This window comes from Mustela putorius, unplaced genomic scaffold (genome assembly GCF_011764305.1).
Source record: "Mustela putorius furo isolate JIRA1106 unplaced genomic scaffold, ASM1176430v1.1 tig00000127_pilon_pilon_pilon, whole genome shotgun sequence".
Classification (NCBI taxonomy): domain Eukaryota; kingdom Metazoa; phylum Chordata; class Mammalia; order Carnivora; family Mustelidae; genus Mustela; species Mustela putorius.
Genome location: NW_025421288.1, coordinates 6,305,050 through 6,359,255, shown reverse-complemented (window position 1 = coordinate 6,359,255; position 54,206 = coordinate 6,305,050). Strand labels below are relative to the sequence as shown.

Here is a 54,206-nt window from a genome sequence, read left to right as displayed (position 1 = left end):
AGGATTTTTTTTTTTTTCAGGAGGAATTGAGGTGGATACAATTTAATCGAACATAATACATAAGTACTATTATTTTTCTGACTAAAAATGTTGAACGTGGTGAGTGGAATCGAGCAATTGGATACTACAGATCCCTAGAGCTCACCAGCAATTCTTAGGGCAGAGGAAATGGAAAGAACAAAGTTCTTCAGGTGAGTAAGAGCCCGGAGCTTCTGAGGAGGCATGTGTGTGACACGGAGGGCCGGAGGTGGGAGAGGACCAGGCAATGCGGTCTGCCCTGCCTGGGAACTGGATCACACAAGGGCTTGAGACCACGCCGCGGACTTGAGCTTTTATTCTGAGTGAGGTGGGATGCGTTGGGGGATTCTGAGCAAAGGAGAGAATGGATCTGACTTGTGTTTTCTCTGGATCACTCTGCCACCATGCTGTGTGGAAAACAGACCACAGGCGGGCAAGAGCAGAAGCGGGGAGAACCGTGAGGAGGCCATGCCCAGGACAGAGGATGGTGGTTCACATCACTGTGAGGGGGCATCACTGCGCCTCAAAACAAACTCCCAGGAGTGGGGTAGGCACTTCCCTGTCCTTCACCCCATCATGTTCAGTCTTGTTGAAGCCCCAGTTACCAGCCAGGATCTCCCTGGGAAACAGGATTCATTTGAAGGGACTTTAACAAAGGCCTAAGAAGGGATGGAAGGAAGCAGAGATGAGAACCGGCAGGAGGCTGCACCCCTTCTAGGTCTAAAGGCACGAAAAGAAGAAAGCGTTCCTTCCTTGAGTCCAACAAGAGCAGGAGTCGGTCAAGGAGCTGCTTTGCTGGCTAGCCATGAAGGAAGTAGTTCCAGCAGATGCTGTGCCCATGCAGGGAGAGCATGGGGGAAGGAATGCTTTGCTCTTAATCCTCCAAACAACCGCACACACTTTGCTTTCTGATTCCAAATTTACTGGAGATTTGAGGTTTTCCTTGAGGCACAGTTGGTGAGTGGTCAGATTACATCTAATGCTCGTGTCTGCTGCCCTGGGATCTCTCCATCATGCCACATGGGACGCACCCCCCCCCCAATCCTGGAAGAAATGATGAAATGAAACTTGGCTTTGGCTCACAGGCATAGTAAATGTGAAAACTCAAAGTACAGGTGGGTGAGAAGACAAAGTATCTGCTCACTCCTTTCCTTCTCCTCCAGGGAGAAAAAAGAGGTGACAGTGAGGTTACATCCAGTTTTGGATTGAGCAGCTTTCTGGGTCTGCTGGGGTCTCCATGGCTCTCCCTGATGTTTAATGTAGCTTTGATACCTAGAGTCACCTTCTAAGGGGATGAAGGCTGCAGCTCACTTAGAGTGGAGGAAGGGGGCGCACTTTCATGACCTTTACCTCCAGGAGCCCCAGGAGCCCCACCGGATTCTCAGGGTAAAGACCAGAGAAAATTGCCCTGGTGCTTCTGGCCTATACCAGGCACCATCTGTTCTTGGGGACAGGACACCCTGTGACGGGGGCAGATGCTGACCTTGCAGCATGGAGTCCTGCCTCTTTGTGCCGCTGCTTGCACACAGCTCAGGTGAGGGGTGAAGAGCCTGTTCAGTAGCCCCAGCATGGACCAAGGCCTGGGCTTTATGGATCAAGGTGGTCAGGTCTGCAGAAAGAACAAGCACGACATGGCAGATGGCATTGCTGGTGGGGGAGGAGGTGTTCAGATCAGCGGGTCCACACTGACAAGGAGGCAGTCAGATAGGGAGAGTGAGAAGCCATGGTGGCAGCTAACCTGATGTGGAACCACGGGGGCTCAGGTCAGCTGGTCATTCGAATGGGTCTCTTTTGGTTCCTCTCTTGGAGGATGAAGAAAAAATCTCACTGGCATTGCGTTGAGCTCAGCAGCTGAGCAGAAATGAAAATCTGGGCCACCTCCCTGTGAAGTCCTGTAGCTTCTCATCTTTGGCACTGCTTCTCCTCAGTCTTCACAGCAACAAGCTCTGGGACAGAGTCCAGCGGGCGCTTTGCTGGTTTTCCCTTGTTACCACTGGTCATCTCTGTTTCCTCTTTGCTCCTGCCTGCAGGGTTTTCATGCCCTTTTCCTAAAATTCATAGCCAGATCTCAAATCTTACTGAATCAGGCTTCATGGGCCCATCAAAACGTCTCTATACAGAACGGATCTTAAAAGTTCCCATCATAAGGGGCACCTGGGTGGCTCAGTGGGTTAAGCCTCTGCCTTCGGCTCAGGTCATGATCCCAGGGTCCTGGGATGGAGCCCCTCATCGGGCTCTCTGTTCAGCAGGGAGCCTGCTTCCTCCTCTCTCTCTACTTGCCTCTCTGCCTGCTTGTGATCTCTGTCTGTCAAATAAATAAATAAAATCTTTTTTTTTTTTTTAAAAAGTTCCCATCATAAGAAAAAAAAATATTTGTGACTAGGTGTGGTGGTGGACTTAACCAGACATCGTGGTGATCATTTTGCAATATATACAGGTGTTAGATCATTCTACTATACACTTGGAACTGATATAATGTGGTATGTCAACTATGTCTCAAAAAAGGAAGTATTAAACATACAACCTCATAATTCACTGGGAAAGCTCTTGTCCTGGGGTGGGGTAGAGAACAAGTTGTAATCAACTGCATTTCTATAGCACTTGACAGTGTACTAAATACTTTCACATCCTTCGTCTCACTTTACCACAGACACCAGAGCCCAGGAGGGCGGATAGATAGATTCCTGCATGCTGGGGCTCTGAAGAACTCTTGGGGCCTACCCTGTAAGCTCGGCATAGAAGCAGAGGTCCCTACAGATGAAGCATGGGGGCTCTTCAAAGACCCATCTCTCTAGTTTCAAATCTGGACTTAGCCCTTCTTTGCTGTGTGATCCTAGCTTTGCGTCTCAGCTTCTCTGAGCCTCAGCTGTAACTTGGTGCTAATGATACCTTCCTTGTAGAGTTGTTGTGAGAATTAAAGGAGATATGTCTAAAGCATCTTGTCTAGCACCCTGCTCAGAATAGGCCCTTAATTCACAGCAGCCAGTTCTGGATTCAGGTACCCCCCGAGGCCACTTCTCTGTTACTGCAATGGTTCATTCAGCCCCCAGCCCCAGTCCCCTTGGCTTAAAGGGGAAAAAAAAAGTTTGTATATAGTTTTAAGTCATCTGCTATTTTATTTATTAAATAAATAAATGAATGGCTGCTGGAGAAGAGCATTTGCTTGGATTAGTGAATATATTAGAGGAAACCTGAGATAATTGATCATTCCAGGTTCAGAATTTAGAGGAAATGACACTGTGAGAAATGTCCTATCAAGCCAGTGAAGTTGGATTTGGAGAAATGCTTAGATCTCATATTTAGCTCTTTGTGGGATTTATACTTCCTGCTCCAAGGTCACAAGATAAAATCCAGTGTGCCCAAAATATGTCTTTATAACTCCTGATAAAACCGAAGTGTTGGGGGAATTACTTACCACAGATTGTTGGTGTTTATTATTTGCTGGGAAACTCGGTGTTCAAAACAAGTGAGATTAGATGTCCCTGAAATTGTAGGCCTTTAGAATTCACCTTTAGAAAAAAAAAAAAATAAGAAGCAGTGCTTTTGTCTGAAAAACATTTTCTAAGAAGTTCAGCGAAAAACCCAATTTACTTAGTTGGCAAAATGATTGCAGAGCAGTAAATGAGCAGAGTTGAGGGAGCTGACAATGGTAAAGAATGGAAGACTAGGGGCGCCTGGGTGGCTCAGTGGGTTAAAGCCTCTGCCTTTGGCTCACGTCATGATCCCAGGGTCCTGGGATTGGGCCCCGCATCGGACTCTCTGCTCCCGGAGAGCCTGCTTCCTCCTCTCTCTCTGCCACCTCTCTGCCTACTTATGATCTCTGTCTGTCAAATAAATAAATAAAATCTTAAAAAAAAAAAAAGGAAGACTATAACATGTGTGCCTGTTTTCATGCTGGGGCAGAAACATGTTCATGCTGTCACGGAACAGACTTTGTGTGTGTATGGGTCTCTAAGAGTAACGTATTAGACTCATACAGGCACAAGTGACTGAGGTTACATAGTAAGCATTTTCAGAGTGATTTATGAAGAATAATACTTTTCTTTCCTGTGTATTTACTATTTGCAGAATCATTTTGTTCACAATCGTAGAGGAAGCCCACACGGAAAAATATGTATTTTGTGCTTCCAATTTGGAACTCTACAAACACTAGAAAAACACCCTTTTTAAAAAAAATTTTGCTTTATTAAAGCAAAGCAATATCCTTCCTAGATTCAACATAATGAAGAACAATTCTTAAATAAATCACCTCAACTTTATATGACCCCCAGTTTCTAATATATTTGTCCTCACATTTTTCCTCTGCTCTAATCTTTAATACCAGATGTCTCAGTCTTTTCCTTTGTCTTTCGCTGAAGTTAGAATTTAATTTCCTCCTATCTCAAGTCCCTTCTAAGGCGTCACCTACAGCCACTCCCTCCTTTGACCCAATAACATTCAATAGAAATGTCCCTGTGTGGTATCAGATACCATTAAGTAAAATCAGAAAAATGAATAAGATACTTTCCCATCTTCAAAGGTATAATAGACTGGTAAGAAAACACATCATTTTTAACTGATGGCTAATCTTGGTGGATTAAACTAATCTGATTCTGTTGCTTCATGAAACCTAACAAAAATAACAGTAAGAGGTAGGAAGAAACTTATTAACCTACAAATCCAAAAAAAATAGGAGAGAAAGGGGTGTCACATTTTTTTCCAAATGTTAGCAAGCAAATGGATAAATAGTAAGTAACTTAGCAGCCCACAGAAAGTGTGAATCTGACCGATAGAGCTAGAAGTCTGGAAAAAGGCTGATCCTCATTGGTAGAAGTCAGTAAGTCTCGAGAATTGGAAGTGCCTCCAGTTGGATGTATCACAGGACACGGTGAAGGCCTGGTTCTGACTGAGAAGCTAGTGAATTAGTAAATCAAGTAAATTGACTAAGAAGGGTGAACTAAGATCTCAGAAGGCCTAGAGGGTAATCATTTCTAAGTGGAACAACAGAATACAGAGTTCCAGAAGGAATGTCTCCAGAAAAATTAAATGAAATATTGTCCTCTGAGTCTGCAAAGATCGAGGGATTTGTGTTCATGGTGGGGTTCTTGGGAAATAATTGCCAAGGGGTAGGAAAAGCTAAGCATATGAAATGTGAGGCAGTTTTAAGTCCTGGAAAAGAAGTGGTTGAAAGAAGATACAAACATAACATGCATAGTAATTTACCTATTCATGACTAAAACACCATATATTGATCCAACTAAAAATGGTGGTGATAGAACTCTATTGGGAGAAGGAGGGAGAAGAAAGTGTTATTACGGGGAGGGGTATCCAGAGTAAGGGAGGAGGATGTAGGGGTGAGTCCATTGTCTTCAATAATAGGGAGTTATTTATAAAAGCCCCAAATTAAAAATAATGTTAAATACATTGTCTTAAGGGCTCCTGGATGGCTCAGTCTGTTAAGCATCTGACTTTAGCTCAGGTCGTGATCTCAGGGTCCTGAGATCCAGTTGCCCCCTTGGGCTCCACGCTCAGCAGGAAGTCTGCTTCTCCCTCTTCCTCTGCCTCCCCCATCCCACTTGTGCTCTCTCTTTCTTTCTCTCTCAAATAAACAAAATATTAAAAATAAATAAATGCACTGGCTTAGAAATATGGACGTAAACACAAAATGAAACAACTGAAAATTTAAATGCTTGCTTCTAGAGAAAGGAAATTAGTTGAGACTCTGGTCACGGGATACTAATGATCTCCTTCAGGCTAAATCCAATGAACATTTTGCTGTTAATGTCTTGCTTCTCTGAACTTTCTGGTATTACTCAGAATATTTCTTTCTGTTGAAATACTGCTGTGTACAGTTTATGTGTATTACCTAAGATAATCCTCTCATTAACCATATGACATATTACCTACATTTTAAAAAAAGATTTTATTTATTTATTTATCTATTTTTTGGACAGACAGAGACACAGTGAGAGAGGGAACAGAAGCAGGGGGAGTGGGAGAGGGAGAAGCAAGCCTCCTGCTGAGAAGGGAGCCTGACGCCGGGCTCCATCCCAGGACACTAGGATCATGACCTGAGCCGAAGGCAGATGCTTAATGACTGAGCCACCCAGGCGCCCTGACATATCTACATCCTACAGGTGAATAAACTGAAGCTTGGAGAGCTCATTGGTCCCAGATCATGCAAGGAAACCTAGCTCTGTCTGATTCCAGCGTCTACACTGAAGACTACTAGTACTGTGGACTTTTCTCTTCCTGTAAAGATAATTTGATCCTCAAAATTGCCGTGTACTATATGTTAGCTAACTTGAACATAACAAAAAAATCAGAAAAATAGTTGCCATGTGAATTTATTTCAATTATTATTTTTTGATAGTGTTAATGCAGCTACCTCCTACAGCATCCTCTTGGTCCATACGAATTCCATGCATCCAAATGTAGCTTGCCCTACTCTTTAGCTTCCTTTACAACAGTTGGTCAGTGTCCCATCTTCAGACTTCTTTGGGGCCAAGTTAGATGGGAATCTCTAAACCATTGTAGACTTAAAGGGTCATGGGCCAGTTAACACATGACCTTGCTTATTCTCTGCTCTAGTGGCAACTTGGGGCTCGCCTATGGTTTTCTACAGCTCAGCAAGTAAAATTCCAGACTTGCCTTCTGACAACTGCTTCCCCCCAAACCTCCAAAGAGTTCCTTGCTGACCATGCACTTGTCTGTTTGTGAGGACTAATGTGGGAAATGCCAAAAATTTCTGTAGTCCTATAAATTCCCTTCCTCCTTTTTGATGATGAATCTCTAGGCTTTTCTGCAAAGGGCTGCTGGGTTTGATGATCACTGAGTAGTTTCGCTAACGTTTTTTTAAGTTCTGGAGAAATAGATCCAGAAGCTGTCTTTCATTTGGGGGTACTTGTTGGCTCTTACTCTCTGAATTGTGTTTCAAATAAACTCCAGGGCCTATAGGAAAAATCACAACCTACCTCCTATTATTTTCATTTGGTTTTCATTTTTCTCTTCCTTTCATGATAGGTGGAATGTGTTAAGATAATGAAATCTACCGTTAGGTAAGAATAAAGAGACTGGGTCCAATGATGAATCTATCTGTGCTTTATTCTCCCCCTGTGGGGGTGGGGCAGGTGCATTTTTGTCTTTAAGGGGGATAGTTACATTACATTAGATGTACACATTTAAAAAAAAAGAATAGATAATAAATAATGGATAAAGATTTTGATAGAAGGTTGTAAGTTTGTGAACTCGATATTCAAGGAATGGAAAAGAGTAGACATAATGTCATGGCTTGACCAGCCTCTTATTTTTCTGAACTGTATTCAGAGTTTTTTTCCTTTAAGGAATACCCTCAATTATTGCAAAGGATATTAGGATACCTGTACTTTTCCTCCTGTTTCTCATGTTGGAGTCATGTCATTTTGAGTTCCAGTTGTTATATTTTACATGAAAAAACACTTAGTCTTTAATCTCTTACTGCTTTATTTGTTCAATGCTATTTTGTGTTTTACTCATTATTTCACATTAGCTTTTTGTTTTGCTGGGTTATATCCTTTGATAATTCCAAACAGCTCTGAGGAGGCCTTCTGTGCCCAGTTGTTTCTTAGATAATACTTTTTTTGCCCTTACTTTTGAGTGTTGCTATTTTGTAGGACTTCTCATAGTTTCATTCCAGAAGGTAGTGAAGTTTCTGTCCCTTCTGAACTTAATGATCCATAGAATCTACCCATTCCTGTTTTAACCCTTTAGAGTATCTCAAGGGACTAGTTTTCAACTGAAGCACTTTGGGAAATACCAGAATAACCCATTTTGGAACCAAGTGGTAGTAGTAGAGGTGAACTTTGTGGGTTGGGCTTGGCCAATGACAGGAATTAGAGAACAGGAGGAGAAACGGGTTGAAGACTTTGTATAGCCAAGAGCAGCTCACCATCTCGGGAAATTTTTCCTTAATAATTGAAAATGATAAGGAAACTCGGAGAAGTGAACCTAGTATACGGGATTCTTTTTATTTAAGAATATTTGCTGATTCTATTGGGTGTCCATTGGTATCGAAATATGGCTTTAATTTTCATTTTATTTATTTCTAATGAAATTAAACATGTTTTCATATCTTTTTTGACCATTTGGGTGTTCTATTTTTGTGAAATGCCTGGACAAGTCTCTTAAACAATTTTCTCCTGAGTTGTCTCTTCTTTAGCTAATACTTATAAGAGTTCTTTGTATGTTCAGGATACATATCCTTTCTTGCTTATATATATTTAAAATGCCATCTAAAATTCAGTGGATTTTCAATTTTTGCTGTTATTAGAGGTTCTCTCTTTTTGCATTAAGGACAGCACATGATGTGATGAGCTCTGGGTATTGTATCCAACTGATAAATTACTAAATACTATATCTGAAACGAAAGATGTACTGTATATTGGCTAACTAAATTCAAATTAAAAAAAGAAAATGCTTTCAACACACACAAAAAGTATATACACATTTAAAATTGTTCCACCTTTTTTTTTATTAATTTTTTATTTTTTATAAACATATATTTTTATCCCCAGGGGTACAGGTCTGTGAATCACCAGGTTTACACACTTCACAGCACTCACCAAAGCACATACCCTCCCCAATGTCCATAATCTTATTAAATAAATAAATAAATAAATAAATAAAATTGTTCCATCTTCCTGGAGATTTTGACTGTAATAATAATTTTTAATTATGTAATGTTCCTCTTTTGGATAAATAACACTTTCTGCTCTAAGGTTAACTTTGTCTGATATTAATAAGGCTTAGCTTTAGAGTTTGCCCGATACATCTTTTCTCATTCTTTTACTTTAAACTGTGTTGTATTTATTAAGATTTGCCTCTTTTAAATAGTAAGTAATGGGGTTTGGTTTTTTTTAATCTAGTCTAAAATTTTTGTCACATATTACACATAATATATTTACTCGTATATTTGGAATTAAACCTACCATCTTAAAATTGACTTTCCTGGAAGAAATTAAAGTTCTAATTCTTATTAGAATCTGATAAGTCAATTATACATGCTGTGATTTTTAGAGGTATAAGTAAACACCTAGTAAAAGACTTTATAATTAGTAGACTAATTGAAGAGAGAACTATAATAATAAAAAAACTCATTGAAAAATACTCATATCGAAAATTAAGCAATAAAGGGGAAATAAGAGAATACAGAGCAGTTGCCAAAAAATAGAAAACATTTTTTTGTTTGTTCATTTGTTTAAGTTGGTTACTCTATTTTATGGTATTGGTTTCCCTAAATGCTCTGTTTCTATTCACACTTCAACTTGGTAATAGCTTTTTTCATGTCAATAAATATACATTCTGCTCACCACAGCCTACATCTGATGATTTTGAGGGAGAAGTAAGCATGAAGCCAGGTCATATGTGCAGGAAAATGGTGACTTAGGTGAGGAGAGCACCCACTTCTCTAGACAAAAGTGCCCTCTGAGTCTCCATGTTTAGAATCCTAGTTCTTGAGGGGATAGTCAGGACTTTCATTTGAGTACCAATTCCATAATACCCTTCTTCCTACTTTTTCTTCTGTTATTTCGAAGGCTTGACATTATTCCTGCCTCTGTTCTGCTTCTTACTGCGATCTGGTACTCACATCCTATGTATTTGCCTAAAGCAGAAAGGTAATTTTGCTCAGAAAAAAGTTCCCAAACCTTGGCTTGGGGCTACACCACACTGCTGTGTGGTGTAGTACCTGGGTGAAGGAGAAAGGGACTACTGACCTAGATGTTTCCAATAAAATTTTAAAAATGGTTTAACTAAATAACTGCCCCAGGCTCTGCCCTACTCTAATATTTACAGCTTCTGACACCGATCCTGAACTCTCTGTGTTTGCTCTTACTTCTGTGGTGGTCCTATCTGCTTTCTTTGGGGTAGAGAGATTCTATTCATGCTTCTCTGTCAAGTCTCATTTCTACTCTTCACTCTGTTTCCATAATTCTTCAACATCACTTGCCAGTTATGCTGTGTCTAACTTTTTTGTCGTTCCATGCAATCTGGTTCTTTGGAACACCCTCCAACCCCCAACTCAGTGGAACAGAGTAGAGAGCCCAGATATGGACCCTCAACTCTATGGTCAATTAATCTTCAACAAAACAGGAAAAAATATACAGTGGAAAAAAGACAGTCTCTTCAATAAATGGTGCTGCGGAAACTGGACAACTATATGCAGAAGAATGAAACTTGACCATTCTCTTACACCATGCACAAAGATAAACTCAAAATGGATAAAAGATCTCAATGTGAGACAGGAATCCATCAGAATCCTAGAGGAGAACATAGGCAGTAACTCTTCGATATCAGCCACAGCAACTTCTTTCAAGATATGTCTTCAAAGGCAAAGGAAACAAAAGTGAAGATGAACTTTTGGGACTTCATCAAGCTCAAAAGCTTCTGCACAGCCAAGGAAACAGTCAAGAAAACAAAGAGGCAACCATGGAATGGGAGAAGATATTTGCAAATGACAGTACAGACAAAAGGTTGATATCCAGGATCTATAATGAGCTCCTCAAACTCAACACACACAAAACAGACAATCATATCAAAAAACAGGCAGAAGATATGAACAGACACTTCTCCAGTGAAGACATACAAATGGCTATCAGACACATGGAAAAATGTTCATCATCACTAGCCATCAGGGAGATTCAAATTAAAACCACATTGAGATACCACCTTACACCAGTTAGAATGGCCAAAATTAGCAAGACAGGAAACAACATGTGTTGGAGAGGATGTGGAGAAAGGGGAACCCTCTTCCACTGTTGGTGGGAATGCAAGTTGGTGCAGCCTCTTTGGAGAACAGTATGGAGATTCCTCAAGAAATTAAAAATAGAACGTCCCTATGACCCTGCCATTACACTCCTGGGTATTTACCCCAAAGATACAGATGTCGTGAAAAGAAGGGCCATCTGTACCCCAATGTTTATAGCAGCAATGGCCGCGGTCGCCAAACTGTGGAAAGAACCAAGATGCCCTTCAGCGGATGAATGGATAAGGAAGATGTGGTCCATATACACTATGGAGTATTATACCTCCATCAGAAAGGACGAATACCCAACTTTTGTAGCAACATGGATGGGACTGGAAGAGATTATGCTGAGTGAAATAAGTCAAGCAGAGAGAGTCAATTATCATATGGTTTCACTTATTTGTGGAGCATAACAAATAGCATGGAAGATAAGGGGAGATGGAGAGCAGAAGGGAGTTGGGGGAAATTGGAAGGGGAGGTGAACCATGAAAGACTATGGACTCTGAACAACAATCTGAGGGTTTTGAAGGGGCGGGGGGTGGGAGGTTGGGGGATCCAGGTGGTAGGTATTGGAGAGGGCATGGATTGCATGGAGCACTGGGTGTGGTGCAAAAATAATGAATACTGTTACGCTGAAAAAGTAAAAAAAAATTTTTTAAGTCATTAAATTAGTTTATGTATGTATATAAAGACCTTTGAGCAGAGTGTGACCCACAGTAAATCCTTAGCCACTGATCTCCACCGATACACACAGTAATGACACATTATAGACTATATACACGGTATTACACATGCTATTATTTTCCTATAAAAGACTGTATGAGGCAGTCACTGCTCACTCAGCAAATTTCACAACAGACACCCACACCCGTATTAAGGATGCTAAATCAGTTAGCACTTCCGACATAAAAAAGGAAGCAGCTGTGCATCTCAGAAATACTCAGCACTGCCTTTGGGGATCAGAAAAACTGCAGGAGAGGAATGCAGAATTGACCTGAGTGAGGTGTGGAGTGGGGCCAAGTGTTTTATCTGGACTGAAGGCACTTGCCCAGAGTCTCCGGCACTCATAGGACCACTGCAGACATTGCAGGCCTGAAGAAAGGTAGGGCATGCCTTTCTAGGCTCTGGGGCTGATGGGTTTTTCATCCGCTGGTTCTAGGGTGACTGAGAGTGGAATGAGAGAGGATCAAGTTACTTCTCACAGCAGGAGCTGGTATTCTGGGTTGGGGGTGGGTCTAGTGCACCTTTAAGTGTATGTTGGGAGGGGTGGGTTGGAGAACACTCTTTGTTGCAGAGGATGGTGGTAAGGACAGGCTCCTAGAGGCTGAGCCTGGGTAAGGTGGTCACAATTATGTTTGATCCCTACATCCCTAGGCTCTTAGGGAAACCGAAAGCAATATTTTATATTTTTTCACTAAGTATTTCATATACTCTTGAGTCTCCTTCTTTCGTGTTCTTTATTCTCTGTCTCTGACATCATTTTTATAATTCAGCAGTCAAAAAAGGCCTGTCACGTGAAGAATTTAGTGGAGATGCTGTCAGGCGAAGGTGGGGTCCCCAGTCTTAAGCAGGCCCTGGGGTACACTGTGGTCTGACCTAGTTCTCCAACCATTCCAGGGCAGCATTCACGAGATGCCATGCCACAGACTGAAGATACCTGTGAAGAAGTCTACTGAGGAAAGGGATTTTGTAGATTTAAGTTTGATGAAGACCATTGTCCAGCTCCCTCATTGGCACTTGGGACTCAGGAGGGAGTTGGTGATAAAACAGTAGGAAACAAAAGATGGGTGGCGGTACTCACCCCCAAGAAGATTTGGCATCAGTAGAAGAAAAGTGGGATGTTTTCTAGGTTTCTCCACATTTGTAGCAGGAACAGCAATAACAGGAAGACACTCTACTTGTCAACAGCCCAACACATATTGCAAATAATATGGTAATACTACAGTTCAGAGTCTTTCCCAATCTAGAGGAAATGTTCCTCATACCTTTCCAAACTTTTTTGTTGTTTTGGTTTCCTTTTTATTTGAAAATAGGGAAGTCCAGACCTAGGGGGTAAACACGTATTTATCCTTGAGGACTTTATCTTCCCTAGGCAATTACACATGGATTTCTGTGGTAGGAAAGAAGGAGGCAGTTAAGCAAATTTATAGTCAGAGTTCATTAGAAGGACCAGAGCATCAGCCCCAAATTACCAGGACCAGATATATGTTGCCACAGAATATGGAAAGACCATTAGAGACATTCGGAAGTGTTATTATAATATAGTGTTTGTTTGTGGGAAACTCAAAGTCTTATTAAATAGAGAAGAAGAACCACCAAGGATGTTTGACAAGATAGGGCCTACATCACCTAAATCCTCAATCTGAAGATAAGTCTGAGAGGTGAACGCAGAAATTTATTTGCATTAAAAAAGTACACTAAAATACACCTTTATTTGGACTAAGAATTACCAGTAGTTACTTTTACAATACTTTTGGTCTCTATGGTACAAGAAGGAAATAACTGAGTCTTTTTTTTCTTTCTTTTCTAGGTTTATTAAAAAATAATTGGCGTATATCGTTGTATAAGTTTAAGGAGTACAGCATGATCATTTCATTTATATGTTGTGAAGTGATGATCAGTCAGTTAAGCTAACCTCCATCTTCTCCTATAAATACAATAAAAAGAAAAAGAAAAAAAAGGGGGGGGGAATTTCTCCTTGTGATAAGAATTACAGGATTTACTCTCTTAACAGCTTTCCTATACATTACATAGTCATGTTCACTATAGTCATCATATTGTACGTTGCATCCCTAGTACTTATGGATCTTATAACTGGAAGTTTGCATCTTTTTACACCTTCTGCCATTTCTGCCCACTGACTCTTCACCTCTAGTGACCATAATTCTGATCTCTTTCTAGGAGTTTTGGATTTTTTAAAAAATAAGATTCGACATGTAAGTGATATTATATAATATTTGTCTTGCCTGACATATTTCACTTAGCATAATGTCTCCAAGGTCCCTCTCTGTTGTTACAAATGGTAGAATTTCCTTTTTTTTTTTTCATGGCTGAATAATAATCCAGTGTGTGTGTGTGTGTGTGTGTGTGTGTGTATGTGTCTGTGTGTGTAATGCTGCCATGAATGTGGGGGGATAGATACCTTTTCAAATTAGCGTCTTCATTTCCTTTGCACATATTCTCAAAAGTGTGATTGCTGGATCAAATGGTCATTCTATTTTAAATTTCTATTTATTTATTTATTGGATAATGCTGTTTTATTTTTTTGTTTTTTGTTTTTTTTGGCTTTTTATTTTTTTTTATTTATTTATTTTTTTAAAAGATTTTATTTATTTATTTGTCATAGAGAGAGAAGCGAAAGCAAGCACAGGCAGACAGAGTGGCAGGCAGAGGCAGAGGGAGAAGCAGGCTCCCCGCCAAGCAAGGAGCCCGATGTGGGACTCGATCCCAGGACGCCGGGATCATGACCTGAGCCGAAGGCAGCCGCTTAACCAACTGAGCCACCCAGGCGTCCCTTTTTTGGCTTTTTAAATTTATTTTCAGCATAACAGTGTCATTATTTTTTCACCACACCCAGTGCTCCATGCAATCCGTGCCCTCTTTAATACCCACCACCTGGTACCCCGACCTCCCACCCCCCCACCACTTCAAACCCCTCAGATTGTTTTTCAGAGTCCATAGTCTCTCATGATTTTTAATTTTTTGAGGAACCTCCATACTGTTTCCCACACTTACTGCTCCAATCTACATTCCCACCAACCATGTACAAGGATTTCTTTTTCTCCACATCCTCTCCAGCATTTGTTCTCTCCCATCTTTTTGAGGATGGCTATTCTAACCAGTGTAAGGTGATATCTTGTTGTGATTTTGACTTGAATTTCCCTAAGGGCTAGTGATGTTGAGCATCTTTTCATATATCTATTGGGGTTTTATATATCTTATTTGGAGAAATTTCTTTTCAAATCCTTTGCCCATTTTTTTTTCCTATTGAGTTGTATGAATTCTTTATGTATTTTGGACAGTAACCCCTTATCAGATATGTGATTTGCAAATACCTTTATCCTTTATCCCGTTCCATAGGTTGTTTTTCCCTTTCTTGATGGTTTCTTTTGATAAATAGAAGATTTTGGTTTAATGTAGTCCTGTTTGTTTATTGTAGATTTTTTCTTGCTTGTGCTCTAGATGTCATATCAAAAATTCATCATCAGGACGCATGTCAAAAGCTTTACTCCTATGTTTCCTTTGTAGGAGTTTATGGTTCCAGGTCTTACACTGAGGTCTTTATCCATTTTGAGTTAGTTTTTGTGAGTAGTGTAAGATTTATGTCCAGTGTAATTCTTCAACTTGTGTTCACCTAATTTTCCCAGCACCATTTGTGGAAGAGACTGTCTTTTCTCCATGGAGTATTCTTGACTCTCTTGTCAAATAGTAGTTGACCGTGTGTGCTTGGGCTTAGTTCCGGGCTCTGAATTTTGTTTTTGGTCTGTCTGTCTGTTTTTTGGCAGCACCACACTGTTTGGATGACTAAATCCTAATAGTATAACCTGAAATCAGGAAATGTGATGCCTTCTGTTTGTTCTCCTTTTTCAGTTTTTCTTTGGCTAGTTGGAATCTTCTGTGCTTCCATATAAATGTTAGGAGTGTTTTTTTCTACTTCTATAAAAAATGCCATTAAAATCTTGATAAGCAATGCATTGAATCTATAGATGGCTCTCAGTGGTATTGACATTTTAACAGGATTAATTTTTCCAATCCGTGAACAGGGAATACTTTTCCATTTATATGTGTTTACAATTTCTTTCATTAATGTCTTGCAGTTTTCAGCATAGATCTTTTACCTTCTTAGTTAAATTTATTCATAAGTGTTTTTTTGTTTTTGGTGTTGTTATAAATGAGATCAATTTTTTCATTTCTTTTTCAAAAATTCCACAGTGTCTAGAAATGCTACTGATTTTGTATATATTCATTTTGTATCCTGCAACTTCCCTGAATTCATTGATTAGATCTAATAGGTTTTTAGTTGAGTCTTTAGGATTTTTTAAATATAAAAATCATATCATCTGCAAATAGAGACAATATTACTGCTTCCTTTCCAATTCCAATACCTTTTACTTCTGTTTCTTGACTGATTGGTCCAGCTAGTACCATATTGAATGGAAGTGGTGAGAGTAGACAACCTTGTCTTGTCCCTGATCTTTGAAGAAAAGCCTTCAACCTTTCACCTTTGTGTATGATATTAGCTGTGGGCTATTTGTATATGACCTTTATTAAGTTGAGTATGTTCTTCTATGTCTATCAGGTTAACAGTTTTATCATGAGTGGATGTTGAATTTTGTCAAATACTTTTTTCTGCATCTATTGAGATGATCATATGGTTCTTTTCTTTCATTCTATTACTGTGATGTATGATTGATTTGCATATGTTGAACAATTTTTGGTTTCAGGAGTAAATTCTGCTTGGTCACAGTGAACAATCCTTTCAATGTGTTGTTGAATTCAGTTTCCTAGTATTTTACTGAGAGTTTTAGCATGCATCAGGGATATATTCCTCCAGTATCTCTATCAGTATTTCCCTTCCTGGTTTTGGTATCAGACTAATGCTGGCCTCATAAAATGAGGTTTGAAATTTCCCCCTTTTTAAAAATTTTTATTTTGTTTTTTATAAATATATAATGTATTTTTATGCCCAGGGGTACAGGTCTGTGAATCACCAGGTTTACACACTTCACAGCACTCACCATAGCACATACCCTCCCCAGTGTCCATAACCCCACCCCCTCTCCTGACCCCCTGACCCCCCAGCAATCCTCAGTTTGTTTTGTGAGATTAAGAGTCACTTATGGTTTGTCTCCCTCTCAATCCCATCTTGTTTCATTTATTCTTTTCCTACCTCCCAAAACTCCCATGTTGCATCTCCACTTCCTCATATCAGGGAGATCATATGAGAGTTGTCTTTCTCTGATTGACTTATTTCACTAAGCATAATACCCTCTGGTTCCATCCACATTGTCGCAAATGGCAAGATTTTCATTTCTTTTGATGGTTGCATAGTATTCCGTTGTGTATATATACCACATCTTCTTTATCCATTCATCTGTTGATGGACATCTAGGTTCTTTCCATAGTTTGGCTATAGCGGACATTGCTGCTATAAATATTCAGGAGCATGTGCCCCTTCGGATCACTACATTTGTATCTTTAGGGTGAATACCCAGTAGTGCAATTGCTGGGTCATAGGGTAGCTCTAGTTTCAACTTTTTGAGGAACCTCCATACTGTTTTCCAGAGTGGTTGCACCAGCTTGCATTCCCACCAGCAGTGTAGGAGGGTTCCCCTTTCTCCACATCCTCACCAGCATCTGTCTTTTTCTGACTTGTTAATTTTAGCCATTCTGACTGGTGTGAGGTGGTATCTCATTGCGGTTTTGATTTGTATTTCCCTGATGCTGAGTGATGTGGAGCATTTTTTCATGTGTCTGTTGGCCATCTGGATGTCTTCTTTGCAGAAATGTCTGTTCATGTCTTCTGCCCATTTCTTTTTTTTTTTTAAAGATTTTATTTATTTATTTGACAGAGAGAAATCACAAGTAGATGGAGAGGCAGGCAGAGAGAGAGAGGGAAGCAGGCTCCCTGCTGAGCAGAGAACCCAATGCGGGACTCGATCCCAGGACCCCGAGATCATGACCTGAGCCGAAGGCAGTGGCTTAACCCACTGAGCCACCCAGACACCCCTCTGCCCATTTCTTGATTGGATTATTTGTTCTTTGGGTGTTGAGTTTGCTAAGCTCTTTATAGATTTTGGACACTCTTCTATCGTTTTGAGTTTTCTGTCATTTATTTCTGCTCTAATCTTTATTATTTCCTTTCTTCTGCGAACTTGGGACTCAGTTTATTCTTCCTTTTCTTGTCCTTAAGGGGTAGAGTTAGCTTGTTTATTTGTGATCTTTCTTACTTCTTAATGTAGGTATTTATTGCTGTGAAATTCCTTCAGAGTTGCTTTTGCTGCATCCCACAAGTTCTGGTAAGCTGTGTTCCCACGTTTGTCTCAGGAAATTTTAAAATCTCCCCTTTAATTTCTTTTTTTGACCCATTGGTTGTTCAGGAGTGCTGTTCAATTTCCATATGTTGATGAATTTTCCTCTTTTCCTCTTGTTTTGACTTCTAGCTTCATGCCATTGATGTCAGAGAAGATAAATGGTGTGATTTTAATTTTCTTGAATTTTCTAAGACTTCTTTGTATCCACACATATGGTCTATCCTAGAATGTGCACTTGAGAAGAAAATGTGTTCTGCTGTTGCTCTAGTGTCTTTTCTCATCTACAGAATGGGCTGGGGAACACTCTGACCAGGGGACTCGGTGAGATCCATATCTGACTGAATTGGATCCTTAAACAAGTTTTGTGTCTTTGTTCATAAAGGATATTCATCTGTGGTTTTCTTTTTTTAATGATGTCTTTTCTTGATTTTGATATCAAGGTAACCTGGCCTTGAACAATAAATTGGGAAGTATCCTTCCTCTTCCAGTTTTTTAAAAGAGTTTTTGAAGAAAAGTTATTGAATCTTTTGTCTTCCTCTTCCAGTTTTTTTTTAAGAAGTTTTGAAGAGGGGTTATTGAATCTTTTTATTTTTTTTTATTTTTTTTTAAAGATTTTATTTATTTATTTGACAGAGAGAAATCACAAGTAGATGGAGAGGCAGGCAGAGAGAGAGAGAGGGAAGCTGGCTCCCTGCTGAGCAGAGAGCCCGATGCGGGACTCGATCCCAGGACCCTGAGATCATGACCTGAGCTGAAGGCAGCGGCTTAACCCACTGAGCCACCCAGGCGCCCAATTATTGAATCTTTTTAAAATGCTTAATACAATCACCAGTGAAACCATATGGGCATGGGCTTTTCTTTATAGGAAATTTTTAATTTCCTCATTTAAATGCTTGTTATAGGTCTATATAGCTTTTGTGTTTCTTCTTCCATCAGTTTCATTAGTATCTCTACAAGAATTTAACTGTGTCATCTAAGTTATCTCATTTATTGGCATATAGTTATTCATAGTAATCTATGAATTTTACAATTTTTTTTTCTGTAAGGTTGGTTATCATATTGACTTCATTCCTGATTTTGGTAATTTCTTCTTACAATTCTTCTTGTTCAGTCTAGATGATTTTCTAATGATTTCTAAAAATCTAATGATTTTCCAGTTTTGTTGATCTTTTCAAAGAATACCCCATTCCAAGTATTCATTGTTGTTGTGGCTATTTGTCATTGCTGTGTTGTTGTTGTTGTGTAGTGACTGTCAGATCTCTTCTGTGAAGTATATATTCTGTGTAATCTGTGCACATCAGAATTTCTGTTTTATTCAGGTTAGTGGTCAGCTACTGATTTAAGAGATATCTTTAAGAGCCTCCTCCCCCTAATAAGTCTCCTTCCATTTTGTCTTAAGTCATGTGTGCATGCATTGAGCAAACTTTAATACTCTGGTACTTTATGCCCCTGTATTTCATTTCTCTATAGCCTTTCCTTCTTCCTTGCACAGAGTCCTGAGATAAGACATAGTTGAGGAATTAGGAACTTCTCAGGTCTTTCCTGGGCACACATACAACATACACATATATGGACTTCTAGATCCCCAGGGATATATTAAGAATTTTTCAAGGTCCTTTCAGAAATCTCATTCCTGTTTTTTTCTTTTAACTATTTTTTAAATTCAGCTTTTTTTTTTTTAACTCCAACTGTATCACTGCCTCAGGAAGCTATGAATTAAACAATTTCTGATAATTGCTTTTGACAAACACCTTGGAGTTAAGGCTGCCATCACCGAATGAGCCTTGAGTCCTACATATCAAGTAAAGACAAGATCTATGAGTAGAGCTTTTCCAGATGTTTTCCAAACAAGTTAGTAGTGACAATTTCCTGGAGATGGGGTTTGTTAAGAATTTCCAATTTTATTTTAACCCCTTCACAGACTGTTAAGTGGCCAGTTTCTGTAGCTGCCATGGTTCTAAGGCTTCTAGTTTTCAGGGCTACCACAGAACTGGGAGAGGGTTATAGGAGTAGGATTAAGTTAAAACAACAATAGAGAGAATTGATGAAACCAAGAGTTTGTTCTTTGAAAATATCAACAAAATTGACAAACATTTAGTTAGATTATCTAATACAAAAAGATGAGTCAAATAACTAATTTATAAGTGAAAAGGGACATAATACTGATTTTATAGAAATAATAAAAGGATTATAAGAGAGTACTATGAACAATCGTTTCCCAATAACTTGGATAACCTAAATGAAATGGACAAATTCGTGGAAAGACGCAGCCTACCTAGACTTACTCATGAAGAAATTAGAAAGTCTGAAGAGGCCTATAATTAGAAAAGATATTGAAGAAATAATTGAAAACCTCCCCAAAAAGAAAAACCAAGGACCAGGTAGCTTCACTGGTGAAATCTACCAAACATTTAAAGAAAAATTAATGCCAATCTTTATCAACTTTTCCAAAACATTCAAGGGGAGGAAACACCCCATAATTCATTCCATGAGGTGAGCATTACCTTATTACCAAAGCCAGATAAAGACATGACAAGAAAACTATAGAGCACTATCCCTTATAATTATTGACACCAATATCTTCAACAAAGAACTAAAAACCAAATTTGACAGTCTATTAAAAGGATTATATACCATGACCAGGTGAGACTTATACCTAGAATGCAAGGATAGTCCAATATATAAAAATGGATTAGTTAATATGCCACATTAACAGAATGACCTAAAGAGTCACACATGATAATCTGAATTGATGCAGAAAAAGCATTTGACAAAATTCAACTCCCTTTCCTTACAAAAACACTCAGAAAACTATAAATAGAAGGAAGCTCCTTTAACATAATAAAGGCCATATATAAAAAGTTTACAGTCAACATTGTACTTAACGTTAAAAAAAGAATGAAACCTTTTCCTCTAAGATTAGAAACAAAGCAAGGACCTGCTTTCGCCACTTTTATTCAGCATAGAAACAGAAGTTCCTGTCAGAGAAATTAGGCAAGCTAAAGTAATAAGAGGCATCATCAACATTGTAAAGGAAGAAGTAAAATTATCTCTGTTGGCAAGATGACATGCTTTTATATATAGAAAACCCTAAAGATCACACACACACAGCTGTTAGAAGTAATAAATGAATTCAGGAAAAGTTGCAGGACACAGAATCAACACACAAAAATCACCTGCATTTCTCTATACTAACAATGAACAACCTGAGAAGAAAATAAAGAAAACCAATTTATAATAGTGTTGAAATAATAAAAGATTTCAGCTTAAACTTAACCAAGGAGATGAGACTTTCAATGCTGAAAACTACAAAATATTCCTCAAGGAAACTGAAGATAACACAAATAAATGGAAAGACATGCCATGTTCACGGACTAAAATTGCTAAGATAGAAGTATTGAAGAGAATTAATGCAATACCCAGACAAAGAAAATATGGTTTATACATATAATAGAAACCTATTCAGCCTTAAAAGGAAAAGAAGTTTTGGTACCTGGCTACACATGAGTGAAATAAGACATTTTGTTAAGTGAAATAAGCTAGTCACCAAAGAACAGTATTGCATCATTCTCCTTATACGAGTTTCCTGCAGTAGTTCAGTTCATGAAGACAGAAAGTAGAACATTTGCTAGGAGAGGTGGAAATGGGGAGTTTCAGCACAGAGTTTCAGCTGAGAAAATAGAAAAAGTTTTGGCGATGTATGTAATGCTTGCACAACAATGTGAATGGACTTAGAGCAACTATTACACTTAATACTAGTTTAAATGGTAAATTATATCCTGTGAATCTTTATGACAAAGAAAAAATGACAAAGTTCAATATGCCTATCAAAAGTCAACAATTATCTTTGAATAAATGTTTTTGATTGTTACAAGATCTTGGTTAATGTCTAGACTTCTGGGAAAGTAGATTTTCACCATTTTCCCAGTGTGATCTCAATGCTTTCAAAGAAGAGTGGATTTTCAGATGCCCTCAAATAATTCTGGAGGTGATTAGTCCTCTACGATAGTTTTTGCTTTCTGTTTGTCTCGCTTATTTTTCTGTTCATTTTATCTCCTTTCTTGCCTTTTTGGTGGATAGATAACATTTTTTTCTTCATTTTCTCGTAACATTTTCCCTTCTTTATTGAAAAAAATTACATAACCATTTCTTATCTTTATCAGTAACTCTTGTTTTTTTCACCCTAATTGAATGGGTGAGCCTGATGATGGGTATTAAGGAGGACATGTATTGCATGGAGCATTAGGTGTGGTACATAAACAATGAATTTTGGAACACTGAAAAAATAAAAAGAAAAAGAGAAAGGTAAAAAAAAAAAAGAAATCTAAAGTTACTATCTTCACCCATTTCCCAAAGAGCACAAGGACATTAGAAGACCAATTCTTATCATCCCAATCCTAAATTTTGCTTTTTGGGGAGTTCAGTGTTTTCTATTTTGTCCTTACGTTTCACCTAATGAATCAATTATTGTTGGTCTTATTTTGTGCAAACAACACATATGCATACATGTTTACCAATTTCTTTGCTAACCATTCCTTCTTGCATCAAAAAACAACCTTCTGGGATTCATGTTTCTCATTTTTTAAGCACTTCATTTGAAAGTTCTATTTAGTGAACATTCTATTTGGTGGATGTTTGCCAGTGCTGGTAAACACCATCAAGGGTTTACTTATCTGAAAATGTCTTCATGTCACCCTTGATCTCGAAGCCCAGTTTTAGTGCATAAAACAAAATTCTAGGTCTCTCATTGTTTCCTCTCAGGCTTTTGAAAAATATTTTTCTATGGTTTTCTGGCTTATGTTGTAATTAGTCTAATTGTTCTCACTTTGCACAGGATCAGACTTTTCCTTTTTACTACTCTCTTTTTTTTAAATTTATTTTTTATTTATTTTCAGCATAACAGTATTCATTATTTTTGCACCACACCCAGTCCTCCATGCAATCCGTGCCCTCTCCAATACCCACCACCTGGTACCCTGACTTCCTACCCCCCGCCCCTTCAAAACCCTCAGATTGTTTTTCAGAGTCCATAGTCTCTCATGGTTCACTTCCCCTTCCAATTTCCCCCAACTCCCTTCTCCTCTCTAACTCCCCTTGTCCTCCATGCTATTTATTATGCTCCACAAATAAGTGAAACCATATGATAATTGACTCTCTCTGCTTGACTTATTTCACTCAGCATAATCTCTTCCAGTCCCATCCATGTTGCTACAAAAGTTGGGTATTCATCCTTTCTGATGGAGGCATAATACTCCATAGTGTATATGGACCACATCTTCCTTATCCATTCGTCCATTGAAGGGCATCTTGGTTCTTTCCACAGTTTGGCGACCGCGGCCATTGCTGCTATAAACACTGGGGTACAGATGGCCCTTCTTTTCACTCCATCTGTATCTTTGGGGTAAATACCCAGTAGTGCAATTGCAGAGTCATAGGGAAGTTCTATTTTTAATTTCTTGAGGAATCTCCACACTGTTCTCCAAAGAGGCTGCACCAACTTGCACTCCCACCAACAGTGTAAGAGGGTTCCCCTTTCTCCACATCCTCTCCAACACATGTTGTTTCCTGTCTTGCTAATTTTGGCCATTCTAACTGGTATAAGGTGGTATCTCAATGTGGTTTTAATTTGAATCTCCCTCATGGCTACTGATGATGAACATTTTTTCATGTGTCTGATAGCCATTTGTAAGTCTTCATTGGAGAAGTGTCTGTTCATATCTTCTGCCCATTTTTTACATATACACTGTGTTTTCATTTTTACTACTATTAAGATCATCTTTGCTTTTTGCTATCTTGTAAGTTTACCATGATGTGTTTGAATATAAATTTTTTGAAATAAAACTGCTTGGTGTATGTTATGTGATCTGTGTCTGTGAGTTTCACATATTGCCAATTTCACCCATCCTCCATTTGTTGTCTCCTTTTTTTATAGGACTCTATACACATCTCAAATTTTTAGTTCTGTACTTCTAATCTTTTTATATCTCTTCTCCTATGTCCATTTCTTTGTCTGTGTGACTTCTAGGTCATTTTTCCAGATTTATCTTCCAGTTCACAGATTCCCTTTTCTTTGTCCATTGCTGTGTAACACATTAACCAAGTATTTTTTTTAATGTCGACATTGCTTTCTTTACATTTGAAATTTGTCAAGTCACTTCAGCACTTTATCTGTGTTTTCTCATTTTTGAAATTCCATTTTTATTTGAACACTTTGTCAATACTTATTACACATTCTGTATTTGATTATCATAATATCTGAAGCATTTGTTGTTTCTCATAACTAAATCTCTTGGTTTTTGTACACTTGGTGATCTTTGACTATGATGATATACTCAGATGATTCCAATCTGTAGGATTTCTTGGAGATTTTTGGCAAGAAGACTTGCTTCCTCCTTTGTTTGTTTTTTAAGATTTTATTTATTTATTTGACAGACAGAGATCACAAGTAGGCAGAGAAGCAGGCAGAGAGAGGAGGAAGCAGGCTCCCTGCTGAGCAGAGAGCCCGATGTGGGGCTTGATCCCAGAACCCTGGGATCATGACCCCAGCCGAAGGCAGAGGCTTTAACCCACTAAGCCACCCAGATGCCCCTGCTCCCTCCTTTGCAGACTCCAGTGTAAGAATTATTCAGAGACAGATGGCTTCCTACAAAAGTGGCTTTTTGATGTGTTTTCTCTGCTATTCCCACCTTTTATGTCTCAGAACTATACTTGCCCAGGGAAGCTGCAGCTGTCAGCTAGTGTGTTCATTCTCTGGATTATAAATAAGAGCATGTGTTTTATACCTCAGCGAGACTCTCGCCTTTGATAAGTGTACGCTGAAATCTGTGGCGTAATGTCCTGCTTCTTTGATACTCCTTCTGCATTTCTCCCAAATTTTTCTTCATGCAGTCTTCATTGCTTTTAACAAATACTTCATCTGAATTATGGTAATTTTAGTTGTGTCCCAGTTTCAAAATGGAGTTCTACTTTTCTCTGTATTACTTTTGGAAATATTCTCGAACAGGAGAAGAAACATTGACTTTTTGGTTATATCCTCTTATTTACTTCCTCATCTTAACTGTTTTATTCTCCTTCATATTATTATTCCTTATGAATTACCAATTATATTTTTCTGTCATCTTATTTTTAAAGTTTTTGTTTTATTATTTTAGGATTTACTATTTTGTACTTTTCATTTTATTGCTTTCCAGAACTTTGAATACATTTGTTACTAAAATTAAATTAATGTTTTAAAATTATTAATATTTATTTTCATTTGGGTTGTTTACCCTTGCCTGTCTCTGAGATAGATTCATTTTTTTTTTTCTTATCTTGGCCAAGTGTTGTTTTGTTTTGTTTGCTAGATAACTAATAATGTAGTTCCCTTAGCCTATAGAGTATAAATATAGGTTAATAATCCTTTCCTGAGAAAAATGGATTCTTTCCCAATACCAGAAAAATGTGTGTTGCTGGAACATTCTTTGATATTGTACTACCAATGAAAGAGCACACATCTCCAAACTGGAGGCTTTGACAGAGCCTCACCAAACCATGAATGGAATCAGAATTGATTGTGGCTTTGCAAAGTCTTAATTTTCACTTCTGTCAAAATTTATGAATGTGAGCCATGCAACATCTGAACATGGATTCAAATGAGTAGATAAAGTGTTCCGGTGCTTTAAACTCACTTCTACATAACCTGACTGGGGTTACTAGATTGAAGAGAGAAAGTGGCACAAGAGTATTATGTTTGTGCTTTGAGCCTCAAAAAAATAATTTTATGTGTCCTTGTCATGCATTGACAAGTCAGGTTTTAAAATATTTAAATGAGACAAGAGATTTAAATTCTCAGTGCCAGGATTATGACTCAGGATCATAAAGTCCATCCACAGAGTCCAAAGTTTATAGGATAAAATCCAAGATTAAAATAATTTAATAAGATAAACCTGGAGGACGGGGCGCCTGGGTGGCTCAGTGGGTTAAGCCGCTGCCTTCGGCTCAGGTCATGATCTCAGGGTCCTGGGATCGAGGCCCGCATCGGGCTCTCTGCTCAGCAGGGAGCCTGCTTCCTCCTCTCTCTCTGCCTGCCTCTCTGCCTGCCTCTCTGCCTGCTTGTGATCTCTCTCTGTCAAATAAATAAATAAAATCTTTAAAAAAAAAAAAAAAAAAGATAAACCTGGAGGAGTTTTCCAGCTCTGAGAATATAACTCTGCTCCAATTAGAAAAGGGAGACCATAAAATACTTTTACGATCAATGGGAACAGAGATGATTCTGTGTAGTTTATTCCTATTATAAAAGTTCTCTTTCGGGGCACCTGGGTGGCTCAGTGGGTTAAGCTGCTGCCTTCGGCTCAGGTCATGATCTCAGGGTCCTGGGATTGAGCCCCGCATCGGACTCTCTGCTCAGCAGGGAGTCTGCTTCCCCTTCTCTCTCTGCCTGCCTCTCTGCCTACTTGTGATCTCTCTCTCTCTCTCTCTCTCTCTCTCTGTAAAATAAATAAATAAATAATCTAAAAAGGAAAAAAAGGTATCTTTCAAAGGGGAAATGGTGGGACGCCTAGGTGACTCAGTGGGTTAAGCGTAAACTCAAGCCATAATCCCAGGGTCTTGGGATGGAGTCCCTCATGGGGTTCCTTGCTCAGCAGGGAACATGTTTCTCTCTCTTCCTCTCACCCTGCTTGTGCCCTCTCTGACAAATAAATAAATAAAATCTTAAAAAAAAAAACCCAAAGGAGAAATGGTTATAATCAGAGAGATAATATGTGAGTACAAACTTCATATATTTGAGGGACCCAGCATATTCACCTCAATTCTATCTAGATTTCCTCTCTTCAGTACTTTCTAGCATCTGGATAACACATGGCATTTCTCTCTCTCCATTTCTCTCCTTAAGGTGTTTTATCCACTTTCCTGGCTGATGTTTGCAATAACTACATTTTGCAAAGATGTTCTAATAGCTGTTATAATAAAGCAAGGGAATGTAGACCATAGTTTGTCCTGTCATTAACAGGACCTCATCCTAAATTACATTTCTTTTTGTAGCTTCTTTTCTGCTGCCATGGCAACCACACAAGGACTAGAAGGGACCACAGGGGCTGGCCCTGATGTGCACCAGCCAGAGAAGTCTGAGGTTCTATACCCACATCAGTGGAAATGGATGCCAGAGAAGTTCTTGAAGGGGGAACCTAAAGTTCTCGGGGTAAGTCAGTTGCAGATCCAGAAGTAGACCAGTTGTATTGTAAACTCACAGCTGATCAGTTTTAATGACAAATACTTTGTCCCATTAACCTTATAATACATCAGCCTGCCCAAGGGTCATTGGTATCTGATGCTCAGGCCCTTTTAGTCAAAATGGTACAATATTCTATTACATCATGCTTCTAATCTCATTGTATTTAAAACATAGTGACTTCAGATCTATTCTACGTTTGTGGGTCATCCATGATAACTTTAACTTCAGCAGGGAATAGCAACAAAAGAAAAGGCCACATGTACACTAGCTGGTGTCCATCCAACAGATTTTTCTGAAAGCTAATTACCCCACATTGCTACTGTCTCTGGGAAATTTTCTCAGACTGCTCCTCAGAGGATGAAAATTCTTTTATTCTCTGTGCATTTCTGTTCAGAGTCTCAGGTGAGTGTGCCTACAAGAAATGGACAGTTTAAAGAAAGACAGATTAGTGCAGGTTGAAGGAGAGTGAATACAGAGGTTGATCTCTAGCCTAAGCTTTAAACCAATGGGACCAAATCATTATGAAACTTTGTATCCTTTTTATGCCATGGGATAACTCTAATCTAATGCCTCTATTTTTAGATCCTAGATGCCAAGAAAAGCTCATATTGCTCTTTTCTTTTGCTTCACCTATGCCCATGCTCCTTCCCTCACATTATTTTTCCTTGCTTCCTAATTTCTGAGTCACTCTCATCTGAGCAAAAGAGAGCAAGAGCTGCAGTAGGAGTAACACCACAGGGGTCAGTAAAGAACCTCTGGGTAGGTCCTGGTTCATTCTTCTTACCTTGAAAATGACTGGGACATTAGGGATGGATATCCCAAGAGACAGTTTTAGTAAGCTAATATACCCATAGTTCTTTATATGAAAGAAAAACAACAGGAGACTATCAAGACCGTCTATCATATTAGAAGATGGAGAAGAGGAGGAACTTAGTGGTTGGAAAGGGGGTGGCAGATAATCAGTCTTTACTTTCTTCATCATTTCTAGGTTGTGCAGATCCTGATTGCCCTGATGAACCTCAGCCTGGGAATAATAAACATTAATGTCATATTTCCATTCAATGAGTATCATTATTTGTTAGAGCATGAGGTGTACAAAACTGTGGGGTCGCTGATGGTGAGTAGAATACCTTCTGTTATCGTTGGAGACAACATAATTTCGTTGTTAATGTCTTGAGCTTTAGAATCATATATAGCCCTCTTTTGTAGTTCTATAACTTTGAGAAAGGTATCTAATCTCCTTTTGACTCCATTTTCTCACATTTAAAATAGGAATAATAATAAAAGACTCATAGAAAGCTGGGAGATTAAATATTTAGTATGGTATATTACAGCAGCATATAGCAAAAGACCCAAACAGGATGTATTAAACATTGAAAGCATTGATTTTTTTTCACAACTAGAAACCCAGTGGCTAGTCATTACCAGGGTTGGTTAGTTCAGGAGTGCAAGAACTTCATTGAAGATGGCTGGCATATCGTATCAGACTAGATACATCTCATTGTTCATAAATGTTTTGTGTGCATAAATCCTTTATATTCCCAAACCAACTCTGGGCAAAGGTAATGGATTTGCCATTGTTGGCTTGGACTAATTGAAATTCACTTCTCAGTTAGCCTGGGAAGGGCTCACTGACCTCATGAACAAAATGAGGATTTCATTAACAAGAAAGAAGAGACATGGCTGTTATGCAGGCAATTTATAATCAGCTATCAAATCTTAACAAATGGAGCTGCTATTAGATAAATTTTGTTTCAAAAATTTAACAATAACTATAAGATTAAGTGAAAATTTAAGAAAGTTTATGGACATTGGGGAGGGTATGTGCTTTGGTGAATGCTGTGAAGTGTGTAAACCTGGTGATTCACAGACCTGTACCCCTGAGGATAAAAATATATGTTTATAAAAAATAAAAAATTAAAAAAAAATTTTTTTCCCTTAACATAAAATTCAAGGGAGTTTCTCTGCAAATTAAGAATGTAAACAGAAAGCAAAGTATCAAGTGATAAGAGGAAAATAAGTTTATGTTAGAACCAGAAAACCCTATTCAAGAACTGTAAGGTTTCTGTTCATCTACAACGTTGAGAATGAGAGAGTTTAGAGCTTTATTACAGAGTTGGCTTTTTGTTCCCCTTTGCCTGTTTACAAAAGTGAAGATTTAAAGAACAGCATACACTGTGTTACTCCTGGGCATTTGTACCATGCTTTACACGTCTGATGATACTTATGTCAATAATGGCTTTTATTCAACACTTACCATAGTCTGGGCACTATTTTAAGTGATTTATGTATTTAGTTCCATTTGTGCAACCATCACAGACTTCTGAGAAAGGATTTACCATTGTCCTCATTTTGTGAATGAAGAAACTGGGACTTGGAGAAATTAAGTGATTTGCTCAAGATCATGCTTTTATTTGGTACAGGAATCAGGGTTCAAACAGGGTCGTTCTGATTTCAGTCTTGCAGACATCAGCCACTCACACATTCTGCTTCCCCTTCACTCTCCCCTCCTTTTTTAAAATAAGATTTTATTTACTTATTTGATACAGAGAGAGATCTCAAGTAGGCAGAGAAGCAGGTGGTGGGGGTGGAGTGGGGGGGAGAAGCAGGCAAAGAGACTGAAACAGGGCTTGGTCCCAGGACCCTGAGATCATGACCTGAGTCAAAGGCAGAGGCTTAACCCACTGAGCCACCCAGGCACCCCTAATTTCCTTTTCAACACTACTTTGGAAACCAGTTCTCATAATTTATGTCCTCTGCACAGGTTCCATAGATTTCCAGGAACTGCAGGAGCTATGTTTGTCAATTGAACTATCACTCAAACCATCATAGGAATCCCACTAGATCAGTCTTTATTTAATTGGTGGGACATTTTTGCTGCGACCTTCCATTATTCTTTCAACCTCATTTTCCCTTTACTCTCTTATACAGTACAACAACCAATACCAAGAACAAATCACAAATATCTCTTATCTTTGACAATTTGGTTTCCAGTACAGCTGTATATCTTTTTTCAGAATGCTATAAAATTATTCCCTCATGAGTCTATCTGTGCAAGTTTTCTTCTGTGGACTATTCAAACACTGTAAAGTTTTACTCATATACACTGTTCAGAGTCCTTGTTAAGTTTTTTTCTCTTGGAAACTTAATATATTTTTTACTGTGATATTAAATCCTGTGTTTTAAACACAGAAATACAAAGGCACCTGGGGGGCTTAGTCATTTAGGCATCTGACTCCTGATTTTAGCTCAGGTCATGATCTCAGTCATGAGACTGAGCCCTACATCAGGCTCTGCCTTCAGTGAGGAGACCACTTGAGATTCTCTCTCTCCCTCTCCCTCTGCCCCTTCCCCCACTCATACGCTTTCTCCCTCTTTCTCTCTCAAATAGTTAAATCTTTACACACACACACACAAATAAGTATGTATTTATATGTAATTTCTGTATATAATGTTCTTCCCATGTACCTTACTAATTTTTCCTAAAGTTTATAGTAGCCTTTAGTTGATATTCTTGGAGATCCTCAGCATAATGCATTCACATTTAAATAACAGTAAATGTAAACATTTTCCTCAAATATTTTTCTTACATAGTAATTTTGGTTAATATATTAAGAAGAGTAATATCTGTTCATCTAGACTTTTATCTTGATTTTGACTTTAATAGAGATGGCCCTAGTGTTTCCTCATTAAATATGATAAAGACTTCCAGACCAAGACAAATGTTCCATTACATATGGAAGATGAAACTCTTTGTATCTTATAAAGAATGTTTAAGTCATAATAGTGTTGAATTCTATTAAATGTCTTAACATTGTAAACATGAGTAATAATTTGATGTGAATTTTCTCCTTAAATTTGTATTTATAAATTATAATACTATTCAATATTTTAAAAACCTGGACATTTAAAGGAATATCCCACATAGTCATGATTCATTTCATATAATATAATGGATGCTTCTTGCTGCTATTTTTTTCTGCAGGTGACTTAATTAACCTTTACCATCTCCATGTTTTTGAATTTATAAACATTTTGAAGAAATTTACCAAGCTGTTTCATTAGATCAGTCTTTGTTTGATATTAAGATACAATTTTTGAAACTCTTGAAATCAAATTGGAAAGCAAACCCAGAAATTCAAACAGTCAAATAGTTCAAGGCAGGGGCGGGGGGGGAATCCAATCAACTTGATTCTAGCTGTTTTAGATAAATGGAAAATAATCACCCAACTGATAGAACCAAATGGAATAGTATATTATTAAAAACTTTTTAAAATAATCATCATCTAATATGGAATTTTAAAACTTTCACTGCTACTATTTTGTTTATAGCTTTTAATAGTCATTTTAAATAAAAACGATCTTTACTTTCTTTTCTTTTCTAAAATCTTATTAAATTTTGGTACCATATTAGGGTTCCTTTATATCAGGAGTTTAGGAGCTTTCTTGGTATTTCAAGGACCTCAAACGTTTAAATACCATTGCAATTAGACATTTTTTTGAGAGGCTTGAAAAATTCTCCTGTGAATCCATGTGGTAGAGTTTCTCTGTTGTTTCCGGGAGAAGAGGAGAGTTTTTTTACAATCTTTTGTGTTTCTCCCAATATAATTGATCTTTTTAACAAATTTATCAGTTAGGGGTAAGTTTTAGTACATTTTGACTTCAAATATTTGTTTAAAGTTTTTCTACCCACACTTTTTTTCTCTTGTTACTAGTTTATTGTTTCGGGGTCCTTGTCAATTGTAGCAGGGACTAAAACTACAAAAGGCCTGGTGAGTACTATTTCCTTTTTTTTTTCTTTTAATCTGTTTGCTTATTTTTGTCCCAGAAGAAGAAGGACTAATCAAGTATTTGTTCTGCCAGAGTACAAGACGGGTTTTGTTTTTTAAAAATCCGGAGAGATTGTTTTACATAGTTGCATTGGTGTTTCAGAAATTGTAATAAAAAAATGACTGCTCATAAAATTACTGATATGACTATGAAAAGTTTGGGAAGGCAGTGTTGAGAGAATCTTTATGAAAATACAGAGCATTCCTGAAAAGGAATCTCTAATGGGACTGGCCAAACAGATGTTGCAGCTTGAGATCGAATCCAAAACAATGACACCAAGTGTCTGCGTGGCATAATCTCTGTTCATTTATTAATTAAAATGTGTATTCCGACTGCTTATGGAAAGGATTTTCATTTGGTTTGCCATGAAAGAAATTCACAATAAGGCTATTAAGTAAGGAAAAGCAAATTTACAACATAGCTCTCATGCCAATAGGTCTTTCACAAAGCCAAGAAAAGTTAAAAGCCCAGATCTCAACATATGTTTTTGCTCACTAAAGGCCATAGTTGCGTTTTCTTAGCTCAAAGGATAAAGATCAGATTATGGAGCATGATCTTTATGGCTTTTCCAAATCTGACCTGTGTGTCTCCATAGTATCTGGTCCAGCTATGACCATTAAAATCCCCCTTGTGCTACAGCCACACTCAACCTCTCATGCTTTCTTGGAGAATTTCCATTCTTATAATAAGCTTCCACAGGAGGAGAATGCAGGAAAGGAATACAGAACAGAGGGAGGTCATACGCAAAAAGCGCAAAAAGCGTGGAGGCCACATTTGAGAAATAATGCGCAGCCAGGCACCCAGCACAGAGCAGGGCAGGAGATGGGCATGGGCAGAACTGTCTAGTTAACATGGAAAAAAGAGTTTATCTCATGTGCGTGGTGGTTGCCTGAAGGATTTAAGCTTGAAAACCACAGGATCGTGTTTGTGCATGGGCAGCTGTGAGGGGAGAGACCAGTGAGGAAACAGCACAGCAGTCAAGATGGGTCAGCTGGACTGTAGGGACAGAAGTGAGGGGTGTGGAGTGCCTGTTGGTGACACCCCTGGGGATACCACCAGATTGCTGGATTGATTTTCCTTCCGTCCTAGATCAGAAGTAGCCTGGGGTTAAACATCTCCAGCTCTGTCTTGGCGGCATTTGGGACCTATTTCACTGCAAGCCACTTGAATAGTTTCCGATACAATCTCTTTCACTGTGGCACTTATGAGAAGACGGAGAACTGCTTCCTGTCCCTGTATATTTTCATGGTGAGTGCTTCCTCTTTTCCTGGGGTTCTGTGATGGAAGCAAGTTACAGGAGCTCCGGCTCTGGCAAAAGCAACACGCAGTAGTAGTTCCTGACTGATGAATGCATCACTTTGGGAAATTGAAAATGATTGAAGAAGAGGAAAATCTTGTATTTGGAGCCGTGCCCATGTCTCATCTCTCTCTTTGTTCCTCCATAGGTGATGAGGGAAAGTGGGAAGGAAGCTCATAGTTATGGAACATCTACTCTCACTAGTTAGTACTCTAAGCACATTGCATATTTTTTTCTGTTTAATTTCAAAACAACAATTCTGTTGTCCAGTCTAAAAAAGGAGCCCCGATGTCAATCCCTCTGTGTCCCCGGAGCTCCCTGGTGGAGTTTCCTGGTTCTCTAATAATAGAATAAAATTGTCTTGAACATCACCCAACAAGTGGCAAATCACCCATTACCCTCCTCCCCCACCTGCAACATCTCTGAATGTTTTTGCAAGATTAAGCTCTTTGGGCCTCAACATCCAGCTCCCGGCAAACTCCCAATTTCCATTCTGTATATCACTACTTCTCTGCGCCACTTGCCCTCATTTAGATGTTATCCTAATGTCTTTAGTTCTCCAAATTGCCACTAACACAAGATATTGTAGGCTGTGAAGCTGTGGGCCTCTGGGTAAGTGCAGGGAGGGAGCGCTCTTGAGGTACAGCCCTGGACAAAATGCAACTGAAACTTTACTCCTAAGAAATAAAAAAAAAAAAAGTCTATTAGCCATTCTCAGCACCACAAAGTTCCCTGTTGTCTCCCCTCCATGCACGCTTCCTTCTGGCCTTTCTCTGTGCTGCTTGCTTAGTCCTCTGTCTCACCGTCTCTTGTCTGCGCCCAAACATGGAAACTTAACATTCTTCCAGACTCATTATGGTTTTTCTTCATTCCCAGCTAATCCTTGATCAGTCCTGAGTGCTGCATCATCACGCCAATACAACACCTTGACTGTCTCTGCTAAACTAACGCATACTTCCCTTGAGGTTTCTAATGTGGCTTATAGTAGGCAAAGCTCATTTCTTGCCTGTTACTCAAAATAATAGAGCTTCTTCAGACAACTTTCATTTTTGCCCCAAGATCATGCCGTTGGGAATTGGCAGAAGCAAGATGAGATTCTGTGCTTTCCTGCCTCCAATGTCCCTATCCATTTCTGTATTTTATATTGTTCTGTGTTGTTATCCTGAAGAAGAAGTCTCCTTTCAGTCTCTGCAGTTCTGTCCATTTGCAGTCTGTCAGGGTACAGTGCTAAGGACAAAATGTGGAACAGACCGGCTTCATGGGGCTGGCTGCCTGGGCATGGGAACTGCGCAGACACACAGGCTTACCAGTTAAAAGAGACCTACACCTGCTTTACTATTCTGCTGTTGCTGTCTTGAAGTCCTTAATGATTTTTTTAACAAGAGGCCTTCTAAATAAGGTAGCCAGTTCCGTGTTCAATCTCAATCACATTCTCCCAGAGGTAGTCACCGAAGCCTATTGTGAACATTTTTCCTGCCTGTCCTTGGTGGGTAAATCCATAAGGGTTACTTGGGATCTGAACTCTCGGGTCTCTTCCTACGTGGGCACCTGCACAGTCAGTCCACAGGTCTGTGAGCCCACACTATACTCCTGGTACTAGCATTGACACTCCAGGAGACTTAAGGAGACCAGGCCTCTACCTTTAGGAGTTCCTTGTAGGAAAGTTAAGAAATATTGGAAAGCAGCTAGCAGTTGATGAAGACCTAAGATCTTACTTTTGAGTACGATTATAAGAAGAGGCTAGAAAAGGTGAGCTCTTTGCAGGAAAGAGGACAGCACATACTACTTGGAATTATTAGGCAGAACAGTATGAAATTGACAATGATCAACTCTGCTTCGTCTAGAAAGACAATGGTTTTATATGGCTTAAACTCAGATTTTTGCTCAAACTACTTTTTGCTGGAAATCCAGCCTGACTACTGTTTTTTGTAAGTTAAGCTTTATTGGAACATAACCACACATTTGTTTACATATTGTCTGTGGCTGCTTTGGTACTCTAAGAGCCTGAGTATTTATGACAGAGAACCTACAGCCTATAAAACTTAAAATATGTGCTAGCTGGCCTCTTACAGAAAAAGGTTTTCCAATTCCTGGGCTACCCCACCAGTGGTAAGATCCTTGAGGTTAGGGAAATAGTCTGTTCTATATGCTGCTCTGTCTTCTGTGCCTACAACAATTCCTGAAACATAGAGTCTACTGTATGTTGAAGAGATGAGTAAATAGATTTTTAAAAATGATGAATGCCAATATTCTCAAGGCCCAGTTGAGTCTGTGTCACTTGTGTCCTGGGCTCTGATCTGTTGACACTTCCACAAGGTTAGGGATAGATACTATGCCTGTCCATGGAGAGAGAAAGAGAGAATATTTAGACCAAAGAATCCCAGGCCTCCAATTCAGATTTTTAGGAGTAAGAGTACTGCCCAGTGTTTCTCAAATCTGACCATATGTTTTGATTAAAGATGAAACCTAAAGCCAGCTCTCTGGGGAGATGGCTTAAAGACTGATTAACTTTGTTTTTATTGTTACTTCAGCTTCTTACTGCTGCTGTAACAAAACTATTGCCAACTTAGTGACTCGAGACAACATAATTTTATTATCTTACAATTCTGGAGGTCAGAAATTTCAAATGGTTGTCATTGCGTTAAAATCAAAGTGTTGGCAGAGCTACATTCTTTTCTGGAGGCTGTAAGGGAGAATCCGTTACCTGGCCTTTGCCGGCTTCCAGAGTCTGTCCTCAGTCCTTACCTTGTGGTCCCATCCTCTGTCTTCAAAGCAAGCAGGGCAACATCTTCAAATCTCTCTTGGACTTTGACTCTCCTGCCTCCCGCTTCTACTTAGAAGGATTCTTTCATTATTTTGGGCCCACCCAGGTAATCCAGAATAATCTTTTTATCTCAAGGTCAGTTAATAAACAACCTTAATTTAATCTGCAAATTTGATTCTCCCTTGCTATGTAACTTGACATATCCCTAGGTTCCAGAGGTTAAGATGCGGACCTCTTTGGTCTTTTAATATTCTGCCCACAATTATTACTCTGCGTGTAACTACCAAGATAGGAGATGATATTATTGTGTCAACTATATGGAATGTCTGGTGTTTGAAAAACCTAAGCTATCTTTATGATCCCTTACCCCTCTTTAAAGAGTTTTCACATTCTGTATCTACAATAGCACTGGAAGGTAGAGGGTGGGGGAAAGTTGTTATTTCATTAATGAAAAAAATGAGAGGATAAGTGGCATTCAACAGGCCCACACTGGTCAAGGGCATATGACTGCCATGAGGAACCAACCAGTTTTTCTGACAGCAGGCCAGTGCTTCTGGTTTAGCCTTGTAACCCGATGGTCTGTATTTTTCATCTTGTCATCTCCATTTCTCACATTTCCTGGCTATAAATTCGTTTCTAGGGTTTGGATGCTATGGTGATCCTGTTAAGTATGCTAGAGTTCTGCGTTTCTGTGTCCCTCTCTGCCTTCGGATGCAAAGTAACCTGCTGCCATCCTGAGGGGGTGAGTGTTGAGCTTGCCTCAAAGTCAAGTGTGCTAGTTTTCTGTGGCCGTGGAGTACATTCCAGAAAATTAGAGGTTTCAACAACACACATTCGTCACTTCTCAGCTTCCATGGGTGAAGAGTCTGGGCACACCTCAGCTGGTTCCTCTGCTCAGGGTCTGTTATCGAGAAGCTGGCTGGGGCTGCGGTGGCAGCTGAGGCCTCTACTCCCCTTCCATGCTCGTGTGGCGGAGCTGATTTCCTTTCAGCTGTGCAACTCATGACAACTGACTTCTACTTTTGAGGCCAGCAAGAGAGTGAAAACCTCTGATGATCTAAGTTTCTTTTAAACAGCTCATAGGATTAGGTCTAATCTACCCAGAATAACGTCCTTTTTAAACTGAGGTATACAGCTGAGTGATTTGACAGTTCTTTTCAGTACCCAGTGCTCACTGTGATGTCACCTGTCACCATGCGAGGTTGTTACAATACAATGAATATGTTCCCCACGCTGTACTTTTCATTTTCATGACGGATTCACTTTATAATTGGACATCTGTACCTCTTAATCCCCTTCATCTATTTTGCCCCCCCCCCCCCACCTACCTTCACTCTGGCAACCACCAGTTTGTTCTCTGTATTCAAGAATCTGTTTTGTTTGTTTTGTTTTTTAGATTTCACATGTAAGGGAGATGATATGGTATTTTTCTGTTTCTGCATTTTACTTGGCATAATACCTTTTAAATCCATCCAAATTGTCACAAATAATAGGAACTCATTCTTTTTTTTAAAAAGATTTTATTTATTTAACAGACAGGGATCACAAGTAAGCAGAGAGGCAGGCAGAGAGAGAGAGGAGGAATCAGGCTCCCCGCCGAGCAGAGAGCCCGATGCGGGGCTCAATCCCAGGTTCCTGGGATCATGACCTGAGGCAAAGACAGAGGCTTTAACCCACTGAGCCACCCAGGCACCCCAAGAACTCATTCTTTTTTATGGCTGAGTTGTATATATCCATCTTGTTCACCCATTCATTTATTGATGGATTTTACAATTACTTCCGTATCTTGGCTATTGTAAATAATGCTGCAATAAACATGGGGGAACATATATCTTTTCAAATTAGTGTTTTCATATTCTTTGGGCAAATACCAGGTGTGGAATTACTGGATCATGTGGTATTTCTATTTTTAATTTTTTGAGGAACCTCTATACTGTTTTCGGTAGTGACTTCACCAATCTACATTCCCATCAATAATGCAACAGGCTCCACATTCTTGCCAACACTTGTCTCCTGTCTTTTTGGATAGTCTCCATTCTGACATGTTTGTGAAGTGGTACCTCGCTGTGGTTTTGATTTACATTTACCTGATCACGAATGACATTAAGCACTTTTTCCTATTGGTCATCTGTATGTCTTCTTTGGAAAAATGTTTACAAAGTAATGTCTTTTTTGATAAACTCAAAGTCAACTGCTCAGTTACCTACTCATAGGAGTGATATCCCATCAGATACACAGATCCCACTCATTTTCAAGCAGTGGGTATCACATAGGGGCATGGGTCACTGGGTGTCTTTTTAGCATCTTGCCTCCCACAATGAATAAAGACAAATTAATTTTCTCCATCCTTACTCCCCCTTAGGGCCTCCTCTCTTAGTCCAGATCAGAAAATACTTCACAATGGAGAGGTCCCCAGAGAGGGCCAGATTTTGCTTCATTATCCTATCATAGCAACCTTCCCTGGGTTACTAAAGAAAGTCAGTGTTTCCAACTTCTTTACCAATGCCTGCATGCCTGCCTATCTCTTACCCAGAGACCTGCAGCAGATCCTCCTGGCCACTGAAAGAGCATCACATAGAGACAATTGGTAAATGGGAAGAGAGAAGAGACCAAGAGGCATTGGGAAGAATAGGACAAGGATATCTTCCAAGAACTGAGTTAAAATGCCAAGAGTTGCTCATAGTTTTATTACCCAAAGGAAAATCCTAAAACAGTAATAGTTTGATGAGATTATTTTTCTCTTGCTCTTCTCTACCATTTTGTGCCTCTTTACTCTCTTTTGGGGCTGCCGTGGTACACTGCATCTCCTGCCCCACAGAAGAGAGCTGGACTAACTCTATCTGTGGACTTCTGTGTTATAAGACCCCAGAAGTTAAAGTTTTCAGCAACTCCTGATGACTTTGTAATTTCATTAAGTGAAACTTTTTTATTTTCATTGACCAAATCATCTGCACAAGGGAGCAAATTCTTTAGTAACCTTCCTATCGTAATGTCTAGGCCTGTGTTCCCTTCTGCTCCTGGAGTTACAAAGTTGGGAAAAGCTTCTCCCACAAATCTCTTGGGGCAAATCCAGAAGAGCAGTGTCTTTGAAACATTAAGGCCAAAGTTTTATCTCTTCCTGTTTCTATCCTCCCCCAGCCCTCACACACATACATACTCCATTTCACACTTGAGTTTGTGGAAGAGAGACCAGAATTTTCCTTAGTTTGCTGATGGTTCCTGCCTTTCTGGGTCTCTGTGGTTTTTGAAATGATTGAGTCATGGCCAGCAAATCATGATTTGGATATCTTGTTGCCATCAGCATAAAGAACTGGATTTGGAAGAAAAGCTCTAAATTTTCCATAACACTTTGATCAGCAACTTGCTGTGCACACTCATCCATGTGTAAGATCAGTCCACTTACAGAGTCACAAAAACAGCCACGAGCTATCACTGCATGTTTTTCCAAGATCCAGTCTGAGCTCCAGAATGCCAGAGAAACCCCACCAAGTTAATATTGAAACCAAACTCCAAGAAGAAAGAGTAGACTCTGATAGTGATGCATTGTGTGGACAGGAAGGAAAAGTCCTGTGGTTTTTTTTTTTTTTTTTCTTTTTTTTGGTTGACTCACCTATGGCACTCTGATTGACTTCACAGGTTATGTTGATTATGCCATCAAATCCTCACACGGCAGAAACTGCATTTCCTGAACCATTTTCAGGAGGTTTGATGCCACCAACAGACCAACAACAAAATGTTCCAGAAAATGCATCCTGACAGTTGTGCAAGAACCCCATTTGGGAAAGTACCAGAATCCAACTCTGGTATATACATGATTCAAAGTGATGTTCTCATTTTTCCCTAAGAACTAGACCGCTCATTTTACTGGCTCTTTATCAACAATAGCAGAAATTAAATAAATAAATCATGCATTTAATGAGTTAATGGTGCTTGAAAGTTTTTATCCATTGGGTCGTCTGGGTGGTTCGGTCGGTTAAGTGCAGACTTGATTTCAGCTCAGGTCATGATCTCAAGGTCATAAGATCAAGTCATGTCAGTCTCCTTAGTGAACCTGGAGCCTGCTTGAGACTTTCTCTTTCCATCTCTCTCTGCCCTTTCCCTCTTGTGCTCTTTCTTTCTTAAAAAAAAAAAAAAAAATTTTAACCATCTTCAGAACTTTATATAAGGACATTAAGTTGGTAAATTAAATTCAGCAGAAGAAGGTCAAAAAGACATTGCTGAAATGAGGGCTCCTAAAGACTATATTTTTCTGCTTCCCTGGCCGGTACTCCTCGTATTTGTTTGACTTTCCTCTCCTGCCTTTGGGAATGCAAGGTGTTTTTACCTTCAGAACATTGAGATGCACAGCTTTCCCCTCTCCTTCCTTTTCCTGTTTTTCTTCTACCATAGAAATACCTTCTAATAGTATATTCAGTCCTTGTATCTATGCAAGGACTCTTTCTCTCTCCTTCCCTACTTTTTCTCTCTCCCCCACTTTTTTTCCTTCTCTTCACCCCATTCTCTCTCTTCTAAGGGCAGGATTATATCTTAATCAAATATCTATCCAGTGTGATACTGTGTGTATAGATATGAGATTGTGCAGTATATGGTATTTTCTGAATGCTCATTAAATACACTTGATTTATTACAGAGCAAAAATAAATTAAATTAAATTAGAAACACCACGTTCAGGCACTGCCTACTTCCTAGACAGATGAAACTTAGAAGAAACTAAATGATGATATCAGGAAATATAGTGTGGTGGTAAACAATGACAACCCTGGGTTTTCATCTCAAAAATTCCAACTCTCCCATGAAATGTCTCTGTGTATCCTATTTCTCTTCAGTAAAATAGTAATAATATCACATGGCTCGTAGACTTGTGATAAAATAGGTAAAGCAACTACTACTTTGGCTGGCACAGCCTGAACCATAGAAGTTTTAATACACACACACGTGAATACATATGTGCATGTATATGCATTTGGACATTTTCTTTCCATTCATTGTTGTTTTATTAAGCACATATTTATAAAGTGTCTGTTTTGGGCAGGCATCCAGAGAGTGAACTGCTTCCTCTCATGTAGGTTAAACTGACAGGGCAGGGCATAGTTGAACATGTAAATAATCAGTCAAAATATTTTCATGTGTTGTTAGGAGCTATGATGATGAAGCAAGTTAGTGGGCTCACCGTGAGGCAGACATTAGAAACGGTAACCAGGAAAGTTCTTTCTGAGGAACTAACATTTTCATGATAGAAATACTATCATTGCATTTTTTAAAATTATGTTCAATTACCTAAGATATAGTACATCATTAGGTTTTGATGTAGTGTCCAACAATTCATTAGTTACATGTAACACCCAGTGCTCATCACATGTGCCCTCCTTAATACCCATCACCTGATTACCTCATCCCTCCACCCCCCTTCCCTCTGTAACCCTCAGTTTTGTTCCTGGAGTCCAGAGTGGTGTGTCTCCCTCTCTGATTTCTTCCCATTCAGTTTTCCCTCCCTTCCCCTGCGGTCCTCTGTGCGATTCCTTATGTTGATGGACATTTTCTTTCTCCTTTAACTTTTAATTTTTAAATTTTTTCCAGCTTTATTGAGGTATAATGGGCAAAAAATAATTACATGTATTTAACATGTACAATGTGATATTTTGATATATGTGTATATATTGTGGAATGATTATCACATACCCATCACTTCACAAAGTTATCTTCGAATTTTTTCTTTTTTCTTCAGATCAACTCTCTTAGCAAATTTCAAGTGTACATTTTATTAACTGTAGTCAGCATGCTGTACATTAGATCACCAGAGCTTAACTCATTCTGCTTAACTGAAACTTTGTCCTGTGACCACCATCTCCTCATTTCCCTCACTCCCCAGCTTCTGACAACTCTCTTTTTACTTTCTGCTTTTATGAGCTTGAATTTTTTAATTCCACATGTAAGTGAAACATATGACATTTGTCTTTCTCTGTCTGACTTACTTCATTTTACATAACATCCTTCAGGCTCAACCTGTTGTCATTAATGGCAGGATTTCCTTCTAACTCTGAAATTCCTTATGTACACACACACACACACACACACACACACACACACACATTTTTTAATCCATTCATCCACTGGTGGACACAACCAGTTTCCATACCTTGGCTATTATGAATAATGTTGCAGTGGACATAGGAGTATAGATACCTCTTTCAGATTGTGATTTCATTTTCTTTGTCAATATACCCAGAAGCAAGATTGCTAGATCATACAGTAGTTAATTTTTATTTTTTTGAGGAACCATCATACTCTTCCATAATGGTGTACTAATTCACATTCCAAGCAACAGTGCATGACGATGGTTCACTTTTATTCACATCCTCATCAACATGTGTTATGGCTTTTTTGATAGCAGCCATTCTAACAGGTGTAAGTGATATTGCATTGAGGTTTTGAATGTGCATATCTCTGATGATTAGTGATGTTGAGTATCTTTTCTCATTCTTGTTTGCCTTTTGCATCATAACTTCTTTGGAGGAATGTCTAAGTCCTTTTCCTCTTTTCTAATCAGGTTATTTGAGTTTGGGTTGTTGTTTTGCTTTGTTTTCTGTTTGGGGTATTTTTGCTATGGAGTTGTTTGAGTTTCTTGTATGTTTTGGGAATTAACTATCCAATGCATATATCAGATGAATTGTCTTACAGATATTTCTTCCATCTCATAGGTTGTCTCATCATTTTGTTACCTCCTTTGCTGTGCAGAAGCTTTTCAGTGTAGGTATATAAAAAGAATTTGACAAAATTCAACTTTATTTCATGGTAAAAATTGTCAAGAAATTAGGTTTAGAAGAGAGGCATCTGGCTGGCTCAGTCAGTAGAGCATTTTACTCTTGATCTGGGGGTTACTGGTTCGAGCCCCATGTTAGGTATAGAGGCTATTTAAATAAATAATAAATAAATAAGTAAACTTAAAAAAAACAAATTAGGTTTAGAAGAAATGTACCTCAGCATAATAAACTCCATATATGACAAGCCCACAGCTAATAATGAAAAGCAAAAAACTTTTCTTTTCAGATCAGAACCAAGACAAGGACATTTGACATTTCTATCCAACATAATACTTGAGATCTTAGAGCAATTAGGCAAGAAACAGAAATAAAAGATATATAAAATGGAAAAAAAGAAGTAAATGATCTGTTTTTAGACGTTATGATCTTATTTACAAAAAAAATTCTAAATACTCACCAAAAATTTTCTAGAACTAATAAACAAATTTGCTGAAGTTACAGAATACAAGATCAACATACAAAAATAAGCTATATTTGTATATACTAATAATAACAATGCAAAAGAAATTAAGAAACCAATCATATTTAAATAACATCAAAATAAATAATATACTTAGGAATAAATTTAACCAAGGTGTTGAAAGATGTGTAATGAAGTCATGCCTGGGTAGCTCTCAGTTGGTTAAGCATCCATCTCTTAATTTCAGCTCAGATCATGATCTCAGGGTCATGAGATCAAGCCCTGTGTTATATTCTCTTTTTTCCACCTCTCCTTCTGCCCCTCCACTTCATCATTCAAACACACACACACACACACACACACACACACACACACACTCTCTCTCTCTCAAAAAAAATTTGTACACTGAAAACTATAAGATATTGATTAAAGAAATTGAAGGAGGGGCGCCTGGGTGGCTCAGTGGTTAAAGCCTCTGCCTTCAGCTCAGGTCATGATCTCAGGGTCCTGGGATCAAGTCCTGCATCGGGCTCTCTGCTCAGCAGGGAGCCTGCCTCCTCCTCTTGTCTCTCTCTGCCTGCCTCTCTGCCTACTTGTGATCTCTCTGTCAAATTAAAAAAAAAAAAAAAAGAAATTGAAGGAGACACAAGTAAATGGGAAGATAACCTGTGATTGTGGGATTGGAATAATTAATGTCTTAATGTCTATACTGCTCAAAATGATCTACAGAACCAATGAAATCCCATCAAAATTTCAATGGCATTTTTCATGGCTATAGAAAAAAACAATACAAAAATTGGAACCAGAAAAGATCCCAAATAGTCAAAGCAATACTGAACAAGAAGAACAAAGCTGGAGGCATTTTATCTTCTGATTCAAAATACATTACAAGACTATAGTAACCAAAAGAGTATAGTACTGACAAAATACACACAGACCAATGGAACAGAATAGAGATCCCAGAAATAAATCCATGCTTTTATGATCAATTGATCTTTGACAAGGGTTTCTAGAACACACAAAGGAGAATGGGTATTCATAAAAATGTAAGGACTCCCTCCCTCTACACCAACCTGTACACTTTCTCCAGCACTACAGATTGACAATAGTTAGAAAAAAACAAGCAAGACATTCCTTTTTCTGGTTAAAGATTGAACAGTGATCTAGCAAGATCCATCAAGATGGAACCTCAAAAGCTTGCTTTTATGTTAATATAGATATTCTATTTGTATTGCTGGGCATCAGCGTGGATACTGATTACTGGCAGATGTGTTTATCTGTAAAGGAACTAACTTTAAGATAAAATTCAATAAAGAGAAATAACAAGACATGGAAATAAGATGGGTCTTTGATTCCACAGTTGAGAAGCTATATCCCAAAGCTTGTTTTAACTATGATTTTTAATAAATAGTTTCTATGGTTGAGCCATTTCAATTGAGTTCCTTATTTATTGTAACATGGATTTTTGTCCTTCTTCTTCATCTTATAGTTATTTGTTTATGTTCTTTGCCTATTTCCTTTTTATTATGTATATATATTTTCATATTAGTGTTACTAGTCCATCATCTATATTTATTCTATGATGCAATTATGTTTTCTTAGTCAGCTATTTTTGTCTTACATTTTTTTTTTGTTGTCTCTTGCCCTAAAGTTATTTTTAGATTTAATGTAGAGTTTTAGGAATCCATCAAAATCCTCAAGGAGAACACAGACAGCAGCCTCTTTGACCTCAGCTGCAACAACTTCTTCCTAGAAGCATTGCCAAAGGCAAGGGAAGTAAGGACAAAAATGAACTACTGGGACTTCATCAAGATCAAAAGCTTTTGCACAGCAAAGGAAACAGTCAACAAAACCAAAAGACAACTGACAGGATGGGAAAAGATATTCACAATGACATATCAGATAAAGGGCTAGTATCCAAAATCCATAAAGAACTTATCAAACTCAACACCCAAAGAAAAAATAATCCAATCAAGAAATGGGCAGGAGACACAAACAGACATTTCTGCAAAGAAGATATCCAGATAGTCAACAGACACATGAAAAAGTGCTTAACATCACTTGGCATTAGGGAAATACAAATCAAAAATCACAATGAGATACCACCTCACACCAGTGAGCATAGCTATAATTAACCAGTCAGGAAATGACAGATGTTGGCAAGGATGCGGAGAAAGGGGAACCCTCCTACATTGTTGGTGGGAATGCAAGCTGGTGTAGCCACTCTGGAAAACAGCATGAAGGTTCCTCAAAAAGTTGAAAATAGAGCTACCCTATGACCCAGAAATCACACTACTGGGTATTTACCCTAAAGATATAAATGTAATGATCTGAAGGAGCACATGCACCCAAATGTTCATAGCAACAATGTCCACACCAGCCAAACTACAGAAAGAACCTAGATGCCCATCAATAGATGAATGGATAAAGAAGATACAGTACACACACACACACACACACACACACACACACAGGAATACTATGTAGCCATCAAAAGAAATGAAATCTTGTCATTTACAATGACATGGTTGGAACTAGAGGGTATTATGCTGAATGAAATAAGTCCATCAGAGAAAGACAATAATCATATGATCTCTCTGATATGAGGAATTTGAGAGGCAGGGTTGGGAGTTTGGGGGGTAGGGAAGGGAAAAATGAAACCAGATAGGATCAGGAGGGAGACAAATCATAAGACACTCTTAATCTCACAAAACAAACTGAGGGTTCCTGGGAGGTGGAGTGGTAGGAAGAGGATGGTTGGGTTATGGACATTGGGGAGGGTATGTGCTATGATGAGTGCTGTGAAATGTGTAAGCCTGATGATTTACCCCTGGGGTAAATAATACATTATATGTTAATAAAAATAATTTTTAAAAAATTTAATGTAGAGTTTTTAAAAGTAATTTTATTTATAAATTCTCATATTTTAAATTTCTCATTTCTCATTACAATATATTCTTTAGTATTTTCTTTTCTTGCTTCAGAGACTTGTCTCTAACATTTGTTTTTATTAGTACTGTTGAGTATTATAAAACACTGACATTAAATGTTAGTATTTTACCATGCAATAGAACCATATTTGTCTTGATTTGTACTAGCCACAGTCTTCTAATTATTTTATACATGTTGATTTTTAAATGAAAACTCCCTCCCTCACTTACTATTTTTTCTCCCATATTTCATTTACATTTTATATATTTTTTTTTTTTTACATTTTTTTTTTTTTAATTTTTTATAAACATATATTTTTATCCCCAGGGGTACAGGTCTGTGAATCACCAGGTTTACACACTTCACAGCACACACCAAATCACATACCCTCCCCAATGTCCATAATCCCACCCCCTTCTCCCAAACCCCCTCCCCCCGGCAACCCTCAGTTTGTTTTGTGAGATTAAGAGTCACTTATGGTTTGTCTCCCTCCCAATCCCATCTTGTTTCATTTATTCTTCTACCCACTTAAGCCTCCATGTTGCATCACCACTTCCTCATATCAGGGAGATCATATGATAGTTGTCTTTCTCTGCTTGACTTATTTCGCTAAGCATGATACGCTCTAGTTCCATCCATGTTGTTGCAAATGGCAAGATTTCATTTCTTTTGATGGCTGCATAGTATTCCATTGTGTATATATACCACATCTTCTTGATCCATTCATCTGTTGATGGACATCTAGGTTCTTTCCATAGTTTGGCTATTGTGGACATTGCTGCTATAAACATTCGGGTGCATGTGTCCCTTTGGATCACTACATTTGTATCTTTAGGGTAAATACCCAATAGTGCAATTGCTGGGTCATAGGGCAGTTCTATTTTCAACATTTTGAGGAACCTCCATGCTGTTTTCCAGAGTGGCTGCACCAGCTTGCATTCCCACCAACAGTGTAGGAGGGTTCCCCTTTCTCCGCATCCTCGCCAGCATCTGTCATTTCCTGACTTGTTGATTTTAGCCATTCTGACTGGTGTGAGGTGATATCTCATTGTGGTTTTGATTTGTATTTCCCTGATGCCGAGTGATATGGAGCACTTTTTCATGTGTCTGTTGGCCATCTGGATGTCTTCTTTGCAGAAATGTCTGTTCATGTCCTCTGCCCATTTCTTGATTGGATTATTTGTTCTTTGGATGTTGAGTTTGCTAAGTTCTTTATAGATTCTGGACACTAGTCCTTTATCTGATATGTCGTTTGCAAATATCTTCTCCCATTCTGTCAGTTGTCTTTTGATTTTGTTAACTGTTTCCTTTGCTGTGCAAAAGCTTTTGATCTTGATGAAATCCCAGTAGTTCATTTTTTCCCTTGCTTCCCTTGCCTTTTGCGTTGTTCCTAGGAAGATGTTGCTGCGGCAGAGGTCGAAGAGGTTGCTGCCCGTGTTCTCCTCAAGGATTTTGATGGATTCCTTTCGTACATTGAGGTCCTTCATCCATTTTGAGTCTATTTTTGTGTGTGGTGTAAGGAAATGGTCCAATTTCATTTTTCTGCATGTGGCTGTCCAATTTTCCCAGCACCATTTATTGAAAAGGCTGTCTTTTTTCCATTGGACATTCTTTCCTGCTTTGTCGAAGATTAGATGACCATAGATTTGAGGGTCTATTTCTGGGCTCTCTATTCTGTTCCATTGATCTATGTGTCTGTTTTTGTGCCAGTACCATGCTGTCTTGATGATGACAGCTTTGTAATAGAGCTTGAAGTCCGGAATTGTGATGCCACCAACGTTGGCTTTCTTTTTCAATATCCCTTTGGCTATTCGAGGTCTTTTCTGGTTCCATATAAATTTTAGAATTATTTGTTCCATTTCTTTGAAAAAGATGGATGGTACTTTGATAGGAATTGCATTAAATGTGTAGATTGCTTTAGGTAGCATAGACATTTTCACAATATTTATTCTTCCAATCCAGGAGCATGGAACATTTTTCCATTTCTTTGTGTCTTCCTCAATTTCTTTCATGAGTACTTTTATAGTTTTCTGAGTATAGATTCTGTGTCTCTTTGGTTAGGTTTATTCCTAGGTATCTTATGGTTTTGGATGCAATTGTAAATGGGATTGACTCCTTAATATCTCTTTCTTCTGTCTTGCTGTTGGTGTAGAGAAATGCAACTGATTTCTGTGCATTGATTTTATATCCTGACACTTTACTGAATTCCTGTATAAGTTCTAGCAGTTTTGGAGTGGAGTCTTTTGGGTTTTCCACATATAGTATCATATCATCTGCGAAGAGTGATAATTTGACTTCTTCTTTGCCGATTTGGATGCCTTTAATTTCCTTTTGTTGTCTGATTGCTGAGGCTAGGACCTCTAGTACGATGTTGAATAGCAGTGGTGATAATGGACATCCCTGCCGTGTTCCTGACCTTAGCGGAAAAGCTTTCAGTTTTTCTCCATTGAGAATGATATTTGCGGTGGGTTTTTCATAGATGGCTTTGATGATATTGAGGTATGTGCCCTCTATCCCTACACTTTGAAGAGTTTTGATCAGGAAGGGATGTTGTACTTTGTCAAATGCTTTTTCAGCATCTATTGAGAGTATCATATGGTTCTTGTTCTTTCTTTTATTGATGTGTTGTATCACATTGACTGATTTGCGGATGTTGAACCAACCTTGCAGCCCTGGAATAAATCCCACTTGGTCGTGGTGAATAATCTTTTTAATGTACTGTTGAATCCTATTGGCTAGTATTTTGTTGAGTATTTTCGCATCTGTGTTCATCAAGGATATCGGTCTATAGCTCTCTTTTTTGGTGGGATCCTTGTCTGGTTTTGGGATCAAGGTGATGCTGGCCTCATAAAATGAGTTTGGAAGTTTTCCTTCCATTTCTATTTTTTGGAACAGTTTCAGGAGAATAGGAATTAGTTCTTCTTTAAATGTTTGGTAGAATTCCCCCGGGAAGCCGTCTGGCCCTGGGCTTTTGTTTGTTTGGAGATTTTTAATGACTGTTTCAATCTCCTTACTGGTTATGGGTCTGTTCAGGCTTTCTATTTCTTCCTGGTTCAGTTGTGGTAGTTTATATGTTTCTAGGAATGCATCCATTTCTTCCAGATTGTCAAATTTATTGCCGTAGAGTTGCTCATAGTATGTTCTTATAATAGTTTGTATTTCTTTGGTGTTAGTTGTGATCTCTCCTCTTTCATTCATGATTTTATTTATTTGGGTCCTTTCTCTTTTCTTTTTGATAAGTCGGGCCAGGGGTTTATCAATTTTATTAATTCTTTCAAAGAACCAGCTCCTAGTTTCGTTGATTTGTTCTATTGTTTTTTTTGTTTCTATTTCATTGATTTCTGCTCTGATCTTTATGATTTCTCTTCTCCTGCTGGGCTTAGGGTTTCTTTCTTGTTCTTTCTCCAGCTCCTTTAGGTGTAGGGTTAGGTTGTGTACCTGAGACCTTTCTTGTTTCTTGAGAAAGGCTTGTACCGCTATATATTTTCCTCTCAGGACTGCCTTTGTTGTGTCCCACAGATTTTGAACCGTTGTATTTTCATTATCATTTGTTTCCATGATTTTTTTCAATTCTTCTTTAATTTCCCGGTTGACCCATTCATTCTTTAGAAGGATACTGTTTAGTCTCCATGTATTTGGGTTCTTTCCAAACTTCCTTTTGTGGTTGAGTTCTAGCTTTAGAGCATTGTGGTCTGAAAATATGCAGGGAATGATCCCAATCTTTTGATACCGGTTGAGTCCTGATTTAGGACCGAGGATGTGATCTATTCTGGAGAATGTTCCATGTGCACTAGAGAAGAATGTGTATTCTGTTGCTTTGGGATGAAATATTCTGAATATATCTGTGATGTCCATCTGGTCCAGTGTGTCATTTAAGGCCTTTATTTCCTTGCTGATCTTTTGCTTGGATGACCTGTCCATTTCAGTGAGGGGAGTGTTAAAGTCCCCTACTATCATTGTATTATTGTTGATGTGTTTCTTTGATTTTGTTATTAATTGGTTTATATAGTTGGCTGCTCCCACATTGGGGGCATAGATATTTAAAATTGTTAAATCTTCTTGTTGGACAGACCCTTTGAGTATGATATAGTGTCCTTCCTCATCTCTTATTATAGTCTTTGGCTTAAAATCTAATTGATCTGATATAAGGATTGCCACTCCTGCTTTCTTCTGATGTCCATTGGCATGGTAAATTCTTTTCCACCCCCTCACTTTAAATCTGGAGGTGTCTTCGGGCTTAAAATGAGTTTCTTGGAGGCAACATATAGATGGGTTTTGTTTTTTTATCCATTCTGATACCCTGTGTCTTTTGACAGGGGCATTTAGCCCATTCACATTCAGGGTAACTATTGAGAGATATGAATTTAGTGCCATTGTATTGCCTGTAAGGTGACTGTTACTGTATATGGTCTCTGTTCCTTTCTGATCTACCACTTGTAGGCTCTCTCTTTGCTTAGAGGATCCCTTTCAATATTTCCTGTAGAGCTGGTTTGGTATTTGCAAATTCTTTCAGTTGTTGTTTGTCCTGGAAGCTTTTAATCTCTCCTCCTCTATTTTCAATGATAGCCTAGCTGGATATAGTATTCTTGGCTGCATGTTTTTCTCGTTTAGTGCTCTGAAAATATCATGCCAGCTCTTTCTGGCCTGCCAGGTCTCTGTGGATAAGTCAGCTGCCAATCTAATATTTTTACCATTGTATGTTACAGACTTCTTTTCCCGGGCTGCTTTCAGGATTTTCTCTTTGTCGTTGAGACTTGTAAATTTTACTATTAGGTGACGGGGTGTGGGCCTATTCTTATTGATTTTGAGGGGCATTCTCTGAACCTCCTGAATTTTGATGCTCGTTCCCTTTGCCATATTGGGGAAATTCTCCCCAATAATTCTCTCCAGTATACCTTCTGCTCCCCTCTCACTTTCTTCTTCTTCTGGAATCCCAATTATTCTAATGTTGTTTCGTCTTATGGTGTCACTTATCTCTCGAATTCTCCCCTCGTGGTCCAGTAGCTGTTTGTCCCTCTTTTGCTCAGCTTCTTTATTCTCTGTCATTTGGTCTTCTATATCACTAATTCTTTCTTCTGCCTCATTTATCCTAGCAGTTAGAGCCTCCATTTTTGATTGCACCTCATTAATAGCTTTTTTGATTTCACCTTGGTTAGATTTTAGTTCTTTTATTTTCTCCAGAAAGGGCTTTTATATCTCTCGAGAGGGTTTCTCTAATATCTTCCATGCCTTTTTCGAGCCCGGCTAGAACCTTGAGAATTGTCATTCTGAACTCTAGATCTGACATATTACCGATGTCTGTATTGATTAGGTCCCTAGCCTTCGGTACTGCCTCTTGTTCTTTTTTTTGTGTTGAATTTTTACGTCTTGTCATTTTGTCCAGATAAGAGTAAATGAAGGGGCAAGTAAAATACTAAAAGGGTGGCAACAACCCCAGGAAAATATGCTTTAACCAAATTAGAAGAGATCCAAAATCGTGAGTGGGGGGAAAGGGGATAATAAAAAGAGGTTCAAAAAGGAAGAAAGAAAAAAAAAAAAAAAAAAAAAAAAAAAAAAAAAAAAAAGAAAAAAAAAAAAAAAAAAAAAAAAAAAAAAAAAAAAAAAAAAAAAAAAAAAAAAAACCTAAGAAAAAATAAGAAAAATAAATATATATATATATATATATATATTAGATAAACTAGTAAAAAATCGTTAAAAAAGAAAAAGGTAACAGTTAAAAAAAATTTTACCCGAAGGCGAGAAAAAAAAAAAAAAAAGAAAAAAAAAAATGAAAAAGAAAAAAATAAATTAACTGCAAGACTAAAAAAAAAATCACAGGAAAAAAGCCATGAGTTCTGTGCTTGGCTTTCTCCTCCTCTGGAATTCTGCTGCTCTCCTTGGTATTGAAACCGCACTCCTTGGTAGGTGAACTTGGTCTCGGCTGGATTTCTTGTTGATCTTCTGGGGGAGGGGCCTGTTGTAGTGATTCTCAAGTGTCTTGCCCCAGGCGGAATTACACCGCCCTTACCCGGGGCCGGGGTGAGTAATCCGCTTGGGTTTGCTTTCAGGAGCTTTTGTTCCCTGAGCGCTTTCCGTAGAGTTCCAGAGGACGGGAATACAAATGGCGGCCTCCTGGTCTCCGGCCCGGAGGAGCCGAGAGCCCAGGGCCCCACTCCTCAGTGCGCCCTCAGAGAACAGCGCCCAGTTACTCCCGTCTGCCTGACCTCCGGCCGCGCTCCGAGCTCACCGAGCCTGCGACCGGTTCAAGGTAACACCGAGCTGCGAGCTTACTGTCAGCTCTGTCTCTGTAGCCGGCTTTCCCGTTCCAATACCGGCAAGCTCTGCGACACTCAGACACCCCCGATCCTTCTGTGACCCTGCGGGACCTGAGGCCACGCTGACCCCGCGTGGGCTTCGCCCCGGTTTAGCCTCTGGAGCGATGTCCCTCAGCGGAACAGACTTTTAAAAGTCCTGATTTTGTGCGCGGTTGCTCCGCCGCTTGCCGGGAGCCGGCCCCTCCCCCCGGGGTCTATCTTCCCGTCGCTTTGGATTCACTTCTCCGCCGGTCCTACCTTTCAGAAAGTGGTTGTTTTTCTGTTTCCAGAATTGCTGTTCTTCTTCTCCTCAATCTGCCGATGGATTTTCAGGTGTTTGCAATCTTTAGATAAGCTATCTAGCTGATCTCCGGCTAGCTGAAGCAGTCTCAGCTTGCTACTTCTCCGCCATCTTGACTCCTGACCAACATTTTATATTTTTTGATACACAGTATTTATTCCCATTTGTTCTGATAGTTGTGACCTGAATTTCTTCTAAGGAACCACCCCATCATTCCATTACTCCCAATTTATCTACAAAGGTGGAGCTGACTCTACCCTCAATTCCTCCTATATCTGGGCAATGGCAGAATTGCATCAACCCAACTAAAGTAGATGGTTCTGTTATAGCTTAGGGACCCAAGAAAAACCAATTGTATAAATGATACATTTCCAAGTGATGCTAATTCCAGTATTTTTGCTATACTGACCTGGAAAGAGAATCTTACTCTTTTCTCTTTCCTGTTGTGTTTAGAGCTGTGTTGGTATAAATCTAATGCTATTAGCGGTCATCAGGCTACTGTATGAATCCTATCAGAGACAAAAGGTTATAGAAGAGAGAAAAACTTAGAGGTTCTAAGTGATAGGTCAGTCCCTAACAATGTCCTTTGAATCTCTTGAGTCAACGTGTACCTGGAACTGGGCTAACATCTGGAGTCAAGCCAATCCTTGAAGTTTTAGACAGATAAAGGAATTAAAATAGCTCTATTCAAATAGTGCAGTAACTGGACAAAATCCTACTATGGTTTCCTCTTTAATTCATAATAAAAGCCGAAGTTCTTACTAAGTCCTACAAGTTCTTACTAAGTCTTACTAAGCCCCACATCACTCAATTCTTTGTTATTTCTTGGATTTAATAAAATACCTATACTTGTATTTGTTGAGAAGTTGCTTTGGGTTTATATTAAATGGACAGAGAATGTCTTCCTTTGGCAAGAATTTTTGCATCCATGAAACTTTCTATGATTTTATTTATATAAGCAATCGAAGAATAGTGCATTTTTACTTGTGAAAAGTTCACACAAACATTCCAGGTTAGTAGAGCAAGATGTTATGATTCTAACTTTTAGAGAAGACTACCTGCATTTCATATCATATCATTTTTAAACTTTTCATGAATGTATATGTCTGTTTTTATTGATTGGTTTTTCTCCTGATTTTTCGTTTTTGTCCTTTTTCTGCTTCTTGGCATGTATAATAATTTTTGATTTGATGATAGATGTAGTCATTTTTATGTGGTTGACTGCTCAAATTTTCTTTTTTCAGAATATTACACTTTATTTTTGACAGACAGTTAAACTTGTAGATAAGTTTGGTTCTTCTGAGGCTTTTTTTTTTTCTAATCTGGAACTTTATTGTAACAAAATATAATTTTGTAAAGTTTTACAACTTATAAGAGAAAGAAAGTATGATTTGTGGTATTTTCCTTTAATTTTCTTCCAATTATAATACTAATACACTGCAGAAAAACTAGAAAATCTAAGAATATATGAGACAAAACCCACCAGTAACCTTACTATTAAAGATAAACATTGTTAATACGCTAGGATTTTTACATATATACATATA

The 54,206-nt window shown here is 38.6% G+C and overlaps 1 protein-coding gene across 2 annotated transcripts; it reads left to right on the top strand.

Annotated features, from left to right (window-relative positions):
* The first annotated feature begins 11,691 nt into the window (after positions 1–11,691).
* On the top strand, positions 11,692–39,818 carry LOC101671307 (membrane-spanning 4-domains subfamily A member 4A). 2 transcript variants are annotated; one of them, XM_004770412.3, is made up of 7 exons: positions 11,692–11,879; positions 26,833–26,989; positions 28,011–28,139; positions 31,738–31,794; positions 32,942–33,100; positions 36,554–36,655; positions 39,550–39,818. In XM_004770412.3, exons 2-7 carry the CDS (start codon positions 26,849–26,851, stop codon positions 39,667–39,669), a joined length of 708 nt encoding a protein of 235 aa, XP_004770469.1. In that variant the 5' UTR covers positions 11,692–11,879; positions 26,833–26,848; the 3' UTR covers positions 39,670–39,818. The 2 variants fall into 2 exon arrangements, with proteins under 2 accessions (XP_004770469.1, XP_004770470.1); XM_004770413.3 differs by lacking the exon at positions 36,554–36,655.
* Positions 39,819–54,206: the final 14,388 nt, after the last annotated feature.

Bases quoted from the DNA above. Each gene is read 5' to 3' on its own strand.
- LOC101671307 (XM_004770412.3), top strand. From the start codon at position 26,849: ATGGCAACCACACAAGGACTAGAAGGGACCACAGGGGCTGGCCCTGAT. The intron at 26,990-28,010 runs GTAAGTCAGTTG...CATCATTTCTAG, and splicing joins GGGAACCTAAAGTTCTCGGG to GTTGTGCAGATCCTGATTGC. The intron at 28,140-31,737 runs GTGAGTAGAATA...TCTTGTTACTAG, and splicing joins AAACTGTGGGGTCGCTGATG to TTTATTGTTTCGGGGTCCTT.